The sequence below is a fragment of the Camelus ferus genome, unplaced genomic scaffold (assembly GCF_009834535.1).
Source record: "Camelus ferus isolate YT-003-E unplaced genomic scaffold, BCGSAC_Cfer_1.0 contig767, whole genome shotgun sequence".
In the NCBI taxonomy this organism is placed as follows: Eukaryota; Metazoa; Chordata; class Mammalia; order Artiodactyla; family Camelidae; genus Camelus; species Camelus ferus.
In genome coordinates, this window is record NW_022589677.1 from 133,294 (window position 1) to 205,382 (window position 72,089).

Genomic DNA, 72,089 nt, shown 5'->3' on the forward strand with positions numbered 1-72,089 from the left:
TTGGGCAGAGCAGTTACAAGCCAGCCCACAGTAAAGGAGAACTGCACCTGACCCAGTGTTGGGAGTAGGTGCAATCTGCTTGCCGACAGGCACTGGGAGCAGCACAGATGAGGGCTCCAATGGAGGGCCTCTGGAAACAGCAAGCTGAGCTTCCAAAACAGGATGAAGGCAGAAAGACATCCCATTAAAAGCACACAGTTTCCAGGAGGACACCGACAACCCATCCTTGTTTAATCTGTTTTTATCTGTTCCATTTTCTATTACCCTCTTAAATTTTACTTCTTAGAAAATTATATATATCCCCATATTCATCCCTATGAAATTTTTAAAAAATATATTTATGATTATTATTTTTCAAATTTCTGCTTCAACTTGCTTTTCTATTATTCATTATATGATGTTTTCAAACCTTTATTTCTCATTTCTTTAAAATTCTTTATCAATCTGTCTCTTTTTTCTCTTTCCTAAGTTGTATTACTACATAGGCATTAGCTAGATAAACTCTTCTAGGACCACAGTAGATAACTGATACTCCATAAAACACAGTGCCAGAGAGATAGTAGCAAGATGAAGAAGCAGAGAAACCATTCCTAATTAAAAGAAAAACAGAAATCCCTGAAAGAATGCTCTGTGAAATAGACATTGATAGCATACTAGATCAAGATTTCAAAAAAGACTGATCAAAATACTGAAGGAAATAACAGAGATAGTGTTTAGAGATATAAAATATGTCATAAATGAAATGACAGCTATAAAGAAGAGCCGAGTAGAATAGGTAAACCCCTTGACTGAGATGAGGAATGATGTAAAGGCAGTCCAAAGCTGACTAGAAAACGCAGAGGAATGAATTAGTGACTTAGGAGACAGGACAATAGCAAGCACCCAATGAGAATATGTACAAGAGAAACAACCAGGAACAAATGAAAAAAGCATAAGGGAACTATGGGATAATATAAAGCATGCCAAATTTTGCATGATAGATGTCCCAGAAGGGGAAGAAATATCAAAGGGGATTGCAAAGGTGTTTGGAAGATGTCATGACTGAGAACTTCCTAAACTTAAAGATGGAATGAGATATCCAAGGACAGGAAGCTCAGAGGGTCCCAAACAGAAAGACCCCAAGTACACCCACACCACGACATATAATTAAGATGGCCAAAGTCAAGGATAAAGAAGTGATCCTAAAGACAGCAAGAGAAAAGCAAAGAGTGAGTTACAAGGGAACCCCCATATGGTTCTCAGATCATTTCTCTACACAGACACTACAGGCCACAAGGGAGTTTTAAGATATACTAAAAGTACTGAATGAAAAAAAAGATATACTCTAGAGTACTTTATCCTGCAAGGCTATCCTTTATGATAGAGGGAGACGTAAATAATTTCACAGACAAGAAAAACCTACAAGAGCTTAGCAACACTAAAAACATACTTAAAAAAATATTGAAAGTTCTAGTCTAAATAGAAAAGCAGCAGGATGCTACAGAAATGAGAAACTTGCTACTGGAAAGGTTATAACACATGAATTACAAATAAAATAATCATGAAATTATAAAATAAGACATACAAATCATTGAGAGTGGGAGAAGGAGGCATGAAAATACAGAATTGTTTTCTTTGACTTTCCTTTAAAATTTTTTGTTCTTCATAAAATGGGTTTGAGATCATGTTACTGTCAGTTTAATAAAAGCAGTTATATTAATGGGCTAATAGACTTATAAAAAAGGGTAACAACAAGACAAAAACCAATCAGGGAATCAATAAAACAAAATAAAATTCATGATAATACAAAGGAAAATTACCAAACAATAAAAGGAAGATGAAAGGAACAAAGATGAAAACCTTGTCAACTGCGAAGATAAGGTCAAAGTGGCAATAAACACAAACCTATCATCAATTACTGTAAATGTGAATGGACTAAATGCTCCAGTCGAAAGACATAGAGTGGCAGGGGATATAATAAATCAAGAAACTTAAATATGCTGCATACAAGAGACCCACTTGTGGGAGAATAACACATATAGATTGAGAGTGAAAGGATGGAAAAGGGTATTCCATACAAAAGGAAAAGCCAGAAAACCAGGTGTTGCAGTACTGATTTGAGACAAAATAGGCTTTAAAACAAATGTCATAAAGAAAGATAAAAAAGGACATTTTATAATGATTAAAGGAGTGATACAAGATGAGGATAGTACACTCATTAACACATAAGCACCAAATAGAGGAGCACCTAAATACATAAAATAATTGCTAACAGAGATAAAGGGGGATAGTGATGGGAATAGAATCACATGTTGGAGATTTCACCACTGCATTAACATCACTGGGCAGATCACCGAGACAGAAATATATAAGGCAACAGAGAAATTAAATACTACAATAGGAATATTAGACTTGGTGGATATTTTCAGAACATTGTACTCCCCCAAAATAGGATATACATTCTTTTCAAGGGCACATGGAGCATTTTACAGGATTGATCATGTACGTGGGCACAAAAGAAACCTCAGCAATTTTAAGAAGACTAGAAATTTCATCGAGCAACTTTACTGACCACAATGCCATGAAGCTAGAACTCAACAACAGAGAAACAAAGGAGAACAAAGGAAAACATGGAGATAAAACAATATGTTATTAAAAACCAAAAGGTCAATGAAGAATTCAAAGCTGAAATAGAAAAAATACCTTGAGACAAAAAAAAATGAAAGCAAAACCAGAAAATATTCATGGGACTCAGCAAAAGCTGAGCTAAGAGGGCAGTTTAGAGTGATACAGGCCTTCCTCAAAAAAGAAGAACAATCACAAATAAACAATATAAGCCCACCAGCTGAATGAACTAGAAAAGGAAGAACAAAAATCCCCAAAAGGCAGCAGCAGGAAGGAAATCATAAAGATTGTGGAGGAAATAAATAAAATGGAGGTTCCAAAGACCATAGGAAAAACATCAACCAATCCAAAAGCTGGTTTTTTGAAAAAGTAAGAATAATTGACAATCCTCTGGCCAAACTCAAAAAGAAGAAAAGAGAGAGAGCACAAATTAGCAAAATAAGAAAGGAGAATTAAGAAATTACAAAAAATAAAATAGAAATACAGAATATCATATGAGGATTTTATGAAAAACTCTATGGAACCAAGCTGGAAAACCTAGAGAAGATGGACAAGTTTCTAGAAACATACAGTCCACCAAGACTGAATCAAGAGGAAACTGACCCCTTGAACAAACAGATCACTAGAAATGAGATCAAAATAGCAATATAAAACCTCCCTACAATTAAGAGTCCATGACCTGGACGGCTTCAATGCGGAAATCTCCCAAACATACAAAGAAGAACTCATACCAGTAATTCTCAAACACTCCCAGAAGATTGAAAAGGAAGGAATACTCCGAAACTCATTCTATGAAGCCACAATCACCCTAATACCAAAAGCAGGCAAAGACACTACCAAAAAGAGAATTATAGGGCAATATCACTGATGAGCTTTGATGCCAAAATCGTCACCAAAATAGTAGCAAATAGAATCCAACAACACATATAAAAGATTATACATCATAACCAAATGGGGCTCATCCCAAGGACACATGGGTGGTTCAACATATGCAAATCAATCAATGTAATACATCACATCAACAAGAGAAAGTGCCAAAACCACATGATCATCTCAATAGATGCAGGAAAAGCATTTGAAAAAATTCTGCACCCATGTATAATAAAAACACCCAAAGTGGGCATAGAGGGAACATATCTCAATGTCATAAAAGCTATATATAAATATTTACAGCCAGCATAGCACTCAACGGTGAGAAAGTCAAAATCTTCCAACTAAAATCTGGGAGAAGACAAGGTTGCACACTATCAGCACTCATACTCAACAAAATCTTGGAAGTCCTAGCCACAGCAATCAAACAAGGGAGAGAAGGAAAAGGGATCCAAATTGGAAAGGAAGTGGTAAAACTCACACTATAGGCATATGTCATGTTACTATATATAGAAAACCCTGCAAGATCCACACAAAAACTACTAGAGCTGATCAAAGAATTCAGCAAAATAGGAGGTTACAAGATTCAGGTTCAAAAATCAGTGGCATTTCTTTACGCTAAAGATTTAGATAATACTACAGAGCTACAGTCAAGCTGACAGCACTGTATTGGTACAAAAACAAACATATGGGCCAATGGAACTGAATAGAGAGCAAAGAAATGAACACACAAACTTTTGGTCAATTAAACTTCGACAAAGGAGGCAAGAATATACAATGGAATAGAGACAGTCTCTTCAGCAAATGGTGTTGTGAAAGGTGGACAGCAGCATGTAAATCAATGAAGCTAGAATACTCCCTTACACCAGACACAAAAATAAACTCAGAATGGATCAAATACTTAAACATAAGACAGTATACAATAAACCTCCTATAGGAAAATAAAGGCAAAACATTATTTGACATTCATCTCGAAACTTTTCTCGTAGAAGAAATGAAAGCAGTAAGAAACAAATGTGACCTAATGAAGCTTGCAAGCCTCTACACAGGAAGCCTACCAGAAGTAAAACAAAAAGACAACCTAAGGAATGGGAAAAAAATTTTGCAAATGAATTTGACAAAGGCTTGATCTCCAGAATATATTAGCAGCTCATTCAACTGAATACGAAAAAACAAACAACCCAATCCAAAAATGGGCAGAAGACCTAAACAAGCAATTCTCCAAGGAAGACATGCAGAAGATCAACAGGTACATCAAAAAATGCTCAATATCACTGATTATCAGAGAAATGCAAATCAAATGTACAATGATGTATCAACTCACACCAGTTAGAATGTCCATCATTCAAAAATCCACAAATGACAAATGCTGGAGAGGCTGTGGAGAATAGGTTACCCTCCAACACTTCTGGTTGGAATGCATTTTGGTATAGCCACTGTGGAAAACAGGATGGAGATCCCTCAAAAGCCTAGGAATAGACATCATATGACCCAGGAATTCCACTCCTGGTCATAAATCCAGAAGGAACCCTACTTCAGGATGACATCTGCGCCCCAATTTTCATAGCCAGCAGTATTTACAATAGCCAAGACACGAAAACAGCCTAAATGTCCATCGACAGATGACTGGATAAAAAACAATCAGTATATTTATACAATGGAATATTATTCAGCAATGTAAACCAACAACATAACATCATTTTCAGCGACAAGAATGCGTCTGGAGAATGTCATTCTAAGTGAAGTAAGCCAAAAAGAAGGAAATATATCATATGAGATCGCGCATACATGAAATCTAAGAACAAAATGAAGCAAAACAAAACAATCATAAAAAAAAACAGATATAGACTCGCAGACATAGAGTACAAAGTTTTGGTTGTCAAGGGTGCGGTGGTTGGGAAGAGATAGACTGGAATGCCAAAATTGTAGAATAGATAAGCAAGATTGTACTGTATACCACAGGGAAATATACAAAAGATCTTATGGCAGCTCACAGAGAAAAAGTTGTGACAACAAATATATATATGTTTATTGTATGTGAAAAATTTTGCTCTACAGTGGAATTTGAGGCAACTTTGTAAAATGATTGTAAATCAATAAAAAAGTTAAAAAAAGGAAAAACATGATTCTAAATATTACAGGCATATATATAAATTATATATATAACATTATGGAAAACAATATTTAACCCATAGTTTGTTTTGTTTTGTTTTGTTTTTAAGATAAGCAAAATCAAAAAACATCTTGCCAGGTGCATCATAAAGAAAAGAGAGATGCTCCAAAGCAGTAAAGTAAGAAATAAAAGAAGAAAACAACAATTGTTACCTCAGATATATAAAAAAGTGATCTTTTTGTCAACACTTTCATGCCAATATTCTGGACAACTTAGAAGAAATGGACACATGTCTAGAAAGAGTCAGAGATTAGAAGAAACTTATAATTTGAACAAACTGATTAGCAGAACAAAGATAGAGTCTGCATTTAAAAAAATCATTAAATTCAAGTGCAGATTTAAACAGCTCGTGTGGAGAACTGTACAATAATACAAAGCAGAACTTATACTCTTCAAACTATTCAAAAACAGTGAAGATGAGGGAACTCCCAAATTAATTCTATGAAGCTTTCATTCACCCTGATAGCAAAGCCAACAAACAAAGTACGGGCAAAGATAACTTCAAGCCAATATCTTTGATTGATATAGATGCAAAAATTCTTCAAATATTATTAGCAAACTAAATCCAGCAATATATAAAATGAATCATACACCATGATAAAATTGGATTCATTGCAGCATCACAAAAGAGGTTCAACATACACAAATCAATCAGTTTGTTACCACAGATTAAAAAAAGAAAAAGGAAAATCAAATTGGTCATCCCAATAAACCCATAAAAAGCATTTCACAAAATGCAAAATTTATACTTTAAAACAACCACAACCACAACAACAACAACAGCAACAACAATAGAAACCTCTTACCAAAGAAGGATACAGGAAATATATCTCAAAATAACTAAAGTCATTTATTACAGACCCACAGACAACATAATATGCCAGGTGAAAAACTGAAAGCCAAATTAAGGAATAAGACAAGGATGCCCACTCTCACCATTTCTATTAAACACAGTATGGGAAGTCCTAGCAACAGCAATCGGACAAGAAAAAAGTTATTCAATTTGGATTGAAAGAAGTAAAACTGTTATTATTTCAGATGACATGATAATCTATACAGAGAACCTTAAAATTTCTCCACACAAAAACTACTAAAACTTATAAATACATTTAGCAAAGTAGCATGATTCATGATTAATATACGAAAACTGTCACATTTATTTACACTAAAAATGAAGTATTCCATAATTTAAAAAAATCCATATGAAATCACATCAAAAAATGAAAAACGTATAAATAAACCAATATAATAAATTGAAGAAAACAGTGATAAAGAAATTTGAAGATGATGCAAAGAAATGGAAAATATCTCATGGTCTTACTTTAGAGGAATTAATATTGTTACAATATACATACTACAAAGTTGTCTACAGATATAAAGTTATTCAGATAGAACTACATGATATTTTCCACAAAACTAAAAACAGTCCTAACATTTGTATGGAACTGCAAAAGAAACATTGAGGAAAAAGGACAAAGTTGGAGGCATAAACCTCGCAGATCTCACACTTATTAAAAAAATATAGTAATCAAAAGAGCACAATACTGGAAAACAAACAAACATGTATATCACTGGAACAGAACACAGAGGCAGAAAAAAAACATCACACCTATGTTCAATTAACCTATGACAAAGAAACAAAAATATACAATGCCTAAAAGACAGTCTTCAGCAAGTGATGTTTAGAAAGCTAGACAGCTACATGGAAATCAATGAAATTAGAACGCTCCCTCACATTGTACAAAAATAAACTCAAAATGTTTTAAAGATCTGAATCTAATACATGACACAATAAATCTCCTAGAAGCTAACATAGGCAAAATAAGACATAAATTGTAGCAAAATTTTCTTATGTCACTCTCCCAAGCTGAAAACTATAAAATCAAATTAAATAAAAAGGTCCTAATTAAACTTAACAGTGTCTACATAGCAAAATAAACAAAATGAAAATATAAACTTCCAAATGGGAGAAAATAATTTTAAACAATGCTATCAACAAGAGGCTAATTACTAAAATACACAAATCATTCATATAACTCCATTTCAAAAATTTAATAACAACTCAGCCAGAAAATGACCACAAGACAATTCTCTAAAGAAGACACACAGATGACAAACAGGAGCATTAAAACATGCTCACATTACTAATCATTATACAAAGGCAAGATATAAATAAAGTAATGTTTTACCTCACACTAATGAGAAGGGCTGCCATCAAAATGTCTACAAGTAATGAAGGCTGGGGAGGTTTTGGAGGAAAAGGAACTCTCCTACACTCTTGGTGGGAATGAAAATTAGTGCAACCACTTTGGAAACAGTATGGAACTTCCTTTAAAAAACAAAAAGACCTATCTTATGTCCCAGCAATCCCACTCCTGGGCATATAAAACATATAAAACCCGAAGACAAAGAATCCTAGAATAAAACATAAGAAGTACACTCCGACATTGGACTTAATTGGATTCTACAAGTGTCTCCTCTGGCAAGGGAAGCAGAAGCAAAAGTAAAGAAATATGATTGTATCACTCTAAACAGATTTACACTGCAGAGGAAATGATCAATAAAATGAAGTCAACCAACACAATGGGGAATATATTTGCTAGTGATATTTTTGAATCAAGTGTTAATATCCAAATTATATGGCAAACTCATACCCCGCAACAACAACAAATAAGACAAAATAGTCCAATTTAAAAAAAGTCCATAAGAACATAATAGATAGTCCTGAATCAATTTTCCATAGAATACATAGAGTTGGCTAAATGATGCATGAAAATATGTTCAGAGTTATAAATTATAAGGAAAGTAATAAACCAAAAATTAGACAAGACCTCACAGTTGTCAGAAGGTTTTCATCAAAACGTAAAGAAATAGACGTTTGTGGAGAAAAAGGAACACCATTGACACTGTTGATAGGAATGCAAGTTATTGATTCCATTGTATATATACATCAAATTTTCTTCATTCACTTTTCTGTCAAGGGATGTTGGGTTTGTTGGCTCCTGTCTGAAGGCTCTAGAGAATAAGCCAATAGGCTGTAGTGATAATCTTTTAGGAATGTCCCATATCCAGGCTGTATACAAATGACCTACTCAATGTATACAGTATGGATGGCTGGATAGAAAATGATGGGAAAGATCCTCAGAGGAGAACAACCTAAGACAGTCATAGCTGGTAGGATAAGAGATGGCCTATTTAATGAAGTTTTGTGATGAACTTTGAAACAATACTTGATCATTTAACATCCTGTGCTTACTGCAGGAGCATGGGGACATAAATAGCTTAAGATTATTAACATTGTTATAACTTAGATGTTATGTGAGTCATTGTGCATGAGATATATAAACCCTTTTTCTAAGAATTAATAAACAGAGAACTGCTTCGCTTCTCTCCACACACTTTTTGTGTGTATATGATACCGTGCCACTGACAGAGTTAATTTTACATGTAGGGAGTGTCATAAAATGATGTTTCTTTATATACAATACTCTTTCTGCACCTATTGAGACAATTGTGTGATTTTCATTTCTCATTTTAGTAGTGTGGCATGTCACCTTTATTGATTTGAAAATTTTGAAATATCCTTAAACCCAGGGATAAATCCCTTAACACATTGTGTATGATACTTTAAATGTGTTGTTGAATTCATTTTGCTTGTTTTGTTGAGAATTGTGGCACATATGTTCATCATGGATATTATTCTATACAGTGCATATAATGTCCTTTCTAGCTTTGTTTTGCATATATAGCTGGCATCATAAAACCACTTTGGAATCTTTCACCCCTTTAAATTCTTGGAAGATTTTTGGAAGAATTTGTGAGAAATTGTCTTCAAATATATGAGAGAATTCAGTAGTAGAGTCATCTTGTAAATATTTTCTGTCTTGGGAGGTATGGATTACTGATTTACTCATACACACTTTTGCTCTATTTAACTTTCTAATTTCTTCTTGTTTCAGTATTGGAAGACATATGTTTCTGGGAATTTGTCTTTTGTTCTAGGTCATTCAAATTTTTGGCTAGTGGTAATTTCTTATGATCCTATGTATCTCTGTAACATCACTGGTAATATCTTCTCTTTTATTTCTAATTTTATTTGAGTCTTTATTTTCTTAGCCAAACTAAACGTTTGTCCACTTTATGTTTGAAAGAATCAAACTTAAGTGTTTTTTTTATCAATTCCACTGTTTACCTTGTTATTTGCCTTACTGTGATTCATTCAATTTTCTTCCTTATTCTTTGTTTTTTCTCCTAGATTCTTGAGTTGTAAATTTATTTAGTGTGTATCTTTGTATTTCTTTTAATATTAAATATTATTTATTTATTTATATATTTATTTATTTATATATTTATTTATTTAATTTGCTTATTTACTTATATATATTCATTTATTTATCATTGACGTACTGCCATTTACATTGTGTTAATCTGTGGTGTATATCACAGTGTCCCAGTTCATGCATATATTTGTGTTCCTATTAAAATTTACTTCACGATATTTAACATACTGCCCTGTGTCATACAAAAGTACTTTTGAAAATATCTATTTTTATATATAGTGGATAACATGTATAAACCTACAGCTCCCAGAAATATCCTCTCCCAAACCCTTTCTGCAGGAACCATAAGAATATTTAGTAGATCTGCGAGTGTGTTTCATTTTTGTAGATGAAATCATAGTGCCTTCATCCAAATTTTTTTTTTAAGATTGCATATATGTCAAGTCATGTGTTATTTTTCTTTCTCTTTCTGGCTTACTTCAATTAGAATGACACTTTTTGGGGACACCCATTTTGCTGCAAATGTCATTGTTTTACCATTTTTTTACGGCATAGAATTATTCCATTGTGTAAATATGCCATTAATCCTGTATCCTGTCATTTCTTGATGGACAATTAGGTTGCTTCCATGTCGTGGTTGTTTTATATAGCACTGCTATTAACATTGGGGTGCAGGTGTCTTTTTGAATTAGGGTTCTCTTTGATATATACCCAGAAGTGGGATTGCTGGAATTTATGTTAAGTATATTTTCAGTCTTTTGAAGAATCTCCATCTAGGTTTCCACAATGACGGCCCCAAACTACATTCTTACCAACAGTTTAGGAGGGATCCCTTTCTCTACAGCTTCCCCAGAATTTATTGTTTGTGGACTTTTGAATGATGGCCTTTCTGAGTATTGTGAAGTGATACATCATTACAGATTTGATTTGCATTTCTGTGATAATTAATGATAATAAGCATTTTTTTCATATATCTATTTGGCATTTGTATGTTTTTATTGGAGAATTGCTTATTTAATGTTTCTGCCCATTTTCAGATTGTTTTTCTTTTTTATTTATTATCATTAGGTTGTATGAGCTCTTTATATTTTGGAAATTAAGCCTTTGCCATTTGCATCACTTCTAAATATTTTCCTTCATCATGTAGCTTGTCATTTGGCTTTGTTTATGGATCCCTTTGCTGAGCAAATAGTGATAATTTTAATTAGGTCCCATTTATTAAATTTGTTTTTATATCTATTACCTGGGTAGGCCGTTCTAGGAGATCATTGCTGAGATTTAAATCAGAGTGTTTTGCCTATGTTTTCTTCTAGGAGATTTACTATGTCTTGCCTTACATTTAATTCTTCAAATTATTCTGAGTTTATTCTTTTGTATGGAGTGAAGGAGTGTTCTAATTTCATTGCTCTGTATGTTGCTATCCAGTTTTCCCAACACCAGTTGGTGAAGAGATTTTCTATTCTGTGTCATAAGCTTGGCTATTTTTCAAAGATTATTTGAACATAGGGCTGTAGATTTATTTCTAGGCTCTCTATTCTGTTCCATTGGTCAATATGCTTGTTTCTGTTCCAATATCATGTCATATTGATTATTATAGTTCTGCAATAGTGTATAGAGACCTGGCTGGTTATAACTCCAGCCTCTTTCTTTTTCTTCAATATTGCTTTGGAAATTATGAATCTTTTCTGATTCTATATAAATTTTAGGATCATTGTTCCAGTCCTAAAAAGAAATGTTTTGCATAATTTGATAGGAACTCACATAAATTCTGTAAATTGCTTTCGGCAGTATGGCAATTTTAACAATATTGTTTCTTACATTACAAGAACAATGTGTATCTTTTCAATTCTTCAAATCTTTTTTAATTTACTCAATCAATGTTTTGTATATCTCCATGTATAATTCATTAACCTCCTTGGTCAGATATTTTCCTAAGGATTTTATACTTTTGGGTGCAGTTATAAAAGTGGTTGTTTCTATACTTTGTTTTCCTGTTGATTCTCTAGTATTGTAAAGAAATGCAATTGATTTTTGTACATTTTTCTGGCTACCTTGCCCAGTTCCTTTATTAGACTAAGTATTATATTGGGAGACTTTTACAGTTTCCTATGTATAGTGTCATGCCTGCATACCGTGACAATTTTACCTCTTTTCCAGTCTGAATAATTTTATTTCCTTTTCTTGCCTGATCGTTGTGGCTAGGACTTCCAAGACTATATTGAATAGAAATTGTGAGAATGGGCAAACTTGTCTTGTCTCAGATTTTTGTGGGAAGGGTTTCTGTTTTTCATCCCTGAGTATTTTGCTGGCTATATGTTTGTCATAAATAGCTTTCATTGTGTTGAGATATGGTCCCTCTATTCACACTGGGATAAAAATTATTATTGCAAATTGGTGTTAAATTTTATCAAATGCTTTTTCTGCATCTACTGAGATGATCATGTAGTTTTTGTCCTCTCTTTTGTTGAAATGGTGTATCACAATTGATTGATTTGCCTATGTTAAACCATCCTTGTGTTACTGGGATGAACCTAAGTTGATCATGATGTATGATCTTTTTTAACATGCTGTTGGATTCTGTTTGTTAATAATTTCTTAAGGACTTTTACATCTAAGTTTATCAATGATATTGGCCTATAACTTTCTTTTAGGGTAGTGTCTTTGTCTGGTTTTGGTATCAGGTTGATGTTGGCCTTATGGTGTGAGTTTGGGAGAACTCTCTCCATATCAATCTTTTGGAAGAGTTTGAGGAGGACTGCTATGGATTTTTCTTTATATGTTTTGTCAGATTCCCCAGTGAAGCCATTTGGTTCTGAAATTTTGTTTGCAGAGATTTTTTTATTCTATTGATAATTCTATTCCATTTCTGGTGATCTGTTAAAATGGTCAATTTCTTCTTGATGCAATATTGGTGGGCTGAATGTTTTCAGAAACTTCTCCATTTCTTCTAGGTTATCCAGTTTGTTTCCATACAGTTGTTCATGGTAGTCTCTTATGAAATTTTGAAAATTTGTTCTACTCTTTGTAGGTTCTCCAGTTTCATTTCATATAATTCTTGTGTTCTCTCTCTTCTTCTTAGTGATCCTGTCCAGAGTTTTGTCAATTTTGTTTGCTATTTAAAAAAAGAGTTTTAATTTTTTTCCTATTGTTTAAACTCTATATGAATTCTTTCATCCTTGATCATTATTATTTCCCTCTTTCTGCTGAATTTTGGTTTTGTTTGCTCTTCTTTTCATGATTATTTTACATACAATGTTAGATTATTTATTTGAAATTGCTCTTCTACTTTGAGGAGAGCATTGTCACTATGAACTTCCCTCTTAAGCCTTCTTAATTGTATTCCATAGACTTTGTGTAGTGTTTTTGTCATTTTTCTGAAGATACTTTTTACTTTCTTCTTTAACTTCATCACACTCCTGCTTGTTTTAGTTTCATGTTGTTTAATCTACATAGTGTCATTTTTTTCTCCCTGGTTTTTCTGTGATTGATTTCTAGTTTCATGGTATTATACTCAGGAAAGATGCTTGAAATAAATTTATCCTCTTAAATTTTTTGAGGCTTCTTCTGTGCCTGATTACATAATCTTTCCTAGAAAATATTCCATGTGCACTGGAAAAGAATGCATATTCTGTTTTGGGGAGATGTACTCTTTTTGAAATATTAACTGAGTCCTATTATTTTATTGTATCTTTTAGTTTCTCTGTTCCCTTATTAATTTTCTGTCTGAAAGACAAATCCAGTGATGGTAATTGGGTGTTATATCCTCCTACTATGATTATGTTCCCATCAATTTCTCCCTTTTTATCTATTAGTATTTGCTTTATGTATTTAAGTGCTCCAATATTGAGTGCATATATCTTAAAGGTTATAATAACCTCATTTTGTATTTCTCCTTTAATCATTATATCACGTCCTTGTTAATCTTTCTCTATGGCCTTTGTTTTAAAGTCTATTTTGTGTGAAATCAGTACGGCTAGTTCTGCTTTCTTGTCATATCCTTTTGCATAGAATATATTTTTCCATCCTCTGAATTTCAATTGATGTTTGTTCCTCTCCATAAATGGGTCTCTTGTATGCTTCATAATGTAGGGTCTTTTTATATTATCCCATCTGACAATATATATCTTTTGATTGAAGCACTTAGCCCATTAACATTTATGATAATTATTGATAGGTGAGTATTTATTTCCATTTTGTACTTCATTTTCCAGTTGATTTGGTATTTCGTTTTTGTTCATTTCTTTTTCTTTTTGTGGCTTGATAATTTTCTTTTATTATCTTCATTGTAAAACTTTGGATTTATGGTTTCCTTTTTTTTCTATGTTTATGGACCCATTACTATATATGTTTATTTTAACTGATAGTAATACAAACTCTAACCCATCCTACAGAGAACAGAAACAAGAAAAATTTACTCTATATTGTCCTGTTTCAATCTCTGACCCTTAAAAATTTTGACGTCCTTTTTTCAACATCATGTTTATTCTGTTGTAAGTCATTGTAAGTATTGCCTTTCTAATTATACCTTTCTACTTTCAATATCATCCTGCTTCTTTTGTATTTAGAGTAGATCTTTCATTATTTCTTATTCTGTTGCTAAGTTGTTTTAGTATTTGCTTGTGTGGAAGTTATTTATTTTCCTTCTATTCTAAGGCATAGATTTGCTTGATAAAATATTTTAGATTACAGCTTTCTTTCATTCAGGACTTTTAATATGTCTTGCCACTTCCTCCTGCCTGCTGTATTTGTGAAGGAAACATGTTTACAAATATTATATATATAATTATATATATATGTATGTAAAGAATACCTAGAAATGAAGTTAACAAATAAGTTGAAAACCTATACGTTAAAAAATACAAAACATTGATGAAGGAAATTAAAACTGATAGAAAGAAGTGAAAAGATCTCTTATGTTAAGGATGTGAAACAATGTGGTTTAAACAACCATATTACCCAAAGCAATCTAATTTTAGTGTGATTCATATCAAAATAACCATGAGATTTATCAATTAAATAGAACAAATAATTTCAAAATTTGTATGTAACAACAAAGATCAATTGTTGCCAATATAATCTTGAAAAAATGTATTAAATCTCATAGTGAAAGTTTCTCTTATCTTATAGAGTACTACAAAGCTTTAGTAATTAAAACAACATGATACTGGCTCAAAAACAGACACCAATGAATAGAAGAGAATAGAGCAACCAGATATAATCCCTCACACCTATGATCAATTAACCTATGAAAAAGGAAGCAAGAGTATAAAATGAAGAAAAGACATTCTCCTCAATAAGTAGTGCTGGGAAGATTGGTAATGTAAAATATAGATTAGGATATTTCCTCACATTACATACAATTCATGAGTACACAATATCTTTCTATTTATTTTGTTTACTTGTATTTCTTGCACCTGTAATTAATAGATTTATGCTTAGATATTTTATTTCACTTATTAAATTTGTTCCTATTTTATACTTTTTGATATAATTGTACACACAATTTTTTCGATATTCATCTTTCTGATAAACTGTTGTTAGTATATAAAAATGCAAATGAATTTTGTAGATTGATTTTGTATTCTGCAAGTTTAATAAGTTTGTTTATTATTTCTAACTTTCACTTGAGGAGTCTGAGTTTTGTATCTATGTGAAATTATGTCACCTGTAAAAGTTTTACTGCTTTTTTACAAGTTGGATGCCTTTTATGTTATTTTCTTGACTAGTTGTTCTGTCTAGGACTTCTAGTAGTGTAATTTAGGACTTGTGAGAATGAACTACTTTTTCTTATTAGTGGTCCAGAGGAAAACATTCCTGTATGTTAACATTGAGCTTGATGTTAGCCATCGGTTTTTCATTTATGATTATTATGTTTAGTTACATTTTACCTAGAGCAAGTTTGTTAAGTATTTTTTCATAAAAATTTAAGTTAAGTTCTGTCAATAATTTTCCTATATCTATTGAGATTATTAATTTTGTATTCTTTGTCTTTAAGGGGTGGTATCACATTTGCTAATTTTCATATGTTGAATTATACTTATGAATCAGGACTAAATCCCACTTGACTATAGTTTAAAATACTTATAATATGCCATGAAATCAGGTTGCTAATGTTTATTCAGAATTGAATATACATATACTGAAGGAAAAATTACATTGTAGCTTGGGTGTACATTTATTTACTTAAAACATTTATCTCTCATTTTGAATGAAAGATAAATGAGAGCTACTTAATGTAAAGAACACAGATAAGTAAAAACTTCCATATCCAAGTCAGAGTATGTTTCATTTTAATTACAAATGATAATGAAATATTTATACCATTTTTGTACAGTTTTTACACAAATTTCAATTTAAATTCCAAAACTTTAAAATTAGTTTATATATTAAGTGCATTATTTGTACTCTGTTCACCAATCTGGTATAAATTTGTGTACAAAAGGAAGGAGATTGGTTTTATTTCATAAACCCCAAAGTTAATTTATTTAAAAAGATTTTGTGGGAATGATACTTACAGATCACACTGTAAAAATAAACATCCTATATGTTTTATTTTAACTGGATGAATGAGAAGTAAACACTGGCTGAATGTTGCACTTGTGTTGCTAGGAGACCAGTCATTTTCAGATGTCACAGCTACTCAGGTTGAGAACCACTGTGATGGCCTAGCAGTTTATGTGTGCAGGTCTGCCAAAGGAGCATTTGAAGCTGCAGTGCTCAAAATCATTGAGATTAGAAAAGGAGCTGTAGAAAAAGTTTTTTTGTTATGGAACATGTTTCTTCAGAAATTCAAGATATGTCTCCTAAAGACGGACCAACTGGTTCAGGAAAGACCAGATCTCTATTGTGTGATCAAACATTCTCTGAGGAACTGGACTTGAGGTCTATGATTGAAGGAAATGCTTTTCAGACTTTGTGTGAAGAATCATTGATAAAAAGACCATGTTACACACATTGTGTCTCTGAACCAGATGAAGATAATGATATTCATTCTCTGATATTTCCAAGAAAACTCTGGAAAATGGTTGGGAGTGACCAATTCAATCCATCTGGTGGGATGATAATGGAACTTCCATAGTGATTGATGAAGATGTCTTTAAGAAGGAAGTTTTGGAAAGAAAGGCCCCTTTCAGAATATTTGAAACAGGAAGTATGAAAAGTTTAGTTATACAGCTTAACCTCTATGGGTTTAGTAAAGTGCGGCAGAATTTTCAAAGATCTGCTTCTCTAGCTGACTTTCTGGCAGAAGAAAAAGAAGTCTCTGTTTTAAACAAGGTATTCGGAAATTTTAGTCACCACTTTATAACTTATATATAAAATTTTATTTTGTACATCAATCTATGGTAATATAAATGTAAAGCTAGATTTTGAAAATTGTATAAAGCTACTAAGGCTAAAATTACTTCATTTTTTCTAAAAAATGAGGACAGTGCGTTAAGTATTCAAGATTATGAGAAACTTTGCTAGCAACTATGAATCTTATCAGAAATCTAAATAAATGTATTAAAGCTGCTTTTAGAAAGGGGCATTCACCATTACTGCAAATGATAAGTTTTAAATTTGATGACTATACTATTTAAATGTGTATTTTCCAAATAATGAATTTCGAAAAAATAGTCAGCAATGTTCATATTTTGTTTATATTATCTTTGTATAGTAATCGTGAAATCTAAGGTTTTATAGATTAGGCTTAATTTAGTCTTGTATTTTGGTTGAAAGTATTACTAAAATCTTTCTCCTTTGTTTTTAGCTGCAGTTCTATCATAATCAAATTTTAAACAAGGCTGTCCCCAGGTTTTAGTGAGAAAAAAAGAAGAGTTGGGATTAAAAATGATTCTCTGGTATCTTCATTGGCTCATGATTTCAACAAAAAGCACTTTAAAGAAAGGGGTAATGTGGATAATAATAATTCTGCTTTTGTGTCTGACACTAGAGGAGAAAGTGCATTTTTACCTTCTGCAAATTTAAACATGCCTCTAAGAAGAAAGCCCTCTACTAGCCACATAATTAGTGATACAAGTACCCCGATCAGAGTTGATATTTCTCCTGCATCATCAATGTCAGTTAGACCACCAGAACAAATTGCAGTGATCAACGTGCTATTTTAAATCAGTTGACCACTTTCCACGTGCACTCACAAAGCAGCTGCACTGAAGCAAATGGCCGTGTTGTGAATTTCATTACAACTACAACTTCTACTTCTCAGTACAGCACATTATCTCCCATACAGAGCAATTATCTTATACTGATGTTGGAGCCTTCTACTTTTCCAAATAGATACCAAAACATATCGGACAATGAAGGTCCTTTTTCTAAACTTCAAACAGAGAGGAACCCATGGTTTCCAGTGCCAGTGATCGCTGATACATCAGCTAAATCTCTTTCACGGCCAACTCATTAGCCAACTGCAGGTTATAAATGTCATCGTAAATACAACTGATCTGCCAGAGGACTACCAGATTATGCAGGATAACAAAGATTAAAATTGAATTTGCCAAATGTCAACAAATATCTGCAATTTTCTTATTTGAACAATAAATATACATGTGTACCTGTATTTTCCTTATTTTTTTAAGTACATTTAAGAGTAAAATGGGAGACAAAGTTAACATTAAAAAAAGAGATATTTGATTGATATGATCATTTGATGGAAAAATATGGGAGTAAATTTGAATAATTTCTTGTAAGGAAGAAGAGGAAATGGAAGAATTTGGGAAAAGACTAAAACATGTAGATAGGGAAAAGTACAAAGTGGCATGGGTTCATCCAGAAAAGTATTAAAATGGTTAAGTTAGGATAGGTTTGCACAGGAGATTAATGCAGGAACCGGCCCATGGATCATGGTCTCTATTATGGCATCCCTGGAATCATAAAGGTCACATGATGTAGTCTCAGATGGCAAATCCAGCATGTGGTAGAATTTAAGAAGTAATTTTATCTATGGTCTTCTTTGTGCTGTTCTCAAAGCATTCCAATTGGTGCTTTCATTTCCTCCCCTCAGGAGTCTACAATATATTTTCTGGTGAATTCTTTATGTTGCTTTTATGTTGCAGACAAAGATAAGCTTATGTCCTCAGGGTGGCACTTAATGCCTATCCAACTCTAAGCCCACAAATTGAACATTGTTTAGTCATTTCTTTATAGATATGGCATCTGGCTACCTTGGCATATCTTTATGTTTCACTGATATATCCAGGCAAATGATTGTCAACCATATTAACTACAAACTCACAAATTTTGTTCCAGCTCATCCTTGGAATTAGGATGTCCTCCTTTTACCTACTTAGACTTTCCCAGTCTCAGCACAGAAAGCACCTCCTCCAGATGTTTTCTGTCTATCCCCCTTTCTTTGTCTATCTTGGGTACCAGCACAGTAAGCACAGCACATGCCACACGATGCATTTTAATATTTAGTGAATGAAAAATACATGTTGACTTTAAGCAAAATCTACTTTCTGAAACAACAAAACTCTCATGGTTTTCAAATTATTTCGTTATGGTCTTTACTCTTCACCACAAACTAGTTCTTTTCATAACCCAAGGACTAGTCACTCAAGACAGTATTTGGAGGTAGGTACAGGAGACAAAATATTATTTTCTTCTTAATTCATGCCTCCAGGGACTAAAGCATTCCATTTTCATTTGCTGATATTTTCCTGTCTCTTCCTCACCTACCCACCCCAAAATAACTGAGTCTCATCCCCAAACCAATAACTCTATTGCCTTCTAATTAATTTACTTCTTAGGATCAGAGGTTTGTCCACAAGGGGCATTGCCATTGCCAGCATTTCAAGTAAGATTATACACCCCACATAAATTGTGCCTCTTCTAACCTTCACACAGGAAGTATCTAAGTGATACAAGACCCTTACTTGGGGTGGTCATTTTCAGTAACCAAATTGCAATCTAAATATGTGGACTATAAGGAGTTGAGGGTGGTAGAATTAAAAATTTGTCCAAATGCAATAATACCAAATTTCTGCAGATAGTAGGAAATATAAAATTTCATGGAATACTTTGACAATTTTCCATTAATTTAAAATAAAAGATGAAGCATTTTCAGAATGTGAAATGCCCTGTAATGCTGGAAAATTTGTAGGCAAGGTCAGGGAGCCTAAGGCTTCTGCTCATAATCATGCAGCCAGTGTCAGCTAATAATACTGGAATGGCAATATTGAGTCCTGAAAATGTGTCACCAGTTGTGAAGAAAGCCTTTGATAACCTGTAGAATGGGCAAAATGGTCAGGGTAAGCTCTAGCCACATCCCACCAATACGAGCTTTAGCAAGAGAAGAAAATTGCCCACTTGCAGCAGGAGAACTCTGTCTGGACAGCAGTGGTTTTTCCTACAACAGAAACATGAAGGTTTTAAGTTTGCCAACTCAACTCTGATGGTGGCTATGTTGTTGTTTACATTAGCAGTCTGGGGTTCGGATGGGCTGGTTCAGCAGCTAGTTTCCAGATCTCTTATCAGACAATGTGTCTTACCGTGATCATCTTAACAAGGTTCTATACTGATAAGTCAAAGCTACAGTTTACTTTCAAAATTAGAAATCCTAAAGAAGAATATTGTTTGTTTGTCCATTTGTAGTTATCTACCTGTGAAAAGCTAGACTATTGGCAAAAGTACAAAAGTTTGCTGGTGCTTTGAAAACTATACTCTGAGCTCTGCCTACTGAATTCTTCCCACTAAATACTACAAATCTGTCTACCACTGTGTGTGTGTGTGTGAAGATTGATTTTTAAGCAGTAACTAAGTTGGTCTTATTTGAGTCATCAGTGGATTATTCTTCTGCATCTGGCGGGATCTCTGTGAATTAAGATTTTCATTGAGCCAGCAGATTTTCTACAGATCAGGGATAGGTAGACTATATTTCTCTCAGTATACTAATTGTTACCTGTTCACTGAATCCCAAGTTGATGCTAGGGCCAAGCCACTGAATATTTGAATTGGACTGAGGCATATACATTCTCCAGTCCCCAGAGCCCAGCACAGGACTGTGTCTCCTTTTTAACTTAAGAGTACGTCTAAGATTTTTTTCTTTTAATTCTCATTGTTGACACTACTTATTTTGGCTTTGAACATCCCTTGAATAATTTATAGAGACTGAATCACTGACATTACCATTCACCTAGAAATTGCAATAAACTTTCTTTCCTTGGACTACCTGGATTTGAGTGAGCATAGTCATCAGTTTGAAAGCAGCCCTCAGTCCTAATAATGCAGAACATTTACACTTCTTTGCCCAGCACTTGAGCAAGAATTTTTGTTGTGGATCTCAGGGATTATCCTCACATCCCCTAATGCAACCATGAGAAAACACCACACTGTTATCCAAAATCAAGTCTTTGTCAGTATTGCATTCCCATTGCCAAATGGTTAAGAAGTGTAGGAGTTCTGACATTTTACCATGCTGAGATATTTAGCAACCGAGCATGTTCCTTTCTTATAGATGCTGTTGGGGAGATGAGACCCTTGGTCAGAGACAGTGAACATTATCACTCACAGCAAAAGCAGCCAGGGTTAACTTCTGTATCCATTCCCTAATCTCAGATGAATACACAGAGTGAAATTTTGATGCCTACAGAAGCAGTGGGCTGTTATCATGAAGAAAGTTTAAGGCATGGGAAAACACTAATTGTATTAGTATCTTTATGTATTATTTATTAGTATCTTTACCTAGGATAAATGCATCGTGACTCAAGGTTACCTGCTGCAAAAACAATCATGAGAAATGGCATGGAAAAAATGATCATTGCCTTTCCATTTTTCCTTTCACTTTTATTGAGATATAATTGGCACAAAATATTGTGTAAGTTTAGGTGCACAGGAAAGTGATTTGATTTACATGTATCATGAAATAAATATCATAGCAACTTTAGGGAGATTTCATTATCTCATTTAGATACATTATTAAATATATACAATTTGGTTTTTGGTTGTAATGAGAAATCTTATGGTCTACTACCTTAACAACATTCATATATAACATAAAGAAGTATTTATTGTATTTACCATGTTACTATGTGGCCTCCCTAGAATACGTTTATTTTATGGCTGGAGGTTTGTAACTTTTGAGTGCATTAATCTAATTCTCCTTTCCCAACCCCTCCCTCTGTTAACTACAAATCTTTTTTTTTTCTATAATTATTCTTGTTTGTTTTTGAAGTGTACTTTAATCTATAACACTATGGTAGTTTCTCTTACACAACTACTGTTTGCAATTTTTAATATATTTCAAACTGATTAGCAGATGAAATCTTGTTATGATATGTTGCTATTTAAAGATATTTCATATTTATTGACTATTCCCCATACAGTACATTTCTTGTCCCTGACTCATTTAATTTGCAGGTGGAAATTTTTCTCTCTTAAGTTTCCTCAACTATTTCTTTTTCCTCACCCCATTTCCCTCTTCTTGTGAACATGCTGTTTCTTTCTATATCTATAGCTCCTTTTCTGTTTTGTTATGTTCATTTGTTTTAAATTCTTAATATGAGTAAAATCATTAACATTTGTCTTTCTCTGTCTGACTTATTTCACTTAGCTTATTACCCTCTTGGTCTACCCATTTGTTGCAAATGACAAGAACTTATTCTTTCTATAAGTGAGTAATAACCCATTGTATTTTTATGTGTCTGTGTGCATCTATCTATCTATCTATCTATCTATCTATCTATCTATCTATCTATCTATCTATCTATCATCTATCATCTATCTATCTATCTATCTATCTATCTTTATATCTATAAATATAGATAAATCTGTAGTTACTAGATGGGTATATATATATAATATAAACACATATTTTATTTATCCATCATCAACTGAAGAGCAATTAATTTGTTTCTATTTCCTGGCTATTGTAAATAATGCTGCAGTGAATATACGGTTGAATTTATCTTTTCTGATTAGTGCTTTTATCGCTTGGAATAAGTATCCAGATATGGAATTGTTGGACATATTTCATTATTAATTTTTAGATAAAATTCCATACTGTTTTCCACACTGGCAGCAGAAATTTATGTTCACTCCAGCAGTGCATCAGGGTTCTTTTTCTTACATCCTCACCAACAGTTATATTTGTTATCTTTTTGATAATAGTCATTTTGACAGGACTGACATAAAATCTCATTGTGTTTTGGACTTGCATTTTTCTGATGGTTAGTGATGTTGCACATTTTCATGTACCTGTTGGTTATCTTTCCCCCACTGTATATTCATTTGTTTGTAACGGGCTAAATGACCATATTGTCTGATTTCATTTTAGGCACTCTGTTTTGTTCCATTATTCTGTTTGTTCTGTGCCAGTACCATATTCTTTTTATTACCGTAGCTTTGTATTATAGTTTAAAATCAGGGACTGTGATACATCCCCTTTGTTCTTTTTCAAAGCAGGTTGTGTTTTTGTTTGTTTGTTTTCTTGTTTTTCTCTTATTCTTTTTTAGTGATTTGAAATCTTTTGTGTTTACATGTATATATTTGAAATATTTATTGGAAATTTGTGAAAATGCCCTTGGTATTTTGATAGGCACTGAATATAATTTGTGTATTTTCTTGGTTAGTACTGTCATTTAAACAATAATTTTTTCCTAATCTATGAACACAGTATATCCTTTCATCTATTTGCTTCATCTTCAATTTCTTTTATAAATATTTTATAGTTTTCTGAGTACAGGTCTTTTACCTCCTTGGTTGGATATATTTGTAGTTTATATTATTGTAATGCTACTGTGAATTAGACAGTTCCCTCACTTTCTCTATCTGTTAGCTTGTTAGTGTGTGGAAATGCAAGATTTCTCTATATCAATTTTTCATTCAGAAATTTTACCAAATGCATTGATAAACACTAGTAGTTTTGTCGTGCCATTTTTAGGATTTTGTTTAAAGTATGTCCTCTGCAAACAGATACTTTTACTCATTTTCTTAATTAGCTATATTTTATTTACTTTATTTTGAATACTTATGGCTGGAATTTCCAATAGTATATTGAATAAAAGTGGTAAGACTGATCATTCTTGTCTTCTTGCTGCTCTTACAGGAGATGTTTTCAGCTTTTAATCAGTGAGTGTCATGTTAGCTGAATTCTTGTCACATATGACCTTAACTGTGTTGAGGTATGTTTCCTCATGCCCACTTTGAGGGGAAATATAGTCATAAATAGATACTGAGTTTGTCAAACGTTTTATGACACTATTGAGGTGACCATATAATATTTATTCTTCAGTTTGTTAGTGTGGTGTATCATATTGATTAATTTGTAGGTATTGAATCAGTTTGGGATCCCTGGAATAAAATGGACTTAATCATATTGTATAATCCTTTAAATGTATTGTTTGGCTTGCTAACATTTTAGTGATGATTTTTGCATCTATGCTTATTAGTAATATTTAACCTGTAATTTTTTGAGGTATTTGTTCCAGTTTCAGTAGTAGTGTGATATGGAAAGGTGGGGTAGGAAGCCTTCCTTCATCTGCAAATTGTTGGAATACTCTGAGAAGTATAGGTGATAGCTCTTCTCTAAATGTTTTGTAGAAGTCACCTGTGAAGCTGTCTAGGACTGGAATACTGTTTCTTGGGAGATTTTGTTTAATTACTTATTCAATTTCATTAGTGACAATCCGTTCATATTTTCTATTTCTCATTCCATCCTGGAGATTATGTCTTTCTAAAAATTTGTCCATTTCTTCTAGGGTTTCCATTTTATTGGCATATAATTTGTTGTATCCTCTTATGATGCTTTGTATTTCTGTGATATAAATCAGTAACTTCTCATTTATTTCTGAGTTTATTAATCTGTATTCTCTTTTTTGCTCATGAGTCTGTTTACAGTTTATGAATTTTACTTATCTTTCAAAAACCATTATTTAGATTGATTGAATATCTCTATGCTTAATCTTTATTTATTTATGTTCTGTACTTTCATGTGTCTTACTTTCTACTAAAAAGTTTGTTTATTATTTTGTTACATGTTTTTTTAATAAGATTATGTTATAAGAGAGAGATGTTTCTTATTTGATTAAGTGGGATTATTTTGCTATAATCATCCCTATTAATACTGCTTTTGCTATACCCCAAGAACATTGTTTTTGTTGTCATTTTTGTTTATATATTTTTCTTTGATTTATACAGCAATCCATTTGTTGTTTAATATTGTATGATTTACCCTCCACATTTTAATATTTTTCTGTTTTTTTCTTTTAGTAAATTTGTAGTCTCACAGAATCCATAAGTTTCTTCACAAAACAAGGAGTCAAATAATAAAATTTATACAAAAACATGTAAGACCCAAATTTTCTGAAATAATTTTTGAAAAATGAACAAAGCTTTGGGCATTATCCTTCCTGACTTTAGAACATACTACAAAGCTACAGTATTGAAAATATCAAAATATGGCACTAAAAGAGACACATAGATCAATGGAACCAAATAGAGACTCCTAAAATAAACCCACACACATATGGTCAATTAGTCTTCAATGAAGTAGGCAAGAATATACAACGGAAAAAAGGCAGTCTCTTCAAGAAGTAGTTCTGGAAAAACTGGACACTACATGTAAAAGGAAGATGTAAGAGCACTTCCTTCCATAGTATACAAACTAAAATGCAAATGGATTAATTTCTTAAATGTAAAACCTGAAACTACAGATTTTCTGACCAAGAACATGAGCAGAACTGACTTTGAGGTAAATCATAGCAATATTTATTTTTCTTGTGCCTCCTAAGTAAAAAAAAAAAAAGAAATCTAAGAATAACAGTTTTTAGTTTAGTGAGGAAATATAGATGTACTATGTGATACAGGGATTCTACTTCTTGTAAAAATGTGAAGTGCAAAACAGTTTGCAGAGTAAAGGAAACTTTCACATGACATATGACAACACACAGTATAGAAGGAAAAAATTTCGGACAATGAGACCAACAAGGTGTTAATAACCATAATATATATATATAGCATATTAGACTCAATATTTAAAAAACAAAGACCCCAACTTAAAAATAGTTGAAGAAAATTCATGGAAACTTTTCAAAAACAGTCATGTGGATGATTTTCATCCACATAAAAAGATACATAACATTGCTATTCATTTGGAAAATATAAATCAAAACCAGAATGAAATATAATCTCACAGCAACCAAAATGGCTATTAACAAAATGTCTACAAATGATTGAACTTTAATAAGAATTTTGAGAAAAGTTAACCCAGGTACACTGTTGGTGGAAATATAAATTGAGGAATCCAGTACTAAAAAATTGTGGGCACTGCTCAGAAAACTAAAAAAAGAAGCATTATATGTTGCAGCAATTCCAGTATTTGTTATAAAACTGAAAAAAAGAAAACAATAACTTTAAAGGATATTTTACCCCCAATGTCTTTAACATCATCATTTATAATAGCCAAGGATAGATGCGCAACTCAAGTGCCCATCAACAGATGATTGGCTGAAGTTTATGTGAGATATATAAAATATAATACTTAGTTATAACAAGAAATAGATATCTGCCATTTGGAACAATGTGATTGGACCCCGAGGATGTTGCACATAGGGAAATAAGTAATACAGAGAAAAACACTGTACGTTTTCAGTTATATGAGGAAACTAAAAATATAAGAGAAATAATCATTAAAAAAACAGAAAGAGTCTCATGTATATATGTGTAGTGTACCAAATAGTGGTTTCCTTTGGGGTCAGGGAAGAAGAATGGAAAAGAAAGAAATATGCAAGCTACTAGTTATAAATTAGAGAAGCAGCAAGGCTATATTTACAGCACAGATAAATATTTTAATAATTAAAATGATTTTAAAGAGATTATAGGCATATATTATAGGAAAATGTGCATTTATGCGGGAAAAACATGGAAGAAAAGAACACAGGAAAAACTGAAAATATTTTGTAGTACTACGATATTAAGGGAGGTGACTTGTTCACTTTCTTTACTGTTCTTATAATGTCCTTAGTAGAATTTAAGCTTTTAAATGAAAAAGTATATACTTTTAAAAAAGTGACATAAGTTTAAAATATTTTTGTCTCTCCCCTTAAATTTACAGTCAGTAAAACGTTCACATCTCAAGAAAAATAACTACAACACAAAACAATACTCCAGAACGCATGTGTACAGCTGAAGTGTGGTGGACTAAAACACATAAAGGAGACTGATTTGAGGGAAGAGCAGATTTGGTCCCTGCAACCAAGGCCCACTGACTAGGGTATCTGAGCCCACAGGTTCAGAGAACCCAGGAGAAAAAGGGTCTCAGTTGTTCACTCAGCTTCAGCCTCCAACTGCACCAGTACTCATGGTCACAGGTAACTAGGAGGGAGCCACAGCGGAGACAGAATATCCATCATTCAGACACTCAGACATTCATGACACTCTCCCTACTCCCCATTCACAGTGGTGGAGACAATGTACTTTGCAACACTGGACATGGCAAAGGCACTTGCCTGATTCCAACTACCCACCTGTCTTTACAAATTTCCTCAATGTGTACACTGAGTCTCAAGGGATATCAGATAAAAGGAAGGGTTCCCCATCCCAGTGACAACAGTGGTATTAACTACCAGAGAAGTCTAAGAAGTGACAATTAAAGCACATCTTTTATCCAGACAGTAGCGACTGGAAAATGCCATTTTGAAATATTACCAGAGGTAGCTCAGGTAATTAAAACCAAAAATTGTGCAATATTGCTTAATACCAGAAAACAAAAGCAAGGACTCCAACTCCCAATCTGTTATTTAGTGTCATCAGCGCAATAATTTAAAAGATCATGACCAATCACAGTAACATTATAGGGCACGCACACACACAGATACACAGACACACACACAGACACACACATACACACACACACACACACACACAACACACAATATCAACCCTGAAGGAAACAACCTTAAACTCATGGAATATTGCCATATGACTAATAGAGAATCAAAATAGGTGTCATACAGAAACTCAATACATAAAACAAAACTCAAAAAGCAGTTTAGTGAACTCAAGAATAAACTAAATGATGATAAGAAATACATTACAAATAGACTGAAACCATAAAATAACCATACATAATTGGTGGACCAGAAGAACTTAATAAATGAGATGAAGAATGCAATATGAAGCATTGAATGTAGACTGTCTTTGTGGAAGAGAGTTTAGCAAACTCACCAATACAAAACTAGAAATGATAGGAGAGGGCAGAGATACAAGATATTAAAAATTGAGGAAGATCTACAATAGCCATCAGACTTCTTCAGGAAGTGCACATTAGAGTGAAATCCTGGAGGGATAAGAAAGGTAGAAGGCAGCTGATGGTTTATTTAAAGAAATAATAGTCAATAACTTCCCTAACCTGGGTAAGGAACTGATACATAAGTCCATGAGCCTACAAAACACCAATAACTTTAAGGCAAAGACACATCCTTTAAGGTACGTTATATGCAAATTGGCAAGTCATAGACAGAGTAAAATTTTAAAGACAGCCAAAAAAAGTTATGATAATCTACAAAGGAACCCCCATTAGGCTATCTGCAGATTTCTCAGCAGTAAACATAGGCCAAGGTTAAATAAAATGTCATTTTAAGACTACTAATATATGAAATCTCTCACCCAAGAATACTCTAACTTGCACAGTTATCAATTAGATACAAAGTGAAAATAAAGACTTTACCAGAAAAACAAAACCTGAATGAGATGAAAAACAAAACCGAGACACCTAACAAGAGATATAGAAAAGAGCTCTTCTAAGAAAAATAAAATGGCAAAAATATGCACAACATTGACCAAAATGCTAAGTAGAGACCACGAGAAATCTGCAAATATTTATTTCAGTATATTTTAAAATGCTACTATACTATATGGATTAAAGAAGGAAAAATAGGAAAGCAGGGGCAATAAATATAGATATATCAATCTGGTACATCCTCACAACAGCTAAAGAATTAAATTGAGACAGTAATCAGAAAAGGTAAACAGTAAAAATAAAACAACATAAAAGGAAGATGCTATGAGAGGAAAAAGGACTAAATTTTACATGAGTTATTTTATTTTAAATGAAGTACAGTAGATGTAGTATATTGTGTAGTTTCAGATGTACCGCATGGTGATTCCAACCACTTTAGGTTTATATTGTGTTATAAATTATTACAAGTTATTACAATAATTGTAACATACGATTATTATAATTTATTGTGCATTTTCCCTGATCTCTACAGTTTATCCTTGTTGCTTATCTCCTTTATGTGTACTACTTTGTATCTGTCAATGTCCTACCATTAAATTGTCTTTCCCTTCCCCTTTGGTAAACATAAATTTTTTCCCATATCTTTGAGTCTGATTCAGTCTTGTCTATCTAATCTCTCAATCTGTCAAAGTCTCTATATTCCTGTCTCTCTATTTCTCTATCAATCTATCTATCTTTCTATGTATCTATCTATCTAACTTTCTATCAATTTATCTGTCATTTATCAATTGACAGCTATTGATAGATATACACAGATATTTGTTATTCTTTAGATTCCACATATAAATTATATTATATACTTTTGTCTTTGTGTAAGTTACTTCACTAAGCATAATATTTACTAGGCCCATTCGTGATTTTGAAATAGCAATGTTTTATATTTTTCATTGCTGAGTAATATTCCATTCCATATTTACAGAAACATCATATCTTCTTAAGTCCATAGTCTATTGTGGACCCTTGGATTGCTTCCCTCCCTTGCATATTATAAACAGTGCTTTTGTGAACATTGGTTCTTCTCAATTTAGGGATTTTCCCCAGATTTTTCCTAGGAGATGTATTACTGGGTTATATGGTAGTTCCCTTTTTAGTTTTAAATTAATCTGAATACTGTTTTCCATAGAATTTGTAAAAATTTACATTCCTACCAGGAGTATAAAAGAGCTTTGTTTCCTCCACATCCTCTCAACACTTACTATTTGTAGACCATTTGATAATCACCATTTGACCAGTGTGAAGTGATATTCCATTGTGCTTTTGATTTGCAATTCCCTAATAATTAGTAATGTTGAGATTTTATATCACTTGCCTGTTACTCATTTGAATGTTTTCTTTGGAAAAATATTAGTTCAGGTACTCTGCTCTTTTTTTGATTGGATTTTTGTTTTTCACCTTGAGTTGTGTAATTTAAATCAATGTTACAGCTATTAACCTACATCTATTAAGCCCTGGCACCTTCATTCTATGCAAATATTTTCTCCAGTTTCACAGGCAAAGTTTTCATTTCATTGATAGTTTCTTTAGCTGTGCAGAAGTTTTCAAGTTTGTTTAGGTCCCACTTGCATATTTTTGCTTTTATTTCTTTTGCCTTAGGAGACTGATATAAGAAAATATTCCAATGATATATATATATAATAGTGTATCACCTATATTCCCTTCTACTAGCTTTATAGTATCAGGTCTTCCATTTATCTCCTTAATACACTTGGAGTTTATTTTTGTATATGATGTCAGGGAACACTCTAATTTCACTCTTTTACATGTAGATGTCCAGCTTTCCCAACACCATCCATTAAAGAGGCTGTCTTTTCTCCACTGTGTACTCTTGCTTCTTTTATCATAGATTCATTTATCATAGGTTTGTGGAATTATTTCTAGGCTCTCTATCTGTATTGATTATACCTGTGCGCCAATGCCATGCTATTTTTATTACTGTAGGTTTGTAGTATAGTAAGGTATCTGGGAGGGTTATACCTCCAGATTTTTTGTTTTATCTCAAGATCAATTTGGCAATTTTTAATGGTTTCATGTAATACAATTATTTTTTTTTCTAATTGTGTGGAAAATACTACAGCATTGTAACAGGAATTGCACTAAATCTGTAGGTTTCTTTGTGTAGTATGGCCATGTTAACTATATTAACTCTTTCAATCCAAAAGCACAAGACAGCTTTCCAATTCTTTTAATCATTTTTAAATACTTTGTCAGTGTTTTATAATTTTCATTGTGTAGACCTTTCACATAGGTGGTTACATTTATTACAAGATATTTGGGGGGATGGGATTTTAAATAGTATTACTTTCAACATCCATTTTATGGTACCTCATGATTAATGTGTAGAAATGCAAGAGACTTCTTTACATATAACTTGTACCCTGCTCCCTTGCTGAAATTACTTATTGTTCATAATAGTCTGTGTGGAGCCGTTAGGACTCTCTATGTAGATTGTTATGTCATCAATACTGGTGACAATTTTGCCTCTTTCTTTCCATTTTGCCTTTCTTTTACTTCATTTTCTTTTCCTTTCTTCTATTACTATTAAACAGAAGTGGTGAGAGTAGGAATCCTTGTCATGTTCCCGAATTTACCCAGAAGGCTTTCAGCAATTCCCACTGAGTATTATAATTTGTTATAAATGGCCTTTACTATGTTGAGAGATTTTCCCTTTTTACTCACTTTCATGAGAGTTCTGATCATGAATGGATGATGAATTTTGTCAAATGCTTTTTCTGTGTGTATTGACATGGTCCTGTGAATTTTGTCCTTACTTTATTAGATATGTATCATGCTGATTGATTTGTGTATGTTGATCCAACCTTGTGACTTTGGAAGGTATCCAACAGATCATCGTGTATAATCCTTTCTATGTATTGCTGGATTAATTTTTTTGATGTTTTATTTAGGAATTTTGAATGTATATTCATCAAGGATATTGGATTTTCATTTCAATTTTTTTTTTGTAGTGTCTTTGACTGGATTTGTTATCTGAGTAATGGTGGTCTCATAGCATATCTTTGAGAATTTTCCTTACTCCTTCATTTTTTGAAATAGTTGGGGGGAGAAAGGTTTTAATGAAGGCATCCAGGCATTTTATTCAAGGGCTTTTTTAAAATTATAGATTTTATTTAACTTATACTGATTGCTGTTTTCAAGTTTTCAGTTTTCTCTTTATTCAGTGTTTGCAGGCTGTATGTTTCTGGAAATTTGTCCATTTCTTTTAGGTCATCCAGTTGGTTGTCATGTAACTGCTCATACGGCTTTCATGATCTTTGTTTGTATTTCTGTAATATCAGATGTTATTTCTACTCTTTTCATTCTTATTCTGTTTGGTTCCACCCTCTGTATATCTTGATAAGCCTGGCTAAATGCTTATCAATATTTTATTATTTTTAAGAAAAGTAAAGCTCTTGTTTTTATGATTTTTTATTTATTTTTTAATTTTTATTTTATTTATTTTCAAATTAATCATTAAAGATTTCTCATTCTACTGACTTTGGCTTTGTTTGTTTGTATTATTAGTTATTATGGGTGCTAAGCTTGGTCCTTTGTGTGAGGTTTTTCTTGTTTCTTATAGAAGGCCTGGATTGTTCTGACTTCCCTCATTGATTTGTCTTTGCTGCATCCCATACTTTTCATGAAGCTGTGTTTTCATTGTATTTTGTCCTCAGGTATGATTTTATTACCTCTTTGATTTCATCATTGACCATTTTTTATTTTTTTAAAGGATGTGGTTTAATCTTATGTTTGTGCTTTTCTTGTTCTTCTTTCTAGAGTTGATGCATTGTTTCATACTTTTGTGTACGGAGTAATGCTTGCTGTCATCTATATTTGTTTAAAGTTTCTGAGGCTTTTTTGATGACATAATATGTGATTAATTCCTTAGATAACATCCTGTGCACCCTTGAAAAGTTTACGAGTTCTGCTTTTCTGATGCAGTGTCCAATATCTCAGTTAGGTTGAAATGATCTAATGTGCTATTAAGACCTCTGTTTCCTTACAGGTATTCATTCTGGATGATCTGTCCATCAGAATACTGAGGTGTCAAACTCATCTACTAATATTGTTTTATAATTAATTAATTCTTCATGTCTACTAATATTTGTTTTTATATTTAGGGTCTATGGTGTTGGGTCCATATATAAGTTAATGAGTGTAATACCGTATTTTTATATTGATCTCTCTTTATATTATCTCATATTAATCTTTCATTGTGGCCCTTGTTTTAAAACATATTTTGTATGATTTGATCATTGCAATGTGCATTTTCTTGTCATTTCCTTGAAATATCTTCTCTAATCTATTTCGAGGCTGTGTATATCTTCTTCCATATAGTGACCCTTTTTTGGGGGGAGGCCAAGATGTTGGAGTAGAAGGAAGCTCATAGCTCACCCTTTCCCACAAGTGCACAAAGACTCATATCCACAGACTTGCTCAGCTAACCAGAGAACCTGCAAAACTCTGAAAGATCATTGTCCTCTTCAAAAGATAAAGATGACAAAAATCTTGTAGGAGAAAAGGAATAAAGAAGGAAGAAAAGGCAAAACAGAGTGGGACAGGTCCCATGGGGGTGGAGCAGCAAAGATGTACTGGCATTCATTCACTGAGTCTCCCCTCTCTGAGAGTCCAGTATGATGTTGGGGGTGCCTCCAAGGCTTGGATATGTACAGAGAATCAGTTGACTGACAGAACTAAGATAAACAGGTACATAGGGTCCCTGTGACACCCAGCCCAAGATGCAGCACCGCAGCTAGGGAAAGGGCCATTCTGCCCGAGCTGGGTGGAAGATGGGGATGGCTGCACAGAGGCACCCCAGGGGAAATGCTGGGGCCTGTTTGCCATTGCTGTGCAATCACAGGGGAGAACAAACTGGGCCCTACATAAAACAACAGGGCATATGTGCCCTGGGGGAAGGGTGCATAAGCCCATCTCTGAAAATCCACAAAATTTTCTAGGTGAATAGAGGCGAGGCTCATGCACAGCCCCAATACCCTCTGGCAATTTGCACCCCGGTGGCAGTGGGGCTAAACCTGCATCCACACCTAAGGACTTAGCAACCTCAAGGGCCAGACGGAGACTTGTCTACAGCCCGAGGCAGATAGGATAATTCTGTCCTGGTTCCTCAGAGAACTTGCCCCACCGAGAAAAACAAGGAGCTGTGTTTTCTCCCAGGCCAGGAACCGGGCTGTTCCTCAGTCTTCTCTGAGCCCACCTACTGGGTGCAAACCCAAGGTGGAGTGCACAGTGGCACAGAGCATTGTAGTGAGCAGCACCCTGAGAGGGAGTGTGGCCCCCAAACTTTTGGGCAGGAATGCAGCCCATGACCATGGTGCTGGGAGAGGGCGTGATGCCCACTCCTCCCTGGTCAGTCTGCAACATCTGACTGCAACATCAGGCAGGGCAGTGACAAGCCAGCCCACAGTAAAGGAGAGCTGCACCTGACCCAGTGTTGGGAGTAGGTGCGATATGCTTGCCGACAGGCACTGGGAGCAGCACAGATGAGGGCTCCAATGGAGGGCCTCTGGAAACAGCAAGCTGAGATTCCAAAACAGGATGAAGGCAGGAAGACTTCCCATTAAAACACACAGTATCCAGGAGGACACCGAAACCCCCCCTTTTTTAATCTGCTTTACCTCTTCCATTTTCTATTACCCTCTTAATTTTTACTCCTCAAACAATTATATATACCCTCATACTCATCCCTGTGAAATTTTATAAAAATATTTTTATTCTTTTTACTTTTCAAAATTCTTCTTCCACTTGCATTTCTATTATTCATTATACAAGGTTTTCATAACTTTATTTCTCCCTTTTTTAAAATTCTTTATCTCTCTCTCTCTTTTTTCTCTTTCCTAAGTTGTATTACTACATAGGCATTAGGTAGATAAACTCTTTTAGGACCACAATAGATAACTGATGCTGCATAAAACACAGTGCCAGAGAGGTAGGAGCAAGATGAAGAAGCAGAGAAAACATTCCCAATTAAAAGAACAAGAGAAATCCCTGAAAGAATGATCAGTGAAATAGACAACGATAGCTTACTAGATCGAGTTTTCAAAAAAGGTCTGATCAAAGTACTGAAGGAAATAAAAGAGATAGTGTTTAGAGATATAAAATATGTCATAAATGAAATGGCAGCCATAAAAATCGCCAAGAAGGATAGGTAAACACATTCACTGAGATGAAGAATGATCTAAAGGTGGTGCAAAGCTGACTAGATAACGTAGAGGAACAAATTAGTGACTTAGGAGACAGGACAATAGAAAGCACCCAATCAGAAGAGCTATAAGAGAAACAACAAGAAACAAATGAAAAAAGCATAAGGGACCTATGGGATAATATACAGCATGCCAGCCTTAGCATGATAGAGGTCCCAGAAGGGGAAGAAAGATCAAAGGGGATTGCAAAGGTGTTTGAAGAAGTCATGATTGAGAACTTCCCAAACTTAAAAAAGAAATGAGATATCCAAGTACAGGAAGCTCAGAGGGTCCCAAACAGAAAGACCCCATTTACACCCACACCGAAACATAAAATTAAGATGGCCAGAGTCAAGGATAAAGCAGTGATCCTAAAGGCAGCAAGAGAAAAGCAAAGAGTGAGTAACAAGGGAACCCCCTTAAGGATCTCAGCTGATTTCTCTACACAAACAATACAGGACTTAAGGGACTGGCAAGATATATTCAAAGTCCTGAATGAAAAAAAAAGATATAATCTAGGATACATTATCCAGCAAAGCAATCCTTTATGATAGAAGGAGACATAAAGAATTTCACAGACAAGAAAAATCTACAAGAGTTTAGAAACACTAAACCCATGCTTAAAGAAATATTGAAAGTTCTACTCTAAATAGAAAAGCAGAAGGATGCTACAGAAATGAGAAACTCACACCTGAAAAGGTGATAACTAATGAATTACAAATAAAATAAACACTAAAATTATAAAACAAGACATACAAATCATTGAGAGTGGGAGGGGAGGCAGGAAAATACATAATTGTTTTCTTTGTCTTTCCTTTCAAAATTTTTTGTTCTTGGTAGAATGGGTTTGAGATCATGTTACTATCAGTTTAATAAAAGCAGTTATACTAATGGGCTAATAGACATAAAAAATGGTAACAACAGGACAAAAACTTATCAGGGAGTCACTAAAACTAAATAAAATTCATGATAATACAAAGGAAATTTACCAAACCATAAAAAGGAAGATGAAAGGAACAAAGAGGAAATACCAAATCAATGGCAAAGAGAAGGTCAATGTGGCAATAAACACAAACCTATCATCAATTACTGTAAATGTGAATGAACTAAATGCTCCAGTCGAAAGACATAGAGTGGCAGGCTGCATAATAAAGCAGGAAACTTAAATATGCTGCATACAAGAGACCCACTTGAGGGAGAAGGACACATATAGATTGAGAGTGAAAGGATGGAAAAGGGTATTGAATACAAATGGAAAAGCAAGAAAAGCAAGTGTTGCAGTACTGATTTCAGACAAAATAGGCTTTAAAACAAAGGCCATAAGGAAAGATAAAAAGGACATTTTGTAATGATTAAAGGAGTGATACAAGATGAGGATAGTTCACTCATTAACACATATGCACCAAATAGAGGAGCACCTAAATACATAAAATAATTACTAACAGAGATAAAGGGGGATAGTGATGGGAATAGAATCAAATTTGGAGATTTCAACACTGCATTAACATCACTGGATACATCACTGAGACAGAAAATAAGTAAGTCAACAGAGAAATTAAATAATACAATAGGAATATTAGACTTGATGGATATTTTCAGAGCACTGCACGACCTCAATATAGGATTTACATATTTTCAAGGGCACCAGGAGCATTTTCCAGGATTGATCATGTACGTGGGCACAAAAGAAACCTCAGCAATTTTAAGAAGATAGAAATTTCATCGAAGCATCTTTACTGAACAGAATGCCATGAAGTTAGAATTCAACAACAGAGAAACAAAGGAGAACAAAAGCAAAACATGGAGATTAAACAATATGTTATTAGAAACCAAAGGGTCTATGAAGAATTCAAAGCTGAAATAGAAAAAATACCGTGAGACAAAAGAAAATGAAAGCAAAAGCACACAAAATTTATCGGGAAAATTAAAACCAGTGCTAAGAGGGGAGTTTATAGTGATACAGGACTTCCTCAAAAAAGAAGAACAATCACAAATAAACAATTTTCCCACCAGCTGAATGAACTAGAAAAGGAAGAACAAAAATCCCCAAAAGGCAGCTGCAGGAAGGAAATCATAAAGATTGTGGAGGAAATAAATAAAATGGAGGTTCCAAAAACCATAGGAAAAAAATCAACCAATCCAAAAGCTAGTTTTTGAAAAAGTAAGAAAAATCGAAAAATCTCTGGCCAAACTCAAAGAGAAGAAAATAGAGAGAGCATAACTTAGCAAAATAAGAAAGGAGAATTAAGAATTTACAACAAATAAAATAGAATTACAGAATATCATACTAGAATTTTATGAAAAACTCCAAGGAACCAAACTGGGTAACCTGGAGAAGATGGACAAGTTTCTGAAAACATACAGCCCACCAAGACTGAATCAAGAAGATACTGACCACTTGAACAAACAGATCACTAGAAATGAAATCAAAATAGCAATATAAAACCTCTCTACAAATAACAGTCTAATATCAGATGGCTTCACTGTGGAATTCTACCAAACATACAAAGAAGAACTCATACCAGTCCTTCTCAAACACTTCCAGAAGATTGAAAAGGAAGGAATACTCCCAAAGTCATTCTATGAAGCCACAATCACCCTGATACCACAACCAGGAAAAGACACTCCAAAAAAAGAGAATTATAGGCCAATATCACTGATGAGGTTTGATGCCAAAATCGTCACCAAAATAGTAGCAAATAGAATCCAACAACACATATAAAAGATTATACATCATAAGCAAATGGGGTTCATCCCAGGGACACAGGGGTGGTTCAACATATGCAAATCAATCAATGTAATATATGACATGAACAAGAGAATTGGCCAAAACCACATGATCATCTCAATAGATGCAGGGAAAACATTTGATAAAATTCAGCACCCATGTATGAAAAAAACGCTGATCAAAGTGGGCATAGAGAGAACATATCTCAACATCATAAAGCTATATATAACAAACGTACAGCCGGCATAGCACTCAACGGTGAGAAAGTCAAAATCTTCCCACTAAAATCTGGGACAAGACAAGGTTGCACACTATCACCACTCCTACTCAACATCGTCTTGGAAGACCTAGCCACAGCAATCAAACAAGAGAGAGAAGGAAAAGGGATCCAAATTGGAAAGGAAGAGGTAAAAGTCTCACTATACGCAGAAGACATGTTACTATATATAGAAAACCCTACAAGATCCACACAAAAATTACTACAGATGATGAAAGAATTCTGCAAGGTAGCAGACTACCAGATTCAGATTCAAAAATCAGTGGCATTTCTTTATGTTAACGATTCAGATAATACTATAGAGCTACAGTCAACATGACATCACTGTATTGGTACAAAAACAGACATATAGGCCAATGGAACAGAATAGAGGGCCGAGATATGAACCCACAAAATTTTGGTCAATTCATCTTTGACAAAGGAGGCAAGAATATACAATGGAATAGAGACAGTCTCTTCAGTAAATGGTGTTGTGAAAGCTGGACAGCAGCATGTAAATCAATGAAGCTAGAACACTCCCTTACACCAGACACAAAAATAAACTCAGAATGGATCAAAGACTTAAAAATAAGACAAGATACATTAAACCTCCTAGAGGAAAATAAAGGCAAATCATTATCTGAAATACATCTCAAAAATTTTCTTTTAGAAGAAATAAAAACAAGAAGAAATAAATGAGACCTAATGAAACTTGCAAGCCTCTACACAGTATGCAAAGCAGAAGTAAAACAAAAAGACAACCTAAGGAATGGGAGAAAAATTTTGCAAATGAAACTTACAAAGGCTTGATCTCCAGAATATATAAGCAGATCATTAAACTGAATAAGGAAAAACAAACATTCCAATCCAAAAATGGGCAGAAGACCTAAACAAGCAATTCTCCAAGGAAGACATACAGATGAGCAACAGGCACATCAAAAAATGCTCAATATCACTGATTATCAGAGAAATGCAAATCAAAACTACAATGAGGTACACCTCACACCAGTCAGAATGGCCATCATTCAAAAATCCACAAATGACTAATGCTTAAGATTCTGTGGAGAATAGGGAACCCTCCTACACTGCTGGTGGGAATGCAGTTTGGTGCAGCCACTGTGGAAAACAGGATGGAGATTCCTCAAAAGCCTAGGAATACACTTATCTTATGACCCAGGAATCCCAATCCTGGGCATAAATCCAGAAGGAACCCTTCTTCAGGATGTCACGTGCACCCCAATGTTCATAGCCAGCACTGTTTACAATTGCCAAGATTTGGAAACAGCTTAAATGTCCATCGAAATATGACTGGATAAAAAAGAGGCAGTATATTTTTACAATGGAATACTACTCAGCCATATAAACCGACAACATAATGCCATTTTCAGCGACATGAATGCTCCTGGAGAATGTCATTCTAAGCGAAGTAATCCAGAAAGAGAAAGAAAAATACCATTTGTGATCGCTTATATGTGAATTCTAAAAACAAAATGAAACAAAACAAAACATGCATAGACAAAACAGAAAGAAACTCACAGACATATAATACAAGGTTTTCATTGCCAAGGGTGCGGGGGTTGGGAAGAGATAGACTGGGGTGCCAATATTGTAGAATAGATAAACAAGATTTTATTTTAAGCTCAGGGAAATATATAAAAGATCTTATGGCAGCTCACAGAGAAAAAAATGTGACAAGAAATATATATATGTTCATTGTAACTGAAAAATTTTGGTCTTCAATGGAATTTGAGACAACTTTGTAAAATGATTGTAAATCAATAAAAAAAAGTTAAAGGGAAAAACATGATCGTAAATATTACAGGCATAAACAAAATTAGAGAGAATAAAACGATGTAAAACAGTAGTAAAACCAAAGTTTTTGTTTTTGTTTTTTTTAAGATAACCAAAATCAAAAAACCTCTTGCCAGGTGCATCATGAAGAAAAGAGAGATGCTCCAAAGCAGTAAAGTAAGAAATAAAAGAAGAGAAACAACAATTGTTACCTCACATATACAAAAAGTTATCACTTTGTCAAAAGTTTTATGCCAATAATCTGGACAACTTAGATGAAATAGACAAATGTCTAGAAAGAGACAGAGATAAGGAGAAACAAATAAATTGAACAAACTGATTAGTAGAAGAAAGATAGAATCTGCATTTAAAAAATCGTTAAATACAAGTGCAGAGTTAAACAGCTTGTGTGGAAAACTGTACAAAAATACAAATCAGAACTTAACTCTTCAAACTGTTCAAAAATAGTGAAGATAAGGGAAACTCCCAAATTAATTCTTTGAAGCTTTCATCACCCTGATAGCAAAGCCAACAATCAAAGTACGGGCAAAGGGACCTTCAAGTCAATATCTTTGATTGATATAGATGCAAAAATTCTACAAAATATTATTATCAAACTAAATCCAGCAATATATAAAATGAATCATACACCATGATCAAATTGGATTCATAACACGGTCACAAGGGAGGTTCAACATACAAAAATCAATCAGTTTCATACAACACATTAACAAAAGAAAAGGGAAACAACGTGGTCACCCCAATAAACCCATAAAAATCATTTCAGAAAATTCAACATTTATTCATTAAATCAACAACAACAACAATAACAACAACAACAGCTACAATAGAAACCTCTTACCAAATTAGGATACAGGAAACATATCTCAACATAACAAAAGTCATTTATTACAGACCCACAGACAACATAATATGCAAAGGTGAAAAACTGAAAGCCAAATTAAGGAATAAGTCAAGGATGCCCACTCTCACCATTCTATTAAACACAGTATTGGAAGTCTTAGCAACAGCAATTGGACAAGAAAAATAGTTATTCAAGTTGGATTGAAAGAAGTAAAACTGTTATTATTTCAGATGACATGATAATCTATATAGAGAACGCTAAAGTTTCTCCACACATAAACAACTAAATCTAATAAATACATTTATCAAAGTAGCATGATTCATGATTAATATACAAAAACTCACATTTATTTACACAAACTATGAAATATTCCATAATTATAAAAAATTCATATGAAATCACATCAAAAAAAGGAAAACCTATGTATAAACCAATATAATAAAATCTATAAGACAGTGATAAAGAAATTTGAAGATGATGCACAGAAATGGAAAGAAATCTCATGGTTTTATTTTAGAGGAATTAATATTGTTACAATATGCATACTACAAAACATGTCTACAGATATAAAGTGATTCAGATAGAACTACATGGTATTTTCCACAAAACTAAAACAGTTCTAACATTTGTATGGAACTGCAAAAGAACCAGAACTGCAAAAGAAACATTGAGAAAAAGAACAAAGTTGGAGGCATAACCCTCCCTGCTCTCAGAATATATTAAAAAATACAGTAATCAAAACAGCACAATACTGGAAAACAAACAAACATCTATATCACTGGAACAGAACACAGAGGCAGAAATAAAATATCACACCTATAGCCAATTAACCTATGACAAAGGAAATAAAAATATACAATGCCTAAAAGACAGTCTTCAGCAAGTGATGTTGAGAAAGCTAGACAGCTACATGGAAATCAATGAAATTAGAACACTCCCTCACACTGTACAAAAATAAACTCAAAATGTTTTAAAGATCTGAATCTAATACATGACAGAATAAAACTCCTAGAAGCTAACATAGGCAAAATAAGACATAAATTGTAGCAAAATTTTCTTACATCACTCTCCCAAGCTGAAAACTATAAATTCAAAATAAACAAATAGGTCCTAATTAAACTAAAAACTTCTACACAGCAAAATAAACAAAATGAAAAGATAAACATCCAAATGGGAGAAAATATTTGGAAACAATGCTATCAACAAGAGGCTAATTTCTAAAATGCACAAATGGTTCATAAAACTCCATTTCAAAAATTTACAAACAACTCAGCCAGAAAATGAGCAGAAGACAATTCTCTAAAGAAGACCCACTGATGACAAACAGGAACATAAAAACATGCTCACATTTCTAATCATTATACAAAGGCAAGACAAAAATTAAATAATGTTTTACCTCACACTGATGAGAAGGGCTGTCATCAAAATGTCTACAAATAATGAAGGCTGGGGAGGTTGTGGAGAAAAAGGAACTCTCCTACGGTGTTGGTGGGAATGAAAATTGGTGCAACCACTTTGGAAACAGTATGGAAGTTCCTTTAAAAAACAAAATAGACCTATCTTATGACCCAGCAATCCCACTCGTGGGTATATAAAACATATAAAACCCGAAGACAAAGAATCCTAGAGTAAAACATAAGAAGTACACTCTGACATTGGACTTAATTGGATTCTACAAATGTCTCCTCTTTCAAGGGAAGCAGAAGCAAAACTAAAGAAATATGAGTGTATCACTCTAAACAGATTTACACTGCAGAGGAAATGATCAATAAAATGAAGTCAACCAACACAATGGGAGGATATATTTGCAAGTGATATTTTCAAATCAAGTGTTATTATCCAAAATATATGGCAAACTCATACCCTACAACAACAACAAAAAAGACCAAACAATCCAATTTAAAAAAGTCCATAGAAACTGAATAGATAGATCTGATTCAATTTTCTGAAGGAAACATACACTTGGCTAATGACGCATGAAAATATGTTCAGAGTTATAAATTATTAGGAAAGTAATAAACCAAAAATGAGACAAGACCTCACACTTGTCAGAAGGCTCTCATCAAAAGAAAAGAAATAGATGTTGGTGGAGGAAAAGGAACACCGTGGACACTGATTGATAGGAATGCAAAATATTGATTCCATTGTATATATACATCAAATTTTCTTCATCCACTTTTCTGTCAAGGGATTTTGGGTTTGTAGGTCCCATTCTGAAGGCTCTAGAGAGTAAGCCCATAGGCTGAACTGATAAACAAGCTGTTATGAATGTCACATATCCATGCTGGATTAGAAATGGCCTACTCAATGTATCCAGTATGGATGGCTGGATAGCCAATGATGGGTAAGATCCTCAGAAGATGACAACCTAAGACAGGCACAGCCGGCTGGATAAGAGATGGCCTATGTAATGAAGTTCATGTCGGACTTTAAAACAATCCTTGATCATTTAACATCCTTTGCTTACTGCAGGAGCATGGGGACATAAATAGCTTCAGATCATTAACATTGTTATAACTTAGATGATATGTGAGTCATTGTGCATGTGATATATAAACCATTTTTCTAAGAATCAATAAACAGAGAACTGCTTTGCTTCTCTCCACACAGTGTTTGTGTGTATAAGATATCGTGCCACTGACAGGGTTAATTGAATTTGTTGGGAGAATAATAAAAGGATGTTGTGATATATACAAGGTTCTTTCTGCACCTATTGAGATGACTATGTGATTTTTATTTCTCATTTTATTAGTGTGTCATGTCACCTTTATTGATTTTAACATTTTGAGGTATCCTTAAACCCAGGGATAAATCCCTTTACTCATAGTGTATGATAAATTAAATGTGTTGTTGAATTCATTTTGCTTGTGTTTTGTTGAGAATATTGGCACATATGTTCATCAGGGATATTATTCTATACTTTGCATATAATGTCCTTGCTAGCTTTGTTTTGCAAATAAAGCTGGCATCATAAATCCAGTTTGGAATCTTTCATCCCTTCAAATTCGTGGAAGATTTGGAGAAGAATTGGTGAAAAATTGTCTTCAAATGTATGACAGAATTCACTAGTAAATTCATCTTGTTAATATTTTCTGTTTTGGGAGGTTTGGATTACTGATTTGCTCATACACACTTTTGTTCTATTTAACCTTCTAATTTGTTCTTGATTCAGTATTGGAAGACACATGTTTCTGGGAATTTTTCTTTTGTTCTAGGTCATTCAAATTTTTGGGTAGTGCTAATTTCTTATGATCCTATATATCTCTATAACATCAGTGATAATATCTTCTCTTTTATTTCTAATTTTATTTGAGTCTTTATTTTCTTATCCAAACTAAACTTATGTCCACTTTATGTTTAAGAGAAACAGACTTAGGTTTGTTTTTTTTTTTTTTTTTTATCATTTCCAATGTTTCTCTTGTTATTTGCCTCACTGTGATTCATTCAATTTCTTCCTTATTCTTTCTTTTTCCTCCTAGATTCCTTGAGGTGTAAAGTCAAGTATTGTGAATCTTTGTATTTCTTTTATTATTTATTTATTTATTTATTTACTTATTTATTTAATTTGATTATTTAGTTATTTATTCATTTATTTATGATTGAAGTACTGACATTTACAATGTGTCAGTCTGTGGTGTATATCACAGTGTCCCAGTTCATGCATATATTTTTTGTTCCTAAATGTTACTTCACTGTATTTAACATAATGCCCTTTGTCATACAAAAACAATTTTGAAATAATCTATTTTTATATATAGTGTATAACATTTATAAACCTACATCTCCCAAATGTATCCACTCCCAGCAACTTTCCGCAGGAAACGTTAGAATATTTAGTAGATATGCGAGTGTGTTTCAGTTTTGTAGATGAAATCATAGTGCCCTCATCGAACTTTTTTTTTAAGGTTCCATATATGTCATGTCATGTATTATTTTTCTTTCTTTTTCTGGCTTACTTCAATTCGAATGACACTTTTTGGGGAAACCCATGTTGCTGTAAATGTCATTGTTTTCATTTTTTATGGCAGAGTATTATTCTGTTGTATAAATATGCCACAACTCCTGTATCTTGTCATTTGTTGATGGACAATTAAGTTGCTTCCATGTCGTGGCTGTTGTATATAGCACTGCTATGAAAATTGGGGTGCAGATGTGTTTTTGAATTAGGGTTCTCTTTGATATATACCCAGAAGTGGGATTACTGGATTGTACATTGTCTATTTTTAGTCTTTTGTGGCAACCCATCCTGTTTTCCACAATGACTGCACCAAACTACATTCTTACCAACTGTTTAGGAGGGCTCTCTTTCTCCACAGCTTCCCCAGCATTTATTGTTTGTGGACTTTTGAATGATGGCCATTCTGACTATTGAGAGGTGATACTTCATTACAGGTTTGATTTGCATTTCTCTGATAATTAATGATAGTGAGCATTTTTTTTTAATATCTATTTGGGATTTGTATGTCTTTATTGAAGAATTGCTTATTTAAGGTTTCTGCCCATTTTCAGATTTTTTTTTTTATTATTAGGTTGTATGAACTCTTTATATTTTGGAAATTAAGCCTTTGCTAGTTGCATCACTTATAAATATTTTCTTTCATCTTGTAGGTTGTCATTTTGATTTGTTTATGGCTCCCTTGCTGTGCAAATGCTTATAAGATTAATTAGGTCCAATTTATTAATTTTGCTCTTATATCCATTACCAGGATAGTCTGTTGTAGGAGATCATTGCTGAGATTTACCTCAGAATGTTTTGCCTATGTTTTCTTCTAGGAGATTTACTGTGTCTTGCCTTACATTTAAGTCTTCAAATCATTTTAAGTTTATTCTTTTGTATGGAGTGAAGGAGTGTTCTAATTTTATTGCTCTGCATGATGCTATCTAGTTTTCCCAACAACAGTTGGTTAAGAGATGGTCTTTTCTGTTTCATATTCTTGGCTACTTTGACAAAAATTATTTCAACATAAGCCTGTAGATTTATTCCTAGGCTCTCTATTCTGTTCCATTGGTCCATATGCCTGTTTCTGTTCCAATATCATGTCAGTTTGATTATTGTAGCTCTACAATAGTGTGTGGAGATGAGGCTGGTTATACCTCCAACCTCTTTCTCTTTCTTCAATATTGCTTTGGAAATTATGGATATTTACTGATTCTATATAAATCTTAGGATCATCCGTTCTAGTCCTATAAAGAAATGTTTTGTGTAATTTGATAGGAACTCACATTAATTTTGTAGATTGCCATGGGCAGTATGGCCATTTTAAAAATATTGTTTCTTCCATTACAAGAACATTGGGAATCTTTTCAGTTTTTCAAATCTTTTTTAATTTCCTCAGTCAATGTTTTCTAGTTCTCCATGTATAAGCCATTCACTTCCTTGGTCAGATTTATTCCTAAGCATTTTATAGTTTTATGTGAAGTTATAAAATGGTTGTTTCCATAATTTGTTTTCCTGTTGATCCACTGGTAGTGTAAAGAAATGCAATTGATTTTTGTACATTATTCTGGCTACCTTGCACAGTTCCTTTATTAGCCTAAGTTGATTTTTGTGAGGCTTTTAAAGTTTCCTATGTATAGTGTCATGCCAGCATACCGTGACAATTTTACCTCTTCTTTTCCAGTCTGAATCCTTTTATTTTTTTCTTGCTTGATCATTGTGGCTAGGACTATCCAAGACTATATTGAATAGAAATTGTGAGAATGGGCAACCTTGTCTTGTCTCTGATATTTGTGGGAAGGGTTTCTGTTTTTCAGCACTGAATATTTTGCTGGCTATATGTTTGCCTTAAATAGCTTTCATTATGTTGAGATATGGTCCCTCTATGCCCACTGGGATAAGAATTTTTATTGCAAATAGGTGTTAAATTTTATCAAATGCTTTTTCTGCATCTACTGAGATGACCATGTGGTTTTGTCCTCTCTTTTTTTGATATGGTGTATCACAATTGATTGATTGATTTGCATATGTTAAACCATCCTTGTGTTCCTGGGATGAACCTAACTTGATCATGGTTTATGATCTTTTTTCACATGCTGTTGGATTCTGTTTGTTAATAATTTCTTAAGGACTTTTACATCTAAGTTTATCAATGATATTGGCGTATAATTTTCTTTTAGGGTAGTGTCTTTGTCTGGTTTTGATATCAGATTGATTTTGGCCTTATGGTATGAGTTTGGGAGTACTCTCTCCATATCAGTCTTCTGGAAGAGTTTGAGGAGGACTGGTATGGATTTTTCTTTGTATGTTTGGTCAAATTTCCCAGTGAAGCCATTTGTATGTGAAATTTTGTTTGCAGAGATTTTTTTATTTTATTGATAATTCTATTCCATTTCTGGTGTTCTGTCTGTTCATATGGTCAATTTCTTCTTGATGCAATATTGGTGGGCTGAATGTTTCCAGAAACTTCTCCATTTCTTCTAGGTTATCCAGTTTGTCTCCATACACTTTTTCATGGTAGTTCCTTATAAAATTTTGCAAATTTGTTCTACTCTTTGTAGTTTCTCCATTTTCATTTCATATATATCTTGTGTTCTCTCTCTTTTCTTGTTAGTGAGCCTGTCCAGAGTTTTGTCAATTTTGTTTCGTATTTCAAAAACTAGTTTGATTTTTTTCTATTTTTTAATCTCTATATGAATTCTTTCATCCTTGATCATTATTATTTCCCTCTTTCTACTGACTTTTGGTTTGTTTGCTCTACTTTTCATGATTATTTTACATACAACGTTAGATTATTTATTTGAAATTGCTCTTCTACTTTAAGGAGGGCCTTGTCACTATGAACTTCCCTCTTAATACTGCTTTAAGTGTATTCCATAGACTTTGTGTAGTGTTTTTCTCATTTTCCTCAAGATACTTTTTACTTTCTTCTTTAACTTCATCACCCTCCCCCCTTTTTTTAGTATCATGTTGTTTAATCTACATGGTGTCATTTTTTTCTCCCTGGTTTTTCTGTGATTGATTTCTAGTTTCATGGTATTATATTCAGAAAAGATGATTGAAATAATTTTTATCTTCTTAAATTTGTTGAGGCTTCTTCTGTGCCTGAGTACATAATCTTTCCTAGAAAATGTTCCATGTGCACTGGAAAAGAATGCATATTCTGTTTTGGGGAGATGTACTGTTTTGAATATATCCACCAAGTCCTAATATTTTATTTTATCTTTTAGTGTCTTTGTTCCCTTATTAATTTTCTGTCTGAAAGAAAACTCAATGATGGTAATGGGGTGTTATAGTCTCCTACTATGATTGTGTTCCCATCAATTTCTCCCTTTTTATCTATTAGTATTTGCTTTATGTATTTAGGCTGCTCCAAAATTGAGTGCATATATCTTAAAGGGCATAATACCCTCATTTTTTATTGATCGTTTAATCATTACATCATGTCATTGTTTATCTTTCTCTATGGCCTTTGTTTTAAAGTCTATTTTGTGTGAAACCTGTACTGCTAGGCCTGCTTTCTTGTCATGTCCATTTGCATGGAATATATTTTTCCATCCTCTTTCAATTGATGTGTGTCCTTCTCCCTAAAGTGGCTCTATTGTATGCTTCATAATTGTAGGATCTTGTTATATTATCCCATCTGACAATATATATCTTTTAATTGAAGCACTTAGTCCATTAACTTTTATGATAATTATTGATAGACATGGTTTTTATTTCATTTTGAACTTCATTTTCCAGTTGATTTGGTATTTCCTTTTTGTTCATTTCTTTTTCTTTTTGTGGATTGATAATTTTCTTTTATTAACTTGGTTTCTTTTTGGGTTTGTACTTCATTGTAAGCTTTGACTTATGGTTACTTTTTTTTTTTGTATGTATATGGATGCATTACTATATCTGTTTAATTTAACTGATAGTAATAAAAACTCTAACCCATCCTACAGAGAACAGAAACAAGAATAATGTCTATTGTCCTGTTTCAATCTCTGAACCTTAAAAATTTTGATGTCCTGTTTTCAACATCATGTTTATTCTGTTGTAAGTCATTGTAGCTATTGCCTTTCTAGTTATGCCTTTCTCCTTTCTATAGCATTCTGCTTCTTTTGTATTTAGAGTAGATCTTTCATTATTTTCTTTCTGTTGATATTTTCTTTTAGTGTTTGCTTGTGTGGAAGTTATTTATCTCTCCTTCTATTCTAAGGGATAGCCTTGCTTGATAAAGTATCTTAAATTACAGCTTTCTTTCATTCAGGACTTTAAATATGTCTTGCCACTGCCTTCTGCATGCTGCACTTGTGTAGGAAACGTAGTTACAAATATTATGTATATAATTATATATATATGTAAAGAATACCTAGAAATGAAGTTAACATATAAGGTGAAAAACTATACATTAAAAAAATACAAAACATTGATGAAGGAAATTAAAACTGATCCAAAGAAGTGAAAAGATCTCTTATGTTAATGATGTGAAACAATATGGTTAAAACAACCATACTACACAAAGCAATCTACATTTAGTGTGATTCATATCAAAATACCCATGAGAATTTTCAATTAAATAGAACAAATAATTTCAAAATTTATATGTAACCACAAAGATCGAGTTGCCAATATAATTTTAAAACATTATTAAATCTAATAGTGTAAGTTTCTCTGATCTTAAACAGTACTACAAACTTTAGTAATTAAAACAACATGATACTGGCTCAAAAACAGACGCCAATGAATAGAATAGTATAGAGCAAGCAGATATAATCCCTCACACCTATGATCAACTAACCCATGAAAAAGGAAGCAAGAGTATAAAATGAAAAAAGGCATTCTCCTCAATAAGCAGTGCTGGGAACATAGAACTTGTAAAAGATAGATTAGGATATTTCCTCATATTGCATACAATCCATGAGCACAGAATATCTTTCTATTTATTTTGTTTACTTTTATTTCTTGCACCTGTAATTAATAGATTTTTGTTTAGATCTTTTATTTTACTTATTAAATTTATTCCTATTTTATTCTTTTTGATATAATTGTACACACAAATGTTTTCCTAATTCATCTTTGTGATAAATTGTTGTTAGTATATAAAAGTGCAACTAATTTTTGTATATTGATTTTGTATTCTGCAAGTTTATTATGTTTGTTCATTATTTCTAACAGTCACTTGAGGAGTCTATGAAGTTTTCTATCTATGTATAATTATGTCATCTGTAAAAGTTTTACTACTTTTTTACAAGTTTGATGCCTTTTATGCTTTTTCTTGACTAGTTGTTCTGGCTAGGACTTCTAGTATTGTAATTTAGGACTTGTGAGAATGAGCTACGTTATCTTATTACTGGTCCAGAGGAAAACCTTCCTGTATGTGAACATTGAGCTTGATGTTAGTCATGGTTTTTTTTCAAATATGGCTTTTATTATGTTAATTACATTCTACCTAGAGCGAAACTGTTAAGAATTTTTTCATAAAAAAGTTAACTTCTGTCAATAAATTTCCTACATTTATTGAGATTATTATTTTTGTATTCTTTGTTTTATAAAGGATGGTATCACATTTATTGATTTGTGTATGTTAAATAATATTTATGAATCAGAACTAAATCCCACATAACTATAGTTTATGATACATATAATATGCCATGTATTCAGGTTGCTAATATTTACTTAGAATTGAATATACATAGACTGAAGGAAAAAGTTACATTGTAGCTTGAGTGTAGATATATTTATTTAGAAATTGTATCTCTCATTTTGAATATGGCTTATGTTTAATGGAATTTATTTCTAAATAAAGAATATAACTTTTGGTAGAACTGGATTTACTACAGTTTACTGATATAGAACATAGTTATTATGTACAATTAGAGCACAAAATACTTGCCTTAAATGCCACATTATACTAAGAATATCAACTGTTTCAGGACTGAGAAGCAAATTGCTTCCTAAAATGTATTTAGCTGGTGTTTTCTACACCAACCCATATATACTGTTGTTTGTTTGTTTGTTTGTTTGTTTTCCCCTTAATGGTGGCACTGGGTATGGAACCGAGGATCTTGTGCATAAGTTTAATTATCAACATCATTTTGGAACACTTAACAGGAGCCACAATGGTATGGATTATAAAGATGACTAGAAAATTTATTCCTTCTAAGGACTGAATAATGTCTGAGTGAAAGAATGGCAAAAATAAACATTTGTAAGTATACAATAAGATTTTCTCTTTTGTAATTTTAAACTAGAATATTAAATTACTTTTGTTTTACTTATAATACTGAATTACAATTAAAAAAAATTCCCCCCTTTGGGATTTCTTAAATTTGATTGATTATTTCAATCTAATTTTATTTCATAAATATTTACCTTTTATTTATAAACATACCAAATGAACCGATATTTATTCTGCTCATTTTTTGAATATAGAGCTACTTAATATAAAGCACACAGATAAAAATCTACTTCCATATCCAAATCAAATTATGTTTCATTTTAATTACAAATGATAATGAAACAGTTATACCTTTTTGTACAGGTTTTAAACACATTTCAATGAAAATTCCAAAACGTTAAAATTAGTTTATTTATTTAGTGCATTATTTATACTCTGTTCACCAATCTGTTATAAATTTGTGTACAAAAAGAAGGAGATTGTTTTTATTTCATACACCCCAAATTTAAATTATTTACAAAGATTTTGTGGGAATAATATTTGCAGATCATACAATAAAAATAAACATCCTATAGATTTCATTTTAACTGGATGAATGAGAAATAAACACTGGCTGAATGTTACACTTGGTTTGCTAGGAGACCACACATTTTGTGATGTCACAGCTACTCAGGTTGAGAACCACTGTGATGGCCTAGCAGTTTATGTGTGCAGGCCTGCCAAAGCAGCATTTGAAGCTGCAGTGCTCAAAATCATGCAGATTAGAAAAGGAGCTGTAGAAAAAGTTATTTGAGATGGCACATGTTTCTTCAGAAATTCAAGATGTGTCCCCTAAATATGGACCAATGGATTCAGGAAAGTACAGTAGATCTCTGTTATGTGATCAAACATTCTCTGGGGACTTGGACTTGAGGTCTATGATTGAAGAAAATGCTTTTCAGACATTGTGTGAAGAATCCTTGATAAAAAGACCATGTTACACACATTGTGTCTCTGAACCAGATGAAGATAATAATTTTCGTTCTCTGACATTTCCAAGAAAACTCTGGAAAATGGTTGGGAGTGACCAAATTCAATCCATCTGGTGGGATGATAATGGAACTTCCATAGTGATCGATGAAGATGTCTTTAAGAAGGAAGTTTTGGAAAGAAAGGCCCCTTTCAGAATATTTGAAACAGGAAGTATGAAAAGTTTAGTTAGACAGCTTAACCTTTATGGGTTTAGTAAAGTGCAGCAGAATTTTCAAAGATCTGCTTCTCTAGCTGACTTCTTGGCAGAAGAAAAAGAAGTCTCTGTTTTAAGCAAGGTATTCGAAAATTTTGTCACCACTTCGTAACTTATATAGAAAATTTTATTTTGTATATCAATCAATGGTAATATAAATGTAAATTTAGATTTTGAAAATTGTATAAAACTACTAATGCTAAAATATTTTATCTAAAAAATGAGGACAGTGTGTTAAGTATTCAAGATTATGAGAAAATTTGCTAGCAACTATGAATCTTATGAAAATGTAAATAAAGCTATTAAGGCTGCTTTTTAAAAGGGGCCTTCACTCGTTAATGCAAATGTTAACGTTTTAAATTTGATGACAATATTATTTAAAAGTGTATTTTCCAAATAAGGAATTTCAAAAAATAGTCAGCAATGTTCACATTTTGATGATATTATCTTTGTATAGTAAGCATGAAATATGAGGTTTTATAGAGTAGGATTATTGTAGTGTTGTATATTGTTTGAAAGTATTACTAAAATCTTTCTCCTTTGTTTGTAGCTGCAGTTCTATCATAATCCAAACTTTAAACGAGGCTGTCCCCAGCTTTTAGTGAGAATAAAAAGAAGAGTTGGGATTAAAAATGCTTCTCTGGTATCTTCATTTGCTCAAGATTTCAACAAGAAGCACTATAAATCAGGGGGTAATGTGGGAAAATAATAATTCTGGTTTTGTGTCTGACACTAGAGGAGAAAGTGCATTTTTACCTTCTGCAAATTTAAACATGCCTCTAATAAGAAAGCCCTCTACTAGCCACATAATTGGTGATACAACTACCCCGATGAGAGGTGATTTTTCTCCTGCATCATCAATGTCAGTTTGACCACCAGAACCAATTGCAGTGGATCAACGTGCTATTTTAAATCATTTGACACTTTCCATGTGCACTCACAAAGCAGCTACACTGAAGCAAATAGCCGTGTTGTGAATTTCATTGCAACACAAATTCTACTTCTCAGTACAGCAACGTATCTCCCATACAGACCAATTATCTTGGACTGATGGTTGATCCTTCTACTTTTCCAAATAGATATCAAAACATATCGGCCAATGAAGGTCCTTTTTCTAAGTTTCAACCAGAGAGCAACCCACGGTTTCCAGTGCCAGTGATAGCTGATACATCAGCTACATCTCATTAACGGCCAACTCATTAGCCAACTGCAGGTTATGAACGTCATCCTAATTACAACTGATCTGCCAGGGGACTACCAGATTATGCAGGATAACAAAGATTAAAATTGAATTTGGCAAATGTCAACAAATATCAGCAATTTTCTTATTTGAACAATAAACCTACATGTGTACCTTTATTTTCCTAGTTTTTTAAAAAATACTTAAGATTAAAGTGGGAGACTAAGTTACCATTTAAAAAAGGAAGAGATATTTGATTGATATGATCATGTGATAGAAAAATATGGGTGTAAATTTGAATAATTTCTTGTCAGGAAGTAGAGAAAATGGAAGAATTTGGGACAAGACTAAAACATGTAGAGAGGGAAAAGTACTAACTGGCTTCTGGTTCATCCTGGAAAGTATTAATAGTGTTGTTAGGATATGTTGGAACACGAGATAAATGCAGGAACTGGCCCAGGTATCATGGTCTCTATTATGTCGTCCCTGGAATCATAAAGAACACATGATGTAGTCTCAGATGGCAAATTCAGCATGTGGTAGAATTTAAGAAGTAATTTTATCTATGATCTTCGTTGTGCTGTTCTCAAAGCATTCCAATTGGTGCTTTCATTTCCTCCCCTCAAGAGTCTACACTATATTTTCGGGTGAATTTTTATGTTGCTTTTATGTTGCAGACAAAAACAAGCTTACGTCCTTAGGGTGGCACTTAATGCCTTTCCAACTCTAAGCCCACAAACTCAACATAGTTTAGTCATTTCTTTATAGATCTGGCATCTGTCTACCTTGGCATATCTTTATGTTTCACTGTATCTGGAGATACATCCAGGCAAATGCTTATCAAATATGTTAACTCCAAACTCACAGATTTTGCTCCAGCTCATCCTTGGATTTAGGATACCCTCCTTTTACCTACTTAGACTTTCCCAGTCTCAGCACAGAAACCACCTCCTCCAGATGTTTTCTATCTATCCCCCTTTCCTGTCTAACTTGGGTACCAGCACAATAAGCACAGCACATGCAACAGGATGCATTTTAGTAATTAGTGAATGAAAAATACATGTTGACTTTAAGCAAAATCTACTTTCTGAAACAACAAAACTCTCATGGTTTTCAAAGTATTTCATTATGCTCTTTACTCTTCACCACAAACTAGATTGTTTCATAACCCAAGGACTAGTCACTCATGACAGTAAGTGGAGGTAGGTACAGGAGACCAAGTATTATTTTCTTCTTAATCCATGCCTCCAGAGGCCTAAAGCATTCCATTCTCATTTACTGGATATTTTCCTGACTCTTCCTCACCCACTACCCCAAAATAACTTCTTCTCATCCACATACGAATAACTGTATTGCATTCTAATAAATTTACTTCTTAGAATCAGAGTTTTTCCAAAAGGACAGTGCCATTGCAAACATTTAAAGAAGGTTTATACATCCCAAATAACTTGTGCCCCTTCTAAACTTCACACAGGAAGTATCTAACATGTTCTAGCCCCTTACATGGGGTGGTTAATTTCAGTAACCAAATTGAAATCTAAAATGTGTGGACTAGGAGTTGAGGGTGGTTGAATTAAAAATTTGTCCAAATGCAAGAATACCAAATTTCTGCAGATATAAGGAAATATAAAATATTCATTGAAGACTTTGGCTATTTTCCATTAATTTAAAATAAATGGTGAAGCGTTTTCAGAATGTGAAATGCCCTGTAATGCTGGAAAAATTGTAGGCAAAGTCAGGGAGCTTAAGGCTTCTGCTCACAATCATGAAGCCACTGTCAGCTAATAAGACTGGAATGGCAATATTGAGTCCTGAAAATGTGTCACCAGTTGTGAAGAAAGCCTTTGATAACCTGGAGAATGGGCAAAATGGTCAGGGTAAACTCTAGCCACATCCCACCAGTATGACCTTTACCAAGAGAAGAAAAGTACCCACTTGCAGCAGAAGAACTCTGTCTGGACAGCAGTGATTTTTCCTACAACAAAATCATCAAGCTTTAAATTTTCAGCTGAACTCTTATGGTGGCTATGTTGTTTACATTAGCAGTCTGGGGTTCAGATGCGCTGCTTCTGCAGCTACTTTCCAGATCTCTTATCAGACAGTGTCTTACTATGATCATCTTAACACGGTTCTATACTGATAAGTGAAAAGCTACAGTTTACTTTCAAAATTAGAAATCCTAAAGAAGAATATTGTTTGTTTGTCCATCTGTAGTTTTCTACCTGGGAAATCTAGACTATTGGCAAAAGTACAAGAGTTGGCTGGTGCTTTGAAAACTATACTCTGAGCTCTGCCCACTGAATTCTTCCCACTAAATAATACAAATCTGTCTACCAGTGTGTGTGTGAAGATGTATTGTTAAGCAGTAACTAAGTTTGTCTTATTTAGTCATCAGTGAACTATTTTTCTTCATCTGGCAGGATCTCTGTGAATTAAGAGATCCATTGAGCCAGCAGAATTTCTTCAGATCAGGGATAAGTAAGTTATATTTCTCACAGTATACTAATTGTTAACTCTTCACTGAAACACGAGTTGATGCTAGGTCCAAGCCACTGAATCCTTGAATTGGACTGATGCATACACTTTCTCCAGTCCCCAGAGCCCAGCACAGGACTGTGTCTCCTTTTTAACTTAAGCTTATGTCTAACATTTTTTTCTTTTAATTCTCATTGTTGACACAACTTATCTTGGCTTTGAATACCCCTTGACTAATTTATTGAGACTGAACCACTTACTTATTCACGTTCACCTAGAAATTGCAATAAAATTTCTTTCCTTGGACTACCTGGAGTAGAGTGAGCATAGTTATCATTTTGAAAGCAGTCCTCAGTCCTAATAATGCAGAACTTTTACATTTCTTTGCCCAGCACTTGAGCAAGAATGTTTGTTGTGGATCTCAGGGATTATCTTCACATCCCCTAATGCAACCATGAGAAAACACCATATTGTCATCCAAAATCAAGTCTTTGTCAGTATTGCATTCCCACTGCCAAAGGGTTAAGAAGTGTAGGAGTTCTGAGATTTTACCATGCTGAGATATTTAGCAACCGAGCATGTTCCTTTATTTTAGATGCTGTAGGGGAGATGAGACCCTTGGTCAGAGACAGTGAACGTTATCACTCACAGTAAACGCAGCCAGGGTTAACTTTTTTACCTATTCCCTAATCTCAGATGAATACACAGTGTAAAATTTTGATGCCTACAGAAGAAGTAGGCTGTTATCATGAAGAAAGTTTAAGTCATGGGCAAACACTAATTTTATTAGTATCTTTATGTATTATTTATTAGAATCACTTATTTATTAGTATCTTTACCTAGGATAAATACATCAAGAATGAAGTTCACTTTCTGCAAAAACATTCATGAGAAATATCATGGAAAAAATGATCATTGCCTTTCCATTTTTCCTTCCACTTTTATTGGCATAAAACATTGTGTAAGTTTAGGTGCACAGGAAAGTGATTTGATTTACATGCATCATGCAATAAATATCACAGCAACTTTAGGAGGAATTCATTATCTCATTTAGATAAAACATGAAAGATATACAATTTGGTTTTTGGTTGTAATGAGAAATCTTATGGTCTACTCTCTTAACAACATTCATATATAACATAAATCAGTATTAATTTTACTTATATATTAAAATGTGAACTCCCTAGAACACGTTTATTTTATGGCTGGAGGCTTGTACATTTTGAGTACATTAATCTAATTCTCCTTTCCCAAACCCTGCCTCTGTTAACTGCAAATCTGATTTTTTTCTATAAATATTTTTGTTTGTTTTGAAGTGTACTTTAATCTATAACACTATGTTACATTCTGTTACACAACCTACTCTTTACTATCATTTATACATTTCAAACTGACCACCAGAATAAATGTATTTATGATACGTTGTTATTCAAAGATATTTCATAGTAATTGACTTTTCCCCATACAGTATATATCTTGTCCTTGAATCATTTAATTTGCAAGTTGAAAATTTTCTCTCTTAAATTTCCTCAACTGTTTCTTTTTCCTCACCCCATTTCTCTCCTTCTTGTGAACAACATGTTTCTTTCTATATCTATAAGTACTTTTCTGTTTTGTTATGTTCGTTTGTTTTAAATTCCAAATATGAGTAAATTCATTAACATTTGTCTTTCTCTGTCTGACTTATTTCACTTAGCATATTACCCTCTTGATATACAAATTTGTTGCAAATGACAAGAACTTATTCTTTTAATTGCTGAGTAGTAACCCATTGAATTTTTATGTGTGTGTGTGCATCTATCTATCTATCTATCTATCTATCTATCTATCTATCTATCTATCTATCTATCTATCATCTATCAATCTATCTATAAATATAGATAAATCTGTAGTTAATAGATGGATATATATATATAAACTATAAACACTCAACTTCTTTATCCATCATCTATTGATGAGCACTTAATTTGCTTCCATTTCCTGGCTATTGTAGAAAATGCTGCAGTGAAAATAGGTTTGAATTCATCTTTTCTTATTAGTGTTTTTATCTTCTTGGAATAAGTAAGCAGATATGGATTTTTTGGATCATATTCCATTTTTAATTTTTAGATAAAACTCCATAGTGTTTTCCACAGTGGCAGCACAAATTTACATTCACTCCAGCAGTGCATCAGGGTTCTTTTCCTTACATCCTCAACCACAGTTATATTTATTATCTTTTTGATAATAGTCATTCTGACAGGACTGACATAAAATCTCATTTTGTTTTGGACTTGAATTTTTCTGATGGTTAGTGATGCACGTTTTCATGTGCCTGTTGGTTATCTTTCCTCACTGTATATTCATTTATTTGTAATGGGCTAAATGACCATAATTTTCGGATTTCATGTTTATGCACTCTGTTGCATTCCATTATTCTGTTTGTTCTGTGCCAGTAGCATATTCTTTTTATTACCGTAGCTTTGTATTCTAGTTTAAAATCAGGGACAGTAATGCATCCTCTTTGTTCTTTCTCAAAGTTGTTTTTGTTTTTGTTTGTTTGTTTTCTTTTCTTTTTTTTTTTAGTGATTTGAACACTTATGTGTTTATATGTAAATTTTAGAATTATTTATTGTAAGTGTCTGAAAATGCCCTTGGTATTTTGATAGGCACTGAATTTAATTTGTATATTTTCTTGGTTAGTACTGTCATTTAATCAATAATTTTTTCATAATCTATGAACACAGTATATCCTTTCATCTATTTGCATTATCTTCAATTTTTTTTATAAATATTTTATAGTTTTCTGAGTACAGGTCTTTTACCTCCTTGGTTGGATACATTTCTAGGTAGTTTATTTTTTTGTAATGCAACTGTAAATGAGACAATTCTGTCACTTTCTCTATCTGTTAGCTTGTTATTGTGTAGGAATGCAAGATTTCTGTATATTAATTTTCCATTCTGAAATTTTAACAAATGCATTGATAAGCACTAGTAGTTTTGTGGTGCCATCATTAGGATTTCTGTTTAAAGTGTGTCCTCTGCAAACAGATACTTTTACTCATTTTCTTAATTGGCTATATTTTATTTACTTTTATTTTGGATATGTATGGCTGGAATTTCCAATACTATATTAAATAAAAGTGGTAAGAGAGAGCATTCTTGTCTTCTTTCTGCTCTTACAGGAGATGCTTTCAGCTTTTAATCAGTGAGTGTCATGTTAGCTGTGTTCTTGTCACTTATGACCTTAAATGTGTTGAGGTATGTTTCCTCATGCCCACTTGGAGGGAAATATAATCATAAATACATACTGATTTTGTCAAAACATTTTATGACACTATTGAAGTGACCATATAATTTTTATTCCTCAGTTGGTTAGTGTGGTGTATCATATTGATTAATTTGTAGGTATTGAATCAGTTTGGCATCCTTGGAATAAAATGGACTTAATCATATTGTATAATCCTTTTAATGTATTGTTTGGCTTGCTAACATTTTAGTGATGATTTTTGCATCTGTGCTTATCAGTAGTATTTAACCTGTAATTTTTTGAAGTATTTGTTCCAGTTTTAGTAGTAGTGTGATATGGAAAGTTGTGATAGGAAGCCTTCATTCATCTGCAAAATTTTGGAATACTCTGAGAAGTATAGGTGATAGCTCTTCTCTAAATGTTTGACAGAAATCAACTGTGAAGCTGTCTAGGACTGGAATATTGTTTCTTGGGAGATTTTGTTTAATTACTTATTCAATTTCATTAGTGATAATCGGTTCATATTTTCTATTTCTCATTCCATTTTGGAGATTATATCTTTCTAAGAATTTGTCAATTTTTTCTAGGGCTTCAATTTTATTGACATATAATATGTTGTTTCCTCTTATGATGCTTTGTATTTCTGTGATATAAGCTGTAACTTCTCACTTCTTTCTGAGCTTATTAAACTGTATTCTCTTTTAGGTCATGAGTCTGTTTACAGTTTGTGAATTTTATTTGTCTTTCAAAAACCATTATTTGTTTGATTAAATGTTTGTATTTTTAATCTTTATTTTATTTATTAATGTTCTGATCTTTCAGGTTTCTTTCCTTCTACTAACAAGTTTGTATATTATTTTGTTACATCTTTTGGTGGAAAGATTATTTTATAAGAGAAAGATGTTTCTTATTTGTATAAGTGGGATTATTTTGCTATAAACATCCCTATTAATACTGCTTTTGCTCTGCCCCGTGAACTTTGTTTTTTTTTGTCATTTTTTTATATATTTTTTCTTTGATTTATACAGCTATCCATTGGTTGTTTAATATTGTATGATTTATCCTCCATATTTTAATATTTTTCTCAGTTTTTTAAGTAAATTTGTAGTCTCAGAGAATCCATATGTTTCTTTACAAAACAAAGAGGCATATAATAAAATATATACAAAAACTTGTAAGACCCAAATTTTCTGAAATAATCTTTGAAAAATTAAGAAAGCTGTGGACATTATCCACGCTGACTTTAGAACATACTGCAAAGCTACAGTAATGAAATCATCAAAATATGGCACTAAAACAGACACATAGATCAATGGAAAAAAATAAGGCGTCCTAAAATAAACCCACACACTTATGGTCAATTAGTCTGCAATGAAGTAGGCAAGAGTATACAATGGAAAAAAGGCAGTCTCTTCAACATTTAGTTCTCGGAAAACTGGACAGTACATGTAAAAGAAGATTTAACAGCACTTCCTTCCATACTATACAAACTAAGAAACAAATGGATTAATTTTCTAAATGTTAAATCTGAAACTACAGAATTTCTGACCAAGAACATAAGCAGAACTGACTTTGAGGTAAATCATAGCAATATTTATTTTTGATAGGTCTCCTAACAACAACAAAAAAACATAAAAATTAACAAAACTAATAGTAACAGTTTATAGTTAGGTGAGGAAAAAATAGATGGACTATGTGATACAAGGATTCTGCTTCTTCTACAAATATGAAGTGCAAAATCTTTTGCAGAGGAAAGGAAACCTTAAACAACACATATGACAACACACACAATAGAAGGAAAAATTACAGACAATGTGACCAACAAGGTGTTAAAATTCATAATATATATAGCATATTAGTCTCAATATTTAAAAAACAAAGATCCCAACTTAAAAATAGTTGAAGGATCTTAATGGAAACTTTACAAAAACAGACATGTGGATGATTTTTATGCACATAAAAAGATAAATAACATTGCTATTCATTAGGAAAACATAAATCAAAACCAGAATGAAATATAATCTCACAGCAGCCAAAATGGGTAAGAACCGAAAGTCTACAAATGACAAACATTAATAAGAACGTCGAGAAAAGGGAACCTAGGTATACTGTTGGTGGAAATATAATTTGATGCATCCTCTATGACAAAAGTTTGGACAGTGGTCAGAAAACTAGAAACAGAGCATTATATGTTGAAGCAATTCCAGCTTTTGTTATAAATCTGAAAAGAAATGAAAAAAATAACTTTGAATAATATATTACCCCCAATGTCCTTAACATCATCATTTATTATAGCCAAGGATACAAGCGCAACTCAACTGTCAATCAACCGATGATTGGCTGAAGATCATTTGAGATATATATATAATATAATAAATACCTAGTCCTTAACAAAAAATAAAATTCTGCCATTACGGAACAATGTGATTGGACACAGAGGAGGTTGCAAATAAAAAAAAAATTAATACAGATAAAAACACTCTACTTTATCACTTACATGAAGAAACTAAAGATATAAGAGAAATAATCATACAAAGAAAAACAGAAACAGACTCACGTATACATGTGTAGTGTACCAAATAGTGTTTTCCTGTAGGGACAGGGAAGAAGGATGGAGAAGACAGAAATATGCAAGCTACTAGTTCTAAATTAGAGAAGCAACAGTGCTATATTTACAGCAGAAAGAAATATTTTCATAATTTAAATGACTTTAAAGAGCTTATAGGCATGTATTATAGTAAAATGTGCATGTATGTGGGAAAAACATTGAAGAAAAGAACCCAGGAAAAACTGAAAATATTCTGTAGTACTATAAAATTAAAGGAGGTGATTTGTTCAATTTCTTTACTGTTCTTATAATGTCCTTAGTAGAATTTAAGCTTTTAAATGAAAAAGTATATACTTTTAAAAAAGTGACAAAAGTTTAAACTATTTTTGTCTCTCCCCTTAAATCTACAGACAGTAAAACGTTCACATCTCAACAAAAATAACTACAACACAAAACAATACTCCAGAATGTATGTGTACAGCTGAAGTGTGGTGGACTAAAACAAATAAAGGAGGCTGAATTGAGGGAAGAGCAGAGTTGATGCCTGCAACCAAGGCCCACTGACTAGGGTATCTGAGCCCACATGTTCAGAGGACCCAGTAGAAATAGGGTCTCAGTGGTTCACAGAGCTTTGGCCTCCAACTGCTCTAGTACTTATGGTTTCAGGTAACTATGAGGGATCCAAAATGGAGACAGAAATTCCATCCTTCAGACACTCAGACATTCATGACACTGTCCCTACTCCCCTTTCACAGTGGTGGAGACAAGGTACCTTGCAACACTGGACATGGCAAAGGCACTTGCCTGATTCCAACTACCCACCTGTCTTTACACATTTCCTCAATGTGTACAGTGAATCTCAAGGGATATCAGATAAAAAGAAGGGTTCCCATCCCAGTGACAACAGCAGCATTAACTACCAGAGAAGTCTAAGAAGTGACAATGAAAGCACATCTTTTATCCAGACAGTAGCGATGGGTAATTGTCATTTTGAAGTATTATCAGTGGTAGCTCAGGTAAGTAAAACAAAAAATTGTGCAATATTGCGAACTACTAGAAAACTAAAGCAAGGACTCCAACTCCCAATCTCTTATTTAGTGTCATCAGAGCAATAATTTAAAAGATCATGGCCAATCACAGTAACATTATAGGGCACGCACACACGCAGATACACAGACACACAGACAAACACACACACACACACAATGACAACCCTCAAGCAAACAAACTTAAGCTCATGGAATATTGCCATATGACTAATAGAGAATTCAAAATAGGTGTCATACAGAAACTCAATACATAAAACAAAACTCAGAAAGCAGTTTAGTGAACTCAGGAATAAATTAAATGATGATAAGGAATACATTACCAAAGAGACTGAAACCATAAAATAAGCAAACATTATTGGAAGACCAGAAGAGCTTAATAAATGAGATGATGAATGCAACAGAAAGCATTTTAAGTAGACTGTCTTTGCGGAAGAGAGATTAGCAAACTCACCAATACAAAACTAGAAATGATAGGAGAGAGCAGAGATACAACATATTAAAAAGGAGGAAATTCTACAATAGCCATCAGACTTCTTCAGGAAGCGCACATTAGAGTGAAATCCTAGTGGGAGAAGAAAGGTAGAAGGCAGCTCATGGTTTATTTAAAGAAGTAATAGTAGATAAATTCCCTAATCTGGCTAAGGAGCTGATACACAAGTCCATGAGCCAACAAAACACCAATAACTTTAAGGCAAAGAGACCTCCTTCAAGATACATCATATGCCATATGGCAAGTCAATGACAGAGTAAAATTTTAAAGGCAGCCAAAAAATTTTTTGATAATCTACAAAGGAACCCCCATTAGGCCATCTGCATATTTATCAGCAGAAAACATAGGCCAAGGGTAAATAAAATGACATTTTAAGTCTACTGACATATGAAATCTCTCACCCAAGAATACTCTACCTTGCACATTTATCACTTAGATACAAAGTGAAAATAAAGACTTTACCAGACAAACAAAACCTGAATGAGATGAAAAACAAAACCGAGACACCTTACAAGAGATGTAGAAAAGAGCTCTTCTAAGAAAAATAAAATGGCAAAAATGTGCAAAACATTGACCAAAATGCTAACTAGAGACCACGAAAAAGCTGCAACTGTTTATTTGGGTATGTTTAAAATTCTACTATGCTATATGAATGAAAGAGAGAAAAATAGGAAATCAGTGGTAATAAATATAGGTATATCAATCTGGTAATGTCCTCACAACAGCAAAAGTAATAATTTGAGGCAGTAATCAGAAAAGGTAAAGAGTAAAAATAAAACAACATTAAAGGAAATTGCTATGAGAGGAAATATGACTAAATTATACATGAGATGTTTTATTTTAAATGAAGTACAGTAGATGTACTATATTGTGTAGTTTCAGTTGTACAGCATGGTGATTACAACCACTTTGTAGATTATATTGCAGTATAAATTATTACAAGTTATTACAATAATTGTAACATACAATTATTATAATTTATTGGGCATAATTCCCTGATCAACATGTGTACAGATTACACTTGTTGCTTATCTCCTTTATGTATACTAGTTTGTATCTGTCAATGTCCTACCATTAAATTGTCTTTCCCTTCCCCTTTGGTAAACATAATTTTTTTCCTATATGTTTGAGTCTGCCTCATTCTTGTGTATCTAATCTCTGTATCTCTCAATCTCTCTATCTTTCTATCTCTATATCTCTCTCTTTATCTATCTATCTATCTATCTACCTATCTATCTATCTATATCTATCTATCTATCTTTCCATCTATTTATCTGTCATCTATTGGTTGATAGCTATAGATAGATGTACACAGATATTTTTTATTCTTTAAATTCCACATATAAATTATTTTATATACATTTGTCTTTGTGTAAGTTACTTCACTAAGCATTATATTTACTAGGCACATTCGTGATTTTGAAATAGCAATGGTTTATACTTTTTCATGGCTGAGCAATATTCCATTGCATATTTATAGAAACATCATATCTTCTTAAGTCCATAGTCTATTGTGGACTATTTGATTGCTTCCCTCTCTTGCATATTATAAACAGTGTTGTTGTGAACTTTGGCTCTTCTCAATTTAGGAATTTTCCCGAGATTTTTCCTAGGAGAGTTATTACTGGGTCATATGGTAGTTCCGTTTTTAGTTTTTAAAAAATCTCAATACTTTTTTCCATAGAAGTTTTACCAATTTACATTCCTACCAAGTATATTCAAGAGCTTTTTTCCTCCACATCCTCTCCAACACTTACTATGTGTAGACCTTTTGATAATTGCCATTTGACCAGTGTGAAGTGATACCTCATTGTGGTTTTGACTTGCAATTACCTAAAGTTAGTAATGTTGAGCATTTTTATCACTTGCCTGTTACTCATCTATAAGTTTTCTTTGGAAAAATATTAATTAGGGTACTCTGCTCTTTTCTTGATTGGGTTTTTGTTTTTCACATTGAGTTGTGTAGCCCAAATCCATGTTATGTGTATTAACCTACATCTATTAACCCCTGGTCACTTGAATTGTTTGCAAATATTTTCTCCAACTACACAGGCAATGTTTTCATTTCATTGATAGTGTTTTTAGCTGTGCAGTAGTTTTCAAGTTTGTTTAGGTCCCACTTGCTTTTATTTGTTTTTATTTCTTTTGTCTTAGGAGACTGATACAAGAAAATATTCCTATGAGATATATGCAATTGAGTATCACCTATATTCCCTTCCAGCAGTTTTATATTATAAGGTCTTACATTTATGTCCTTAATATACATGGAGTTTATTTTTGTATATGATGTCAGGGAATGCTCTAATTTCACTGTTTTACATGTAGATGTCCAGGTATCCCAACACCATTCATTGAAGAGACTGTCTTTTCTCCAATGTGTACTCTTGACTCTTTTTTCCTAGATTCATTGATCATAGGATTGTGGAATTATTTCTAGGCTCTCTATCTGTTTTTTCTTGATTATACCTCTGTTTCAAAGCCATGCTGTTTTTATTACTGTAGGTTTGTAGTATAGTAAGGTATCTGGGAGGGTTATATCTCCAGATTTTTTGTTGTATCTCAAGATCATTTTTGCAATTTTTAATGGTTTCATACAAAACTTAGAATTATTTTTTTCTAGTTCTGTGGAAAATACTACAGCTTTGTAACAGGAATTGCATTAATCTGCAAGTTTCTTTGTGTGTTACGGCCATGTTAACAATATTAACTCTTTCAATCCAAGAACACAAGACATCTTTCCATTTCTGTGAATCATTTTTAAATTCTTTGTCAATGTTTTATAATTTTCAGTGTGTAGATATTTCACATATGTGGATACATTTATTCCAAGATATATGGGGGGATGGGATAGTAAATAGTATTGCTTTCAACATGCATTTTATGGTACATCATGATTAATATGTAGAAATGCAAGAGACTTCTTTACATTTATCTTGAACCCTGCTCCCTTGCTGAAATTATTTATAGTTCATAATATTCTGTGTTAAGCCCTTAGGACTCTCTATGTAGATTGTTATATCATCAGTACTGGTGACAATATTGCTTCTTTCTTTCCATTTTGTCTTTCTTTTACTTCTTTTTCTTTTCCTTTCTTCTATTACTATTAAACAGAAGTGGTGAGAGTAGGAATCCTTGTCATGGTCCCGAATTTACCCAGAAGGCTTTAATCTTTTCCCACTGACTATTATAGATTGCTATAAATGGCCTTTAGTATGTTGAGTGACTTTCCTACTGTACTCACTTTCATGAGAGCTCTGATCATGAATGGATGTAGAATATTGACAAATGTTTTTCTGTGTGTATTGACATGGTCCTGTGAATTTTGTCCTCCCTTTATTAGATATGTATCATGCTGATTGATTTGTGTATGTTGAACCATCCTTGTGATTTTGGAAGGAATCCAACTGCTCATCATGTATAACCCTTTCTATTTATTGCTGGATTAATTTGTTGATGTTTTATTGGGGAGTTTTGAATGTATATTCATCAAAGATATTGGCTTTTCATTTTCATTTTTTTTTGTAGTGTCTTTGACTGGATTATTTATCAGGGTAATGGTGGTGACATAGAATATCTTTGGGAATTTTCCTTCCTCCATCATTTATTGTAATAGTTGGGGGGAAAGAGGTTTTAATGAAGGCATCCAGGCATTTTGTTCAAGGGGTCTTTTTAAAATTATAGATTTTATTTAACTTATACTGATTGCTGTTTTCAAGTTTTCAGTTTTCTCTTTATTCAGTATTGGCAGGCTGTATGTTTCTAGAAATTTGTCCATTTCTTTTAGGTCGTCCAGTGGTTGTCATATAACCACTCATATGACTTTCATAATTTTTTTTTGTATTTCTGTAATATCAGATGTTATTTCTACTCTTTCAGTTCTTATTTTGTTTGGGTCCACCCTTTGTATTTCTTGATAAGCGTGGCTAAATGCTTATCAATTTGTTAGTAATTTTAAGAAAAAATGTTCTTGATTATATGATTTTTAATTAATTTTTTATTTTTATTTTATTTATTTTCAAACTAATCATTAATGATTTCTCATTCTACTGCCTTTGGGTTTTGTTTGTTCTTATTTCTAGTTATTATGGGTGGTAAGCTTAGTCCTTTGTGTGAGGTTTTTCTTGTTTCTTGTAGAAGGCCTGAAATGTTCTAAACTTCCCTCTTAGATTTGTCTTTGCTGCATCCCATACAATTTATGAAGCTGTGTTTTCATTGTTGTTTGTCCCCAGATATCATTTTATTACATCTTTGGTTTCATCATTGACCATTTTTTATTTTTTTAAAAGATGTGTTTTAATCTCATGTTTGTGCTTTTCCTGTTCTTCTTTCTAGGGTTGATACATAGTTTCATACCTTTGTGTATGGAATAATGTTTGCTGTCATCTTTATTTGCTTAAAGATTCTGATGCTCTTTTCATGACATAATATGTGTTTAATTCCTTAGATAACATCCTGTGCACGCTTGAAAAGTTTTTGTGCTCTGCTTTTCTGATGCAGTGTCCAATAGCTCAGTTATGTTGAAATGATTTAATATGCTATTAAGACCTCTGTTTCCTTACAGATATTCTTTCTGGATGATCTGTCCATCAGAATATGAGGTGTAAAACACTTTTACTATTATTGTTTTATAATGAATTAATTCCCTACTGTCTACTATTTGTTTTTATATTTAGGATCTATGGTGTTGGATCCATATATAAGTTAATGAGTGTAATATCCTATTTTTATAATGATATATTTTTCTTTATATAATCTCATATTAAACTTTCATTGTGGCCCTTGTTTTAAAACATATTTTGTACGATTTGAGCGTTGCAATCTGCACTTTCTTGTCATTTCCATGAAATAGATTTTCCACCTATTTCCAGGTGTGTATATCTTCCACCATAATGTGAGTCATTATTGGGGGGAGGCCAAGATGGTGGAGTAGAAAGATGCTCATAGCACACCATTTCCCACAAATGCACCAAGACTCACTTCCACAGACCCACTCAGCTTACCAGGGAACCTGCAAAACTCTGAAAGAACATTTTCCTCTTCAAAAGATAACGATGACAAAAAATCTGGTAGGAGAAAATGAAAAAAGAAGGAAGAAAAGGGAAAACAGAGTGGGACAGGTCCCATGGGTAGGGAGCAGAAAAGAAGGACTGGCACTCTTTCACTGAATCTCCCCTCTCCAACTGAGTGACCAGTAGGAAGGAGGAGGTGCCTCCATGGCTTGGATCTGTACAGAGAATCACTTGAATGACAGAAATAAGTTAAACAGGCACAGAGGTTCCCTGTGACACCCAGCCCAAGATGCAGCCCAGCAGCTGGGGGCAGGGCCATGCTGCCTGATCTGGGTGGAAGATGGGGATGGCTGCATTGAGGCAGCCCAGGGTGAATTCATGTGGCTGTGTGCTATGGCAGTGGGTGCACAGGGCAGAACAACCTGGGCCCTCCATAAAACTACAGGACATATTTGCCCTGGTGGTTAGGGTGCATACCCTCATCTCTGAAATTCCACAAGTTTGTAGGTGAAGTGATTTGAGGCTTATGAACAGACACCATACCCTCTGGCGATTTGCCCCCAGGTGGCAGTGGGGAATAAACCTGCATACACACCTAATGACTTAGCAGCCTCAAGGGCCAGATGGAGACTTGTCTGCAGCCCGAGGCAGATAGTATCCTTCTGTTCTGGTTCCTCAGAGAACTGGCTCCACCAAGACAAACAAAGAGCTGTGTTTGGTCCCAGACCAGGGACAGGGCTGTTCCTCAGCCTTCTCTAACCCCACCTCCAGGGTGCAAACCTGAGGCAGAGCACAAAGTGGCACAGAGCAGTGGAGTGACCGCTTCCTGAGGGGGCAGTTGGCCCCCCACATTTTGGGCTGGAATGCAGCCCCTTACCAATGTGCTGGGATAGGGCATGATGCCCACTCCTGCCTGGTCAGCCAGCAACATCTGACTGCAGCATTGGGCAGGGCAGTGACAAGCCAGCCAACAGTAAAGGAGAGCTGCACCTTACCCACTTTTGGGAGTAGGTGCTATTTGCTTGCTGACAGGCACTGGGAGCAGCACAGATGAGGGCTCCAATGGAGGGCCTCTGGAAACAGCAAGCTGAGCTTCCAAAAGAGGATGAAGGCAGAAAGACTTCACATTAAATGCACACAGTCTACAGGAGGACACCGACAATCCCCCCTTTTTTAATCTGTTTTTACCTGTACCATTTTCTATTATCCTCTTAATTTCTACTCCTTAGACAATTATATATATCCCCATATTCATCCCTTTGAAATTTTATAAAAATACTTTTATTATTATTATTTTTCAAAATTCTGCTTCCACTTGCTTTTCTATTATTCATTATACAATGTTTTCAAACCTTTATTTCTCCCTTCATTAAAATTCCTTATCTCTCTGTCTCTTTTTCTCTTTCCTAAGTTGTATTACTACATAGGCATTAGCTAGATAAACTCTTTTAGGACCACAGTAGATAACTGATACTCCATAAAACACAGTGCCAGAGAGGTAGTAGCAAGATGAAGAAGCAGGGAAACCATTCCCAATTAAAAGAACAAAAGAAATCCCTGAAAGAATGATCAGTGAAAAAGACATTGATAGCCTACTAGATCAAGATATCAAAAAAGGACTGATCAAAGTACTGATGGAAATAAAAGAGATAGTGTTTAGTGATATAAATTATTTCATAAAGGAAATGGCAGGTATAAAGAAGATCCGAGTAGAATAGGTAAACTCATTGACTGAGATAAGGAATGATCAAAAGGCTGTGCAAAGCTGACTAGATAATGCAGAGGAACTAATTAGTGACTTAGAAGAGAGGACAATAGAAAGCACCCTATCAGAAGATGTTGAAGATAAACAACGAGATACAAATGAAAAAAGCATAAGTGACCTATGGGATAATGTAAAGCATGCCAATCTTAGCATGACAGAGGTCCCAGGAGGGGAAGAAAAATCAAAGGGGATTGCAAAGTTGTTTGAAGAAGTCATGACAGAGAACTTCCCAAACTTAAAGAAGGAATGTGATATCCAAGTACAGGAAGCTCAGAGGGTCCCAAACAGGAAGACCCCAAATACACCCACACCAAGACATAAAATTAAGATGGCCAGAGTCAATGATAAAGCAGTGATCCTAAAGGCAGCAAGAGAAAAGCAAAGAGTGAGTTACAATGGAACCCCCATAAGGATTTCAGCTGATTTCTGTACACAAATACTGCAGGCCTTTAGGGAGTGGCAAGGTATATTCAAAATCCTGAATGAAAAAGAAAAGATATACTCTAGGAAACTTTATCCATCAAGGCTATCCTTTATGATAGAAGGAGAGATAAATATTTTCACAGACAAGAGAAAGCTACAAGAGTTTAGCAACACTAAACCCATGCTTAAAGAAATATTGAAAAGTCTACTCTAAATAGAAAAGCAGCAGGAAGCTACAGAAATGAGAAACTCACAGCTGGAAAGGTGATAACTCATCAATTACAAATAAAATAAACACGAAGTTATAAAACAAAACATGCAAATCATTGAGGGTGGGAGAGGGAGGCAGGAAAATCAGAATTTTTTTTCTCTTTGTTTTTATAATTTTTTGTTCTCTGTAGGATGGGTTTGAGATCATATTACTGTCAGTTTAATAAAAGCAGTTATAGTAATGGGCTAATAGACTTATAAAACAGGGTAACAGCAAGAGAAAAACTTACCAGGTTGTCACTAAAAGTAAATAAAATTCTTGATAATACAAGGGAAAATTACCAAACCATAAAAGGAACAAAGAGGAAATAAGAAATCAGCTGCAAAAAATAAGGCCAAAATGGCAATAAACACAAACCTGTCATCAGTTACTGTAAATGTGAATGGACTAAATGCTTCAGTTGAAAGACAGAGTGGCAGGCTGGATAATAAAGCAAGAAACTTAAATATGCTACATACAAGAGACCCACTTCAGGGAGAAGGACACATATAGATTGAGAGTGAAAGGATGGAAAAGGGTATTCCATACAAATGGAAAAGATAGAAAAGCAGGTGTTGCAGTACTGATTTCAGACAAAATAGACGTTAAAACAAAGGCCATAAAGAAAGATAAGAAGGAAATTTCATTATTAAAGGAGTGATATAAGATGAGGATAGTACACTCATAAATACATATGCACCAAAATAGAGTAGCATCTAAGCACATAAAATAATTAGTAACAGAGATAAAGTGGGATAGTGATGGGAATATAATCATAGACTGAGATTTCAAAACGCATTAACATTACTGGACAGATCACCGAGACAAAAATAAATAAAGCATGAGAGAAATTAAATACTACAGTAGAAATATTAGTCTTGGTGGATATTTTCAGAGCATTGCCAACCCCCCCAAAATATGGTATACATTCTTTTCAAGTGCACATGGAGCATTTTCCAGGATTGATAATGTACTTGGTCACAAAAGAAGCCTCAGCAATTTTAAGAAGATAGAAATTACCTCCAGCATCTTTACTGACCACAATGCCATGAAGCTTGAAATCAACAGCAGAGAAACAAAAGGGAACAAAAGGAAAACTTGGAGATTAAACAATGTGTTATTAAAAACCAATGGGTCAATGAAGAAATGCAAGCTTAAGTGAAAAAATATACCTTGAGACAAAAGAAAATGAAAGCAAACCACATAAAATTTAAGGGACACAGCAAAAGCAGTGCTAAGAGGGGAGTTTATAGTGATACAGGACTTCCTCAAAAAAGAAGAACAATCACAAATAAACAATTTAACCCACCAGCTGAATGAACTAGAAAAGGAAGAACAAAAAACACCAAAAGGCAGTAGCAGGAAGGAAATCATAAATATTGTGTAGGAAATAAATAAAATAGAGGTTCCAAAGACCATAGGAAAGAAATCAACCAATCCAAAAGCTGGGTTTTTGAAACAGTAAGAAAAATCGAAAAACCTCTGTCCAAACTCAAAAAGAAGAATATAGAGAGAGCACAACTTAGCAAAATAAGAAAGGAGAAAGAAGAAATTACAACAAATAAAATAGAAATACAGAATATCATATGAGAATATTATGAAAAACTCCATGGAACCAAACTGGATAACCTAGAGGAGATGGACAAATTTCTGGAAACATACTGTCCACCAAGAATGAATGAAGAAGAAACTGACCCCTTGAACAAACAGATCACCAGAAGTGAAATCAAAATAGCAATATAAAACCTCCCTACATATAACAGTCAAGGACCGGACGGCTTCACTGAGGAATTCTACCAAATGTACAAAGAAGAACTCATACCAATATTTCTCAAAACCTTCCAGAAGA

At 33.4% G+C, this 72,089-nt stretch overlaps 2 pseudogenes; both read left to right on the forward strand.

Moving 5' to 3' along the window:
• The first annotated feature begins 16,612 nt into the window (after positions 1-16,612).
• LOC116662616 lies at positions 16,613-20,155 on the forward strand (annotated as a pseudogene).
• Positions 20,156-51,391: 31,236 nt separating this feature from the next.
• On the forward strand, positions 51,392-53,112 carry LOC116662613 (annotated as a pseudogene).
• The last annotated feature ends 18,977 nt before the right edge of the window (positions 53,113-72,089 follow it).